At 44.8% G+C, this 71,667-nt stretch overlaps 1 protein-coding gene across 3 annotated transcripts; it reads right to left on the reverse strand.

Moving 5' to 3' along the window:
• Positions 1 to 48,445: 48,445 nt before the first annotated feature.
• LOC116862791 (kelch-like protein 38) lies at positions 48,446 to 56,631 on the reverse strand. Of its 3 annotated transcripts, XM_032850196.1 has the most exons (4): positions 56,359 to 56,627; positions 54,342 to 55,802; positions 50,249 to 50,354; positions 48,446 to 49,128 (listed from the first exon to the last, which is right to left on the reverse strand). In XM_032850196.1, exons 2-4 carry the CDS (start codon positions 55,692 to 55,694, stop codon positions 48,839 to 48,841), a joined length of 1,749 nt encoding a protein of 582 aa, XP_032706087.1. In that variant the 5' UTR covers positions 55,695 to 55,802; positions 56,359 to 56,627; the 3' UTR covers positions 48,446 to 48,838. The 3 variants fall into 3 exon arrangements, with proteins under 3 accessions (XP_032706087.1, XP_032706088.1, XP_032706089.1); XM_032850197.1 differs by lacking the exon at positions 56,359 to 56,627 and having other exon boundaries at positions 54,342 to 55,883; XM_032850198.1 differs by lacking the exon at positions 50,249 to 50,354 and having other exon boundaries at positions 48,946 to 49,128; positions 56,359 to 56,631.
• Between the last annotated feature and the right edge of the window lie 15,036 nt (positions 56,632 to 71,667).

Below are 71,667 nucleotides of genomic sequence, written 5' to 3' on the forward strand. Positions count from 1 at the left end.
TCTCCCTGGATAAGATTTTTTGACTCTAATCCCAAGGGCCTGAAAAGGCCAAACATTCCCAAGACTGATTTTCTGGCTGGCTTTGGACGTCTCATGCCAGTGGAGGAGAGAAAATCAGATGGATCAGCGCCCAGTCTGCAGAGAGTTGCTGGCTGGCTCCGGAATGGGTTGGCATTATCCAGATCTCCTCTGACTAACATGGAGTTGTTGACAATGAAGGAGGTTAGAAATTCCTAAAAGAGAGAGAGCCATAAGAGGCATTGAGCTCTCAGGATGAGAGTCGGCTGTGGAATGACCATCCCGGGTAGTGGGCTTCCCTGCCACTCTGTGAGTTCTGAGAGGGCAGGGCTCTGTCCCTGTTCCTGATTGTCCAAATGACAACTTCCTGAGGCCAGGGGATATAACAGCAGATACAACACAACCTCTGCCGTCATGGGGTATGGTCTAATGGGGGGAGACAGAAACAGAATCAAGTCATCATAGGACAGTACGTTTGGTGAGTGCTCTGAGAGGCATCAGCTGCTGAGGAGACACATGGATGGGGGAGAAGGCTCCCTGGAGGAGGTGATATTTAAGTTGGGACAAAATGAATAGGATTTATCCAGGTGAATGAGGGGCATGGTGGGGAGAGGAGTGTGGAATAGGATTTCGGGCTAAGGAAATAATATTTACAAAAGTCTACAGGTCAAAAGAGCGTGATGTCACCCAGAGATTACAGGTTGTTCAGAAGTCTGGCGTGCTGACCAGCAGGTGCTCATGCGGTAGTACTCTGCATGCCGTGCTAGTCTCTCATTGTTTCATGGAAGACAACCTATAAAGGGAACCATCCCAAATACCATGGGCTTTGATTTCTATGAAAACAGAACATCAGGGAGTCACAGCATCTCAGTGACCCTCTCCAGGCTGTGACTGCCTCCTCTGTAAGCTGCTCCAACAAGGAATGTGAAATCAATTTTCAAATGGAAGGGAGTATCACTGCTTCTCTTGGGTTCCTCCGAAGTCCTGTGCTTGAGGTTATACCATCAACACTCTTGGCATGATTGAGCTGTTCAAGGACGGTTCTCATGTTCTGCACTGGTGTGTGCATGGCCTGCCCAATCAGTACTCCTGGTGGTGATGATAGCATGGCCTTCTCTCTTCTCCACAACCTGCCAAAGACTACTTCTGACAGTTCTGGAAACCCAGGTACGCAGAGCTTCACTTCTCTGGGTGTGGGGGATATTCCATTCTGCCATTGGTGACCATACATCAGTAGGGTTGGTTGGCGGGATGGGTGTCTCCTCTCTCCCAATGCTCTGTGCATGCCACCTCTTGAGCTGCAGGACAGACGGAGAGAGGGCCAAACCGGAAGAAGACAACTTCCTCTGCTCTGGGAGGCACAGTGTTCATCAAGGCTGAGGGAGTAATTGTGTTTCCTGCTAGAATCTCATCATCTTCTTGAGCCTCAGTTTCCTTATCTGTAGAACAGAGAGTTGACTTATTTGCCCATCTCCTGCTCAAGGGTCCAGGACAAACTGAGCAGAGGCAGCCCAGGAGGAGAAGGGAGGCACATGGGTAGGGTGAGCTGACAGAAGTGCTGTGTGCAGGCCGGGATGGCCCTCAAGTCACGGGGATCGGAGTCATTCAGGGAAGTGGAGTGAGCCGCAGCTGCTCCTTGGAGATGGAGCACGAGCTCTCCAGTTCTCCACAGTCTCCTCCACAGCCCCCCATGCTTCCTGTGTTCCATCTGGCCTCCATGGTTGAGGCTCTACAGTTGACCCTCTGGCTTCCATTTCCTCCCTGATGTCCTTGCCATTCCATCTCCCAGCTTCCTCATGGCCTGACTCCGGGAACATTTCCAAGCCCTCTGAATCATAATGGCTACCTACACTTGTTGAGTAACTTACATTTTTTTGGTCTAGCATTGCACTAAGATTTTCCATACTTCGTTTCACTGGGTCCTTATGAAATACCCTCTCCTGGTTTTTACAGGGCTGGTTTGCTTCCATCACTCACTATCAGCTCATTTATTTCTTCTTCTGATGTCTTACCACCCCTTTCCCTCATCACTTATCCTTACACCATGCTGTTTTATTTTCTTTATAGCATTTATTATGGAATTTATCCTGTACATTTCTTTATTGCTTGTCACTCGTCCCTAGGATGTAAACTCCCTAAAGCAGTGACCATCAATATTTTGCTCACCACTGCCCCACCCCACCCCCAGCATCTAGAAGTGTACCTGCCACATACTAGGAAGTCATCCACATTTGTTGAATGACTCAATGCTGTCATCATTATCTCAAATATGAGCAAATTGAAGTAGAGAGAGGCTGAGTAACGTGCAGTTCATACAATGGCAGAGCTGGGGGTCAAACCCAAGTTGCCGGTCTCCAAAGCAGATACCCTTAATCCTGATGCATTACTGGCCTCATGGTGGTGAGACCTTTCCTGCCTGATTTCTTCTTGGAGTAAAGTGAGCCAGATTACTTTTCTGCTCAGCATGCCATCTACTTGATGCTGGGCCTTATTTTTCCTGCTGGGGAACATGATCTCCCAGAGCTGTGTCTCCCATCAATAGTCCCCGAGGAGACTGAGCATTTTTTGCCATGGGCCTGGAAATACAGGAAACCAATGCGACATCTATTCCTCCAAAAACCAAAAGGGCTTCAAAGTTACCATCACTTTGGGTCTCCCCTTCTTAGATACTGTGGTGCCAAGGATGAGTATAAAGGGATTGAGATCTGAGTCCTTTAAAAGTGTTCTGGAGAGAAGGAAAGGTAAAAACCTAGAGCCCATTTCTCTCGGTCATTTTTAGAGGAAAATGTAAAAATAGAAAATCTTGTTCTGCTGAAGAACTATTTAAGGACAAAAGTACAACAAAGAATCACATATAGAATTGAGGAAAGAAGTCAACCACAGAACACGAAAGCCCATCCCAGTTCTGGGAAGAGCCAGAGGAAAGGGACGTGTCTAGTTCTGTCCTTTCTCACGTTTGGTATTTCTCACATATAAATAAAGGACTGGGAGAGGAGAGATGGGAATGAGGAAAGAATGAAGACTCTCAGAAGATACTGAAATCCCATTTCTGAATTCCTGACTGCAACCTCGGAAGTGTTTGTGTCTCAGAAAATCCTAGACCTGTCCCAGCACGGCGAGATCCCATGCTGGGACCTCAGAACCCACAAGGGAAGGAAGCTCCACGTTTCTTGGGTGCCTCCCACCAAGTCTCCTATCTTCTACATCCGTGAGTCCTCTGTCCCCAGCACGTTCAGGCTTGATACCTGCTTTCCATGAGCCATGCTTGAAACAGACTGTGTATTTAAAAATCCCATCCCCAGTGAAATGTGAAGTCCCTTCAAAGTGAGCACATAAAATCCCAAGGAAGTCTCATTTAGAAATAGAGCCTCCCATGCCTTTTTTTTTTTTTTCGCTATTTTTCTTCTCCGGGGGGAGATTTTTTTTAAAAAAAAAAAAAAAAAAGAAAGAAAAAGAGCTCAAGAGGCTAGATGGCTTGAAACCAAAATGAGCTACTGAGCTGTCTTCACTAGAATTCTGCTGGGGACAGCGGCGGCCTAGCATCTCAGTCCTTGGCTCAGCAGGATTCCTGGGTGCGGAGGTGAGGGGGACCACCTGGGGCCCAGGCTGTGAGCTACTCATGCTCGTGGCTCCATTTCCCAAGTAACTTCTTTGAACATTTCTCCAGCTCAGGGAAAAACTCTCCTGGGATGAGACGAAGGAAGAGCAGGAAGAAGTTGTTCTTTGTATCTTGGAATGTGCCTGGGAGCCCATGAAGAAGCCACAGGGTAAATGGGTCCGTCCTCCCCTAAGTTTACTGTTTCGGATTTGGGAAATTTATTTGCTTTTTGTTTAAAAAAAAGTGAGAACATATAATACAGAGCAGCAGGCAAAATCACGTGGACTTTTAAGGTGAAAGAAGACTTCAAAACCCTGGCTTGCTTGTGGTGGGCGTTTGGGCTCTACCTCTCCCAGGGGTCCCCTCCTTCCCTGGGTTTAGTCTCCTCTGCAGTTTGGGGCTGTTGGCCTGTTTGAAAAGCATTAACACAACTGACAGCATTGGTGTCTCGGGGAAAAAAGTGTCCATGAGAAGGGGAACTGTTACTGGGCATGTGCCCCAGGAAAAGTACACCCAGGTGCAGGATCTTCCTGGAGTGAGGGAGGGGTCTCTGCCTTTTCCAGGCTACAGCCACCAAATATTAAAAAAAAAAAATACACACACACACACACACACACACACACTCTTATATATTTATATAGTAATAAACTATATATACTTATAAACTATATATATTTATATATATATATTTATAGAGGGTTTTTTTCCCTCCAAAAGACTGCCTTTGTTCTAACTGCCTGCTCTCCCAGCAGCCTTCTGTTGTAATCTGGTTGTGTGTCATTTTCCTGCAGGGACAGCAGTGACAGCATCTGGCTTTTTTGACAGTTAACATTTCTCACTGTAAATCAGTGGTTCTCAACCGGGGACTTTTCTGGCAACATTTGGCAATGACATTGGTTGTCACAATGTGGGAGGGATGTGATCCTGGTATTTGGTGAGTAGAGGCCCAGGACGCTGAGAAGTGTCTTGCAGTGTCCCCACCACACACAACAAAGAATTAGCTGGCCCGAACGTCAGTAGTAGGTTGATGGTGCGGAGGTTGGAAACCCCACTGTGAATGATAGATGCACATCTCTCCCTCAGTCTCTCGGAAGCTTAGTTAGCTTGATGTGCTGCTCAGACACTAAACAATTCTTGGTGTGACGTCATCCTGTCTTTTGGTCCATCAGGCTGGAGACCAATGTCTGGACTCTGCCAAATTCACCAATTAGAGCTCTGTGCCTCTCCCTTGCCTCCCTTGACTTAAAAATTCTTTCAACTGCCTATTTTAAGATACTTTTATTTTCCTTCACTTTAAAAGAATTCAGGAAGTGAACCATGAATACATGTTATAAACTTTTGGACAACAGAGAGGCAACCACTGTCTCATAACTTTGCCTTCCCACAGTGAGGACAGATTTTTAAAAACATTCGTAAGATCCCACTCTGTACGATTATGACACTTGCATCCTTCCTTTATCCTTGTATCCATGACAAGACAGAGAGACTCACTTCATTCTAACTGTTGCACATGGTGGCATTCTCTAGTACGGATATGTTCAGTTTCTTTATTGATGGGCATTTTGGTGGTTTACAATTTTCTGCTATTGTAAACATACGTGTGAGCATTTTGTCGCTATGTCCTTGTGCAAGGATGGGCCCATGCACATATCCCTGTGGGTTGCAGGTTGAAGGATTTGTATCTGAATTCCTTCGAACTTCCCTCCAGAAGTTTAAGCCGGTTCATATGCCAACCAGTGGCGAAGGAGTGTGTCTTTTTCTTGACACGCTCAACAATACTGGATTTTCTCAGTCTTTGGAAATGTTGCCAGTCTGACGAGTGAAAAATGGAAGCACGAGGTTGTTATTTCGCTGGTAACCAGGGAGCTTTCCTACTCAAAGGGCTGTTTACATGCTGCTTGTATTCACAGACCCTCAGTTCCGAAGAAAGAACTGGAATCCCTGGTCAGGTTGGACTGCCAGGGATCTAGTGCTGGGAAGGCTAAAAATGTCCATTAGTTCGCTGACTCCTAAAACAACCCGACTCTAGTGAAGCCGGGGCAGGGAAAGGACTTTTCTCTGTGTCTGGACTCTGGGCTCTGCCTCGGGCCTGGATCTGGCTGGAGCAGGATGACAGATGGGAAGAATTCAGGAGGGTCCCAAACCTCCGGACGGGTGGAAACAACGTCAAATTCTCTGCCTTCTGGGACATCCCCCCCCATTGAGGGAGAGCTCACACCTGAGATTTGGATCTTCCTTCTGCACATTCTCGGGTGATTCCCCTTTACTTCAGTCTCCCCACTTAACTGCGTTTGTGCTGCGATGTAGTTGGTCAACTGCATTTTGGTTCCTCATCTTAATCAGGAAGCCTGGGAGTTATTCACCTCTGCGTCTCGAGGCCTCCCACCGTGTCTCCTGGGGCTTCTAGCTGGTCCACAACTGCTGGTGGCAGGGGTGTCTTTCTCTCTCCATCTACAATAGAAGGGCCTTAGACTGGAGGTTCTCAGAGTCCCTGGTTTTGTTTTGTTTTTTGAAAGCATACAGATCTGGACTAAAATGATAGCATTAACTGTCTGTCAATAGATACCTATAGGGGTTTTACAAACACCCCCCAAAAAGTATAGCATGGTTGTGGGTATATGTAGGCTCACATGCTTGTATCCATACACATGTGTATGACATTTAGACACAGGGATAGACAGACATCTATATGTATAGATACATCGTCATAATTTTTGTCCCTTTTATTTTTCTCTTGTAGTAATCATACATATTCCTGATTTAAGATTTCAAATAGTGCAGCAGGATATATGGAAAAATTAGGCTTTCTGCTTTCCCCCAAACCCACCACTCCAGTTCCTAGACGAGCACACTATCCCGCCTCCTGATACTAATTTTTACAAATTAATGTTATGGCTACAACTGTAAACCCAAGAGTCATTATACCTTTATTTTTTGATCTGTCAAAATCATCTTATCAATTGGACAATATCTCTTGGCATCTTAGCCATCGTAGCTGACAGTTAGCATGGTCATACTACCTACTACTTCTGTTTTCTTCTCCTTTCCCTGTCACGTTTTTCTTTCAGAGTCACTTCTTGACAGGTGCCCTCCTCACCGCAGGGCCCGGGAGGGCCCGGGGAAGACGGCCCTCTGAAAGCAGGCAAATTCCTGGTAGGCCAAATCATTAGGCTGAGATTTCAGTGGGTTCCCATTCCCCATCCCTCCTGGAGAAGTGACAAAAAGGTTGCTTTTTGTTTGATTTGTTTTACTTCCTGTGGAAGACAGTCTAACCCAAATTGCCTTCTTCATCAGACTGTTGACAACAAACCAAGTTCTGCCATCAGGACTGCATGCTCTTAGCTTCATTAAAATAATCTTCCTTTATTAATATAATATCCCCTCCTTGCCCACGTAACCTGTTCCTAGTAAGGATTATACTCTGCTTCCTCTGCATAGTCTTTTTAAAATATGAAAACATTTTAAGAAAGGGAGATTTGGCATTTCAAAAAGTTTAAAAAAAAAACCAGAACACTGAAAAAATAAAATAAAGTTAAAAAAAAAGTTTGTTGTAGGAAAAAAACAACAACAAACAAACCCTAAAAATAATGATCAAGAATCACATGGGCAAGTGATACAGATATTCAAGTTGAATAAATAGGAGCATCAGGTCGTTGGAGACGTGAAAGGATAAAGTTTTAGAGCAATTAATTTTGGGTCACAAAACAGAATTTCAAGATGCTGACAGAGGCTCAAGAGTGGTTATGTTTTGGGGCTTGTTAAGAACCATTTCTCCTTTGGGGACACAACTGGGACTATGAGCTAGAACAATGTGTATAGCAAATGGTATATGCAGGTGCTCTGAGGAAGACTGCCAGGGTTTGACCAATATTAGCTGTATGATTTGGGATGGGTTATTCAGCCTCTCTGTGCCTCAGTTTCTGTTGTGGGTCTTTGTGAACATGAAGGAAATAATGAATTTAACAACGGTGCTTGGCACAACATAAGCCATTACGTTTATAAATGTTATTGTTCTCATTCCTTTTGAGGCAATTAACACCAACAGTCTATTTTATGTATGATTCAGAACAGGCTGGAGCAGATCTGGGGATTAGCTGAAATTGGCTGTATAATAGCTTAGTGACAAGAGTATTTAAATTACTTATGGGAGTTTGGTTCTAGAATTTGTTATTAGGATGTTGCAGGAAGCAGATTAATAAAAAGGCTGCACTATTCACTGCGTGAACAGCAGCCCTATGCTTGGTTAGAAAATGTATTAATTCCATGATAGGATGCACATACCTGTTACTCAGTGTTAGTTCTGCTCAGGTGCTGGACCCATGAACAAATACACCTGTAGCGACTACTCGAAATTCAGAGAGTCTAAATGGAAATTAATGAGTCTTGGTAAATCTTGGATTGTCATCCCAAACTTCTTAAGTGGTGGAGGACCCAAACACATTCCACATATCCTAGTCATTGAAAATGAATTATTTCATCACATCCTTTCAGAGACATACCCACGTGAGAGAGTAGGTCTGAGTAGTATCACCCACGGGTGTGATGGATTGGGGCTAGGAGTCTATGGGGAGGTGGTGGGACAGTTGGAGTGAGAGAAAGGGACTGGAACTGGGTGGAGGGTGGGGGAGAAGAAGAGGACTGCATGCTTGGGATCAGGAGGCAGGTGGAAGGTAGAGTAACTGGGGCAGAAAGTAGGGCTCCTTTAGTCTCAGAAGCACCGCAAAGTCAAAAGCAAGCTACAGCAGTTCCTGTATGAGTTGGCATCAGTTAATTTGAATTTTTGCTCTTGCATTTTACTGTTATATTTACTTTTTATTGACCAACAAATTAATGTTGACCCATTATGGAAAATTATAGAGAAGTTACTCTAGGGGAGGAGTTAAGATGGCAGGGGGGTAGGAGACCCTAAGTTTGTCTGGTTCCTGGAATTCAGCCAGATAGTTATCAAATCATCCTGAACACCTGCAGAATCAATCAGAGATCTGAGAAAAGAAATACTGCAATTCTATAAAAGAGAAGTTACTAAAAAGAAAAAAAAAATCATAATCCCACAATGTAGACAACCCTTGTCACTTCTGTGATAGTTTCTTTCCAGCCTTTTTTATAATATAGATACTTTTATCTGTTTGTGATCAGGTTCTATAAGTGTGGTTTTGCATGTATCTAATCCTTTATGGATAATATTATGTCATCGCATTTCCCTATCCCTTGATCACCTCTTTGTGAACGTTATTTTTAATGGCCTCCTAATATTCCATCATATCAACGAGACATCTTTTACTCAGTTATCCTTAATGTTGAACATTAAGTTGTTTCCAGTTTTTTTTTCTGGGTTATAAATAACATAAACAGGGATATTTTTATACATAAACTGTTGTCCGTATTTCTAACTGCTTGTTTAAAAGATGCTCAAAAGTGGAATCACTGGGTCAAAGGGAATACCAGAGTAATTTCCAGAAAACTTCTACCAATTTATGCTCTCAGCTGGTTTTTATAAAGCATGGGAATTTTACAGGCTCTATTTAAGGGCCTTCTCAGAGTCTCAGCTCCCAGTTGCATCTCTCCCTCCATAATCACTCAGACCCTTCTCCTCTCTCCCTTGCTTTCCTTGCTCTGGCTGGGAGCCATATTGGAGTCACTGTCATTCTGCAACATGACGCTTGGCTACTGCTGATTTCTCAAACCGTGTGATGATGGTGTATTTTCTCACATTGCCTAAGGACTCCCGGAGGCAGCCAGTGAGGAACAAGGGAGGGTTCTCATGCTAAATCAACAACAACAACAACAGCAGCAGCAGCAGCAACAACAACAACAAAACTCACAACAACAACAACAACAAACTCACAAAGCCCTGAAGCTCATATAAAGTTGTCCTAATTTCACAACCTTCTTCTTCCTACTTTCAAGTTCATCTGAGAAGTAGTCAAAGGTCAAAAGAGAAGGAGAATGGCTCTCTTTCCTCCCTTCCTTACTTCTTTCCCTCCTTTCTTCTTTTCCTTCTTTCTTTCATTCACATGCTCATTACCTATTAGATGCTGGGCATTCTGCTAGATGCTGAGGTTAAGAGACAGATGAGAACAGGTATATCACTCAGAGTTCCTAGTTACAGCCCAGAAGCTGACTCTGGCTAAACTTATTGATGAAAAGGCTGTGTCGGAAGGATACTTGTCCCTTCTCAGAGTTGATGGGAAACTGGAGAATGGGGCTTGGGCAGGGACCAAGAAAACCAGGCTGCTAAGAAAACAGCTAAGGGCCGACCCCAGGGGCAGTCTGCTGGTTAGGACCCACTGCAGGCACCACTCTGCTGGGCGACAGACACCAATGTCTAGATCATGAATAGCTCTGGGTGAACCTGCCTCTTTGCATTCCTCCCTCCAGGTGGAGGCCTCTGATTGGCCAGGTCATGTGGTTATAACTTCAAGGGAGGGTATATCTGGCTGGAGGGGGAGTCAAGGCCCTGCCTCTAACCACCTCTCACTCCATGGAGGATTTTCCCCAAAGAAGAAGGGAGTATTATTCAGAGTCGGGAAATTACCTCCCTCATCTCCCTTCACGCACATGGAGGTAAATGTGAATATCTCAGGTCTTTGCCATCACATGACTAGTTGTTTGGTTAGAGAAACAGAAAAATAAATAGATGACTGTAATACAACAGGAATGGCAGGTGCCGCATTCCTCAGTCCAGGTGTGGAAAGAGAAAACTGAGCAGGTAAGAAATAAGAAGGAGACAGGACTTGGGAGAGTCACTGAAAGTGGGAAGCAATGGGGAGCAAAGGAGGATAGACATGACACCCAGATTTCGTGTGGACTGAATCAGCAAGATGGAGAACGCAGGTTTTGAAGGGAAGATTGAGTATTTGGTTTCATAGTTACGGAGTCCAAGAGAGCCCAAGTGGAAATGTCTAAAGGCTGCTGGAAGCAGGTTTATTCATTGATTCAACAGATATTTATTAAACACTGGTTATGTTCCAGGCCCTGTTCCAGGTGCTGGTGATGCAGCAGAGAACGAGAGGCGACCATCCTTGCTCCCGTGGAGCTTACATTCTAGGGGAGCTCAGGTTGAGAGCTCAGGAGAACAAAAGGAGGATGTCTAGATTTGGGGTTCATCCACACAGGAGTAGTAATGGAAGCCTTGGGCATGGATGAGACAACCTGGAAAGATGTAGAATGGAAGAGAAGAGGACCCTGTGTGGGACACACAGGACTTGAGGAGGGAGAAGAGACTGCAAAGGAGTATGAGAAGGAGCTGCCATCTTTCATCTGTGGCTTCTCTAGTTCTTAAAGTTGTGGCTGAGATCTGCTTGAAGTATGTTAAAGGAGAGGTGTGCAAGGGACCTGAGGCTTCCAGATGACGGCTGGTGTGGGACATTTTTTTTTGAAGTTGCTGTGGTCCTCAGAAAGATTTCAATACCAGCCTGCTCCCACTTTCTCTCCCTCCTCCCTTCCCCCAAACTGTGTCTTGCAGAGACAGGCCCCTCATCTCCTCTGCAGCAGATGCTCTGATCTGTAGCAACACCTCATCAATCACCAGTAAAAAACCTGCTTCCTGCCTCAGGAATAACAGTTTTACAATGTGACGAGTAACTGGGGAGGTCCCAACAGAAGATGGCAAAACTTGTGGAATGTGAAACTGTCCTTATAACCACCCATTTTGGATTTTCTCTTGGCTGCATTCATATCAACTTATCTCTCTCCATACCCCAGAGTACTTGGTGTACCAGTCCTGGAACTATTGGTATTTATCACTTTTCTGAGGAGTCCCATTGCATAAGTTCTCCTGAAAGACGACATTGTCTTGATCTCTTTGACATGTCTGCTTGGGGAGCTGCAGACTGAGAAAGGGACCTAACCTTACCCCCTGCTACCATTCAGATTTCTGGCATCTTAAAACTGGAAAGGTGTTTGGGGGTTGTATTAGTCAAGGCTCTCTAGAGAAAGAGAACCAATAGGATGTACACACACACACACACACACACACACACACACACACACACACTTTTATTTTTTTAAGGAATTGGCTCTTGCAATTGTGGAAGCCTGGTGAGTCCAGAATGAATCTACAGGGTAGGCTAGCAGGCTGGAGACTCGGGGATGAGATGTAGTTCAGGTCCAAAGGTTATCTGCTGGCAGAATTCCCTCTTGCCCGAGGGAAGTCAATCTTTGGCTATTCAGGCCTTCAACTGATTGGATGAGCCCACCTGCATGATGGAGGGCAATATGCTTTATTCAAAGTCCACAGATTAAATGTCCAAAATCTCCTCACAGACACATCCAGAATAATGTTTCTCCACACACTTGGGAACTATGGCTTGTCCAGCCAAGTTGACACAAAATTAACCATCACAGGAGTCACTGAGTCTAACCTCCTCACTTGGTGGATGGGGAAGTGGTGTTCAGGGAAGCACAATGATGTGTCTGGAGTCATGCAGCAATTCAGTAGAGGGGGGCAGATGGAGACGCAGGCTTTCTGGCTGCAGTCCAGACCTCTTGCCCTGAACCACTCACCAGGGTATCTCCGCACTGGGGCTGGGGGGAAACCCAGCACACAGATTGCTCATTCATTTGGCAGTGAATAAAGTCAATCGCACCACAGCATCGTTGAAATGTGTTGCACTGGCTTGTTTCTAGAGTTGCAGCATACATTTTACAGGAGAGCTTTTTTGGAAACTCAGTGTGTGTTTTTCGGGAGCCTCAGCTTGGTACCTCAGTCCAAGTTCCAGGAAACGAAGCAGCTGAAACCTGAGAGTGTTTTTCTGGAATGAATGCCTTTAGTCAAACCATAAATCCCCTCCGTAGTGTATATCCCACTGTCTAACTTCTTTTCTTTTCTTTTTTTAAAGATTTTTTTAAAAATTTTACTTATTTGAGAGAGAGTGACAGAGCAAGGAGGAGAGGCAGAGGGAGAAGCAGACTCCCCACTGAACAGGGAGCCCAATGAGGGGCTTGATCCCAGAACTCTGGGATCATGACCTGAGCCAAAGGCGGAAGGCTTACCTGACTGAGCCACCCAGGTGCCCCTACCTTATTTTCAAGGGGGAATTTTACCATACAGTTTTGAGCCACATACCTGGTTACATACTTGTTGGGTGATGAATAATGTAACATTAGTCTTGACTTTCAACCCAGATTGGGATACAAGGGTGTCATGATTCTATACCTTGGTCCTGACTCATTTTCTGAATGGTAAATCTAAGTTCTGCCTCTTTTTCCCATTTAACCTAACCAGGCACCTGCTTCCCTACCAGAACCTGCTATCTCCCCCGCCCCCGCCCTGGGAGCACACCAAGTCAGAAGGAATCATAGTCTGTAAGTCACAGAGGGTGAAGGGACTGAGAAGTACAGGGTCTGTCTATCCCATCACGGAAGAGCTGAACATAGAAGCAACAGCAACTTTGTTATATAATGATAGTAAGAGTCACCTTTCATTGAGAAGCCACTAGGTATGCACAGCTTAACCACTGTGATAAGCATTTTCTATAGATTTGTTCATAGGTTTATGTCTCTCATTTGTCTTCATGGGGAGTTGTGAAGCCTGGTTCTCAGAGTCGGGAGAAGCTTTTTCACGGAAGCAGAGCAGATTGCCCAGGACACAACCAAGAATGGTGTTGATATAACATAGGAGAAATAGGAGGCATGGGGTTGGCCAGGGAGGCTGTAAATATGGTATTGTATTGGAGGAATCTCTGAGAAGCATTCTCTGAGCCATGCAGGACGAAAGGCTCTTCATTTGCTGATTTTGTTGGCATCCTTTGTAGAAGAGGACCTATGCAAAATAATAGAGGGACTCAACTTCACTGTGTAAGGCCTGGTCCAAAGTAGTAGCACTCCTAAGGCCCTTTTAGTACTCAGAGATATGGTTCCCTGTTTCAAGTCTTGGAAGGAACAATTATGGGAGCTTGGAGTAAATGCAATAATAAATAATATCATGGAATCAATTAGGGATGTTTTGGGCTACTCATGCATTTATTATCTCCCTTAAGAACTCTGGAGGAAGGCATTCCGAAGTTGGTTTTCGGCTCTAGGGTCTCATCAAGGATCTAGGGTCATTTGACATTTTGCTTCTCTATCTTTAGCTTTTGAACATTACCTTCATGCTCACTACTTCATGGTCACAACACGGCTACTATAGATCCAGGCATGACATCTGAATTCAAAGGAGAAAGATGAGAGAAAGAATATGTGTGTGCCTGTGTGGGGTAGGAGCACTTATGTGTATTATCTCCTGGCTGTCCCCATTATAGGAAAGCAAAAATTCTTCCAGAAGCCTCCCAGATGACTTTTCTTAATTTTGCATTGGCCAGAATTTGTCCATTGGTCAAATGAATATTCCCAGGCCCAGGAGAGTCTGGGAAAGTGAGTATCTGGCAGAGAGGATTAGGATCATCATGACTAGATCAGGTCACTTTTAATTCATGGTCTGGGGCAGGCACAGGGCTTTCTTGAATAAAACTGTTTTTTCTAAAAATTTTTAATTTTTAAAAGATTTTATTTATTTATTTATTTATTTATTTATTCATTTAGTTATTTAATAAAGAGCTAGAGAGAGAGCATAAGTAGGCAGAGCAGCAGTCAGAGGGAGAGGGAGGGCCAGGCTCTCCAGTGAGCAGAGAGCCCAATGCGGGGCTCAATCCCAGGACCCTGGGATCATGACTTGAGCTGAAGGCAGATGCTTAACTGACTGAGCCACCCAGGCGCCCCAAAACTGGGGTTCCGATAAGGAAGAGTGGCATCTGTGTGGGGGTATCTTCCATAATAATAGCTAGCATCATCTCATGAAATCCTCACAATGCATCAGCAATTATACCTATCCCTATTTCACAGAAGGGAGCTAAGAGTTAGAAAGGTGGTGATTTTCGTCTGAGGTCATGTAGGATATTGGGGTGTCCTTATGGGTTGTCTTCATGCCCTTAAGGGCCAGCCCTTAAACTTCCTCTGTGCTCCTTTTAGTGCCTGTGAAGCAAACTGAAAGTTTGCTGGTTAAATAATGGAATGATGGCATATCCATTTCAGGTAAGAGGGTCATGAATTGGGATCTTGTACTGGGAATATGGGATCAGCAGATTTGTTTCACTGGAGAGAGAAGTTGCTTCCCTGGAGGAAGGTTCCTGGACTTCATAGAAATAACTAGATAAGGATTAGCCCCAGGAGGGGATTTCTGGCCATAAGCAGAGGCTCTGAGAGCTCACTGGATCATGGGGTCTATCTGTATCCGCTGCTGTTGATTTCCCCAATGGTCCCTGTGGTGTGAGGGGACATTCTCCAGGTGTGATCTACAACTCCGGAGAATTTCTGTTTAATTTGAAGGAAATTGTCATGTAGGAGAGGAATTGACTTCCTCCGGTTCCTTCCTGAGAAGACAATTAGAATAAATTAGAATTAGAACCAACTTTACAGGACAAGTATTTTATTGGGCAAGAAGTATAGGTTTTGTCAGCAGAAAGATCTGGTTTTGGATTTTGTTGTTGGGAAGATGAAGTGAAATAACACACGTGAGGAGCTTAGGACAGTGTGAGAAACATAAATGCTCCGTCTTGAATCAAATTAAGGTTGTCCAAGTATAGAATTGAACACCAATGAAATTGAGATCTCCTTATTTCCCCAGTACTCAAACATTTAACCCATTATTCAGCATTAAATAAGAGCAACATTGCCACCACCGACAACCAAATCATCCAACATTTATTGAGTACTTACTCTAAGCAACTCTGTCTTTTACTGAGTATTTATTTTGTACCAGGCACCATGCTATGCATTTTACAAGAAATTTCTCACTGGATTCTTTATGGCAATTCCAAGAAGTAGATACTATTGTTATCCCTATTATACAGATGAGAAGATTGAGGTTAAAAGGGGCTGAAAAACTTGGCCAAAGTCAGCCAGTGATGGAGGTGGGTTTTTGAGGCCAGATCTGTCTCTTACGGTGGCTGTGTTATTAACCAGCAGCACACGTGGTTCTCTGAAACTGACCCTTACTTGGATAAGGATTGCAAGAGATAGTGGTTCCCAAGCGTTCCTATGTCTTATCAGTTAATCCTGTCAAACATCAGGCGCCTATCATGACAGATCCGTAAAGCCCAGTTTCCCCAAGGACTTCCATATCTTCATAGACATTAAAAAATACATTTAAAAGCAGATAAGATACTATGCCTTGTTGGAGTAAACTCTATTGCTATCACTTTAAAACACGAATGAAAGAATTGCATCAGCAGTTGAAGGTGGTATTAAGAGTGAATGTGAAGTTTGCTCCTGTCTGTGCTCCCTCCTTGCCCAGAAGCCACCCCCTTGCCTCTTCTCCCCATGTTATATCCAGTTGACAAAGCCCCAACTCTCCTCCGATTCTTTACCCGCATCCAGCAGCTGAACAAGGCTAGAGAAAAGCCCTCAGTATGCTGACCAACCTCTTCTTAAATTGAGGACCATAATTTTTAAGAGGGCCCTCTGTCACACACAGCCATTCTACCCTATTTCTCTGGTCAATTTCCATCCCATTCACTCAGAGGGCTACTTTGCCACTTTCACCTCTAATCTCGAACTCTCCCTTTCTCACTCTCACTCTGGTTGAGAAAATAGAAACAATTGCCAAAGAACTTCCTCTTCTCTCCACTACCAAACCTATGACATCCTGGCCATTGCACCCATGTGCTCTGCCTTTGCTCCCTGTGGTCCTTGCTTCTTGGCCAAAGTGCCCCCTTGCACTCACGCATTGACATCTGCTCCCATCACCTTCTCCAGAACTTAGCCTTTCCAACCATTCCCTCTTCCTTCTGGATCACAGTGTTGCTCCCTTCCTTTTTATGATCTCTTTCATCATAGAAATACACCATAATACATACCATCTTAAAAAAGAAAAAAAAAAGTATCTCCCTTGACTCCTTGTCTACCTCCTGCTACATTTCTGTTCTTCCCTGAAAAGAATTATGGGAATTTTTGTATACCTTCACTGCCTCCATTTCTTCAGTTCTCATTCTCCTTTCTCCCCCATGGGGAAGATAGGTTGTTGCCAAATAAAAGGTGAACGATCATGACAGTTTTATATAGTGGGAAGAGCTATGCAGACATGCACTCTATGAAGTTGGGCTAGCTTAACCTGAGTGGTCCCAGAGGCCCCACAAGGCAGTGACTTCCGGCAGTGACCATTCAGTGATGGCAGAGGATGTGTCCAATCATAATCATGCTTGAGAAAGGTTTTTGTTAATGGCTCTTTCTCTTTTCTTTTTTAAATGATAAGACATAGTGTGCACAAGTCCTTAAAGTCCCTATACCACACACACACCTACACACACACACACACACACACACACGCACACAAAATTTAAATAAATTAATATAAATAATCTTATAAAGCAAACCTTTATGTAACTAAAGGCCAGGTCAAAAAATATGACATTGCCGGCATCCCTGAGTCACCCCATACACCTGCAATGTACTCCTCCCTTTCTAGGGCTAATTGCTCTCTCCGTGTTTTTCATAATAACTTCCTTGGTTTTCTTTCTGAGTCTTATCACTTAGGCATGAACCTTTTAAACAATATAGTTCAGTTTTTCCTGCTTTTAAATTTTATACAAGTCGTGTTGCATTCTTTTGGGTCTTATTTAATCATTCAGCATTATGTTTGTGGTGTTTTCCATGTTGTCTCATAGTTTGTCCATTTTCATTTCATCCAATCAATACACTGCAGTTTCTTGTCTATTCTACTATTTTTTTAAAAGATTTTATTTATTTATTTGACACACAGAGAGAGATCAGAAGTAGGCAGGGAGGCAGGCAGAGAGAGAAAAGGAGAAGCAGGCTCCCTGCTGAGCAGAGAGCCTAACACAGGGCTCGATCCCAGGACCCCGAGATCATGACCTGAGCTAAAGGTAGAGGCTTAACCCACTGAATCACCCAGGCGCAGTTCTATTCTATTATTGATGAACATTGGCTTGTTTTCAGTTTGGGGCCATTATTACCATTCTTGTATATGTTTTATGGTACGTGTTTGCTGGATTTCCTCTACGGCAGATCTTAGAAATGGAATTGCTGCTAGATGATGTATTATCATGTGAATCCACAACTTTGCTAGAAATGCAAGCTTTCCTCCCCTCTTTCTGTCTTAAAACTGTTCTTTTAAGAATATTTTTGATTTTAAAACACTCTCTTCAGGGTCACCAGGCACCTCCACTTTGCCAAATCTACTGGTTGATTCTGAGTCTTCATCTTGACCTAGTAACAGCTTTTGATACAAACACACCCTTCACCTGGACTCTGGCTGATTCTTTTGCCTATTTGCTGGACTGACCTCTTGTTCCCAACCTGTGAAGCCCCATTTGGGAATGCCAGACTAGTGTTGTCCATTCCTCTGCTTATTCAAGGAAGCTAGAGACCTTATGCTTATGTGAAATGTCTCAATTTTTAATGATGGAAATGAATTTACAAAATTTTATAAATACTACTCAGGCCAAACAAAGTGTATCTCTTGGCCAAGAGCCTCTTTGAAAGAATTGGAAGAAGGAGACAGAGAAGATGTGGCTGGACAGGTAAGAGGAGAACCAGGAGATTTTAGTGTCATGAAAATCAAGGGAATGGGGAGTTTCTAGGAGGAGGCAGTGAGTACTAGTCAAATATGGGAGAGAGGTTGAGTCAGTTAAGGCCCGAAGAATGACCAGTGGATTTCATTGTCAGGAAGACACTGGAGATTGAAGAAAAAATGGGTTCAGGGGCATTTGGGACATGTAGAATCCAGACTGCAGCGTGTTTAGGGGTAAATGGGTATCAATGTAAGGAAGGCATCAAAATGTCTATGTGAGGATGTTTTTGGCTATAAACAATAAAAAAACTTATTTAAGATGCCTTTAAATATTAAGGGTACCTGTTAACTCTTATAACAAAAGTCCTAAGAAGGGATCATTTATGGATTGTTAGTTCGATGGCTCCATTTTGTTATCACGGACCCAGATTTTGTCTGTCTTTTGGCTTTGCTTCCATTAGTGCGTGTCAGTCAGTCCAGCGGACATTCACATCATGGACACCAATTTCAGAAAACACATCCATATTCACCAATAGTCACAAGAAGAAATGCAGTATCCCTTCCTTGTGTGTCTTTTTAAGAGCTAACAGATTTTTTTTTTCCATAAGTCACCCCCTCCCCAGCTGACTTCCCCCTATATCTGATTGGTCAGGGTTATGGCATGTGCCCATGGCTAAACTGAAATGGGCCATAAGACACCGTTGGACAAATCCTGACTCCTGGCTTGGGCTTGCCTCCCCTGCCATCTGGGTACTATGAGCAGGGGCAAGGGAATATGGCTGCTGGGTAGAAGGGTCCTCTCAAGAGCCTCAGAGGACCCTCAGGAGTCAGTGCCCTGGTCCAAGGGAATGATTTTCATAGCCAATGCTGAGCTTGGGCGGAGCTCTCTTGAGGTAGAGCTGGGAATACCCTTTTGTCTACCTCAGCTCACACCACTCATTGTGGTAGGGTGGCCTCCTTTGCCTTCTCATTAGGCTAATTCCTGGAGACCTAGCATAAGCAAATGGACCATTTTATTTCATTTAGAAACTGGCTTTTATAATCCATACTCATATGTGTTTTATCTCCTTGAATTGTCTGGATGGTGGCGGTCTGATTAAAATGTTCTTCCTCCTGATTCATTCTTGGTTAGTGGGTGGGTGAAGGGATGGTATGTCTACCACAAAGAAGGTCAAATCCAGCCAAGTAAGATGTGTTTGTTCCTTTCCAAACTTACAAAGGGAAATGAAAAGCTAAGGACAGTTATTTTGGGAGAACCAGTCTCTGAATCCTAGTTCACAAGGAAGAAAAAGGCTTAGGAAAAAAAAAAAAAAGAATGAATGAATCAGTCCCAGGTGTTTTCCACATTTTTGAAATTCACTAAATAATTTCTCTGCTACTGACAGGGCCACCCTGACATTTTAGTTTCGAAGCGTCCTTACCTTCCTTAGATTTGGAACTAATCTCCAGTAGCAGTGCTTTTTTCTTTGCTCTCTGACTGGGAACATTTGTTTTAAAATTCACATCTATGAATCCTAGATCACCTGCACCCTGAGTCCAAGGTCATCTGGACTGTAAAGCCCAGATCACCTGCAACCTGAGCCTCAGATCACCTGTGTCCTGAATCCCAGGTGAAAATGATCACCACAATAAAGGTAGTTAACGTGCATCACCTTACATAGTGACACAGTCTTTTTGTTGTTGTTGTTGTTGTTGTGATGAGAACTTGTATGGTCTACAATGCTAGCAACTTTCAAATAGGCAGTACTGTATTAACTGTAGTCTCCATGCTTTAAGTTACATCTCCATGATTTATTTATTTATTTATTTTTAAATTTGGAGAGGCTACCACCCTTTTTTGTCCCAGGAAGGATCACAAGGGTTGTTTTCTTATTTATGTGATTGCAAAGCTGGTGGACACCCTTGGTCCAAAGAGCAGACTGTAGCAAGACAACTTTAGCGAAAGTCATCTTTCGAACACAAAGGTCTGGGAGAAGAGGTGAGAGACTTGTTTGAGGAAAGAGTGGGGCCCTTTGGAAAGGAAGTAGCTGACATCCCAGCTTCTGAAGTCTTGAGACGGGAAGTTAGGGAGCTCTTTCAGGGTAGACTGGGATGGCTTTGATCAAAGCTTATGACAGGCAAAGGAAGGGACAATGTGGCTCTTGAAATAAGATTATCTCAAGCAAGGGGGCACCTGGGCTGGGTCTCCAGCTACACACAGGATCTGAGGTTTGGTGGGGGTGGACTAGACCTGCACTGTCTTTGACTGGTGCTGGACGTTTCTCTAGACCAAGCAAGCTGGGTTGGCCTGTGCTTAGGCTTTGGACAACAGTGGTTTAGCAGAAGTATGGAAACCACAGAGAGGCACCTGCTCGGAGGGCAGCCCTGTGGAGTGGGCTGCATCTGAGTGCAGTCCTGTGACAGCACATAAACGCCATCTGTTCAGCTGTGTGGGCCCCGTGGTCCACAGCAATACCGGAAGGAGTGGGAAGTGGAGGGACTAGCTTCAGTTCTCTGCTTGATATGGAAAAAGGAGGGATCCTGCCAGCCAGAGTCTGCCTTCCCCCCACCCCCCAACTCCTTTGGACGACGTCACCAGAGTCATGTCCTGAAGAATGGGATAACAAAGTTTCTGCCAATATTGGCATGTAGGGGACTGAGTTACTAATTGAAAAAATAAAAGCAAATGAGGGCATTTGATCCCAAGTTGATGAAGCAAGTTGTACTGAATAGAGATGTACGTATTTGTAATTACCTGCTTTTGTGTCTTTTTTCTCCACTGGGCTAAGAGTAGGGGAAGGAGGAAATCATGTCATTTACATCTCTGAATTCCTGCACTCAGTGTAGTGCTTGTCCCTCAATAGGCACTAAATAAATGTTTGTAGGCCTAAGATTGATTAATAAATGGCTACCTTGATTTTTGCAGATTTAAATTGATATTTTAAGGCTGGGAGTGATAATATAGGAAGGTCCCACCTGTGTGCCAGGTACTGGTGGGTCCTACAGAAAATATAGAGGTGAACCAGCTCTAGTTCTTGTCAACACAGACTTTCCCTATTGAAGTAGGGTAAGACTTATTGTAACAAATCAAATTAAGCATCATGGAATACAGCAGGGACTTATGGAAGCTTCCTGGGTTATTTAGATCAGGGCATGATAGGATGAACTTAATTTCAACATGTAGCGGTGACAGGCATTTCAGACAAGGAAATGGCCAAGCAAAGGCATAAAGATATTATTTTTCAGAAGTATTTAAAGTGAAGGAGGAGGGGCTCCTAGGTGGCTCAGTGGGTTAAGCATCTGCCTTCGCCTCAGGTCATGATCCCAGAGTCCTTGGATAGAGGCCTACATGGGGCTCCCTGCTCAGTGAGAAGTCTGCTTCTCCCTCTCCTTCTGCCTCTGCCTCTCCTCCCAGCTTGTGCTCTCTCTCACTCACTCTCTCTCCAAAATAAATAAAATCTAAAAAAAAAAAAAAACCCACCGAAATGAAGGCTGAAAGGCAGGTAGCAGAATGCTATCACTGGCTCACTGATAGAGCAGTTGGGAGAAAGACTAGACTATATGTCAGAGAAAGAGGGTGTGTGAATCAAGATAGGCTAAGTTATGCTGTAGTAACGAATGACACCAAATCTTAGTGACTTTTATAATAACAAAGGTTTTTTTTTTTTTTAAGATTATTTATTTATTTATTTGACAGACAGAGATCACAAGTAGGCAGAGAGGCAGGCAGAGAGAGAGGAGGAAGCAGGCTCCCTGCTGAGCAGAGAGCCCGCTTCGGGGTTTGAACCCAGGACCCTGGGATCAGGGCCTGAGCCGAAGGCAGAGGCTTTAACCCACTGAGCCACCCAGCCACCCCCAAAGGGTTCTTTTTTTGTTTAAATTTTATTTATTTGAGAGAGAGAGAGAACATGTGAGAGACAGCACAAGCAGGGAAGAGGAGCCTAGAGAGTGGGAGAAGCAGACTCTCTGCTGAGCAGGGAGCCCGGTGCTGGCTTGATCCCAGGACCCCGGAATCATGACTTGAGCTAAAGGCAGACATTTAACTGACTGAGCCACCCAGGTGCCCCACCTTTATTTCTCACCCATATTACATATCTACTGTGGATCACCTGGAAGCTTGGGATCTCCTGGATCTCAGGATGACAGAGAAGTCACCACTTTGAGCATAGGAATTCAATGAGGCAGAAGGAAAGTGAACTCTGGAGAGTCTCTTCTGGTAACGTCTGCGGGAACACATCACTTCTGGTTACAACTGATTGTCTGGAATTGGTCACATGACTCTACTGCCCACAAGGGGGCCAGGAAGTACATTCCTGCCATGAACGCAGAAGGTGGAGAGCCAGAAATACCTGGTGAGCGGCACTAAAGTTTACCCCAGATGGCGAGAGGGACCCCACCTGGGAGGGTAGGATCCTGGGCCTGCAGTTCATGCTCCGTTGGTGGGGTGGTAATGGTGGCAGTTTTGTGTGTATTGAGGGGCTATAGTGTATGAGTGAATATATGTGGGGGGAAGGGAGGCTTGTCTCTTTTCTTAATATTTAATTTTTAAAGTTTTCACAGTTTCTTATTATATCTTTGTACCAATAGCTAACCCATACACCTGACTTGGTTTTCCTCATTATGGCCTTTCCTCATTTTGAATTTACACAGTATTTTCAGCGTCCCCTCCCTCCCTTCATCCTCGCCACCCTCCCTTTCTGTCTTCCTTCCATTGTTTATTCAAACAAACCTTTTATTTTGTAATAATTTTAGATTTGCAGGAAAGTTGCAAAGATAGAATTCCCATATTCCCTTCACCCAGTTTCAGTTTCCCCTGATGTCATCTTTCAATTCTGTGAGACTTCTTTACGCTTTAAGGGTTTTTTTTTAATCCTTTTTTAAAATTTATTTATTTTCAGCATAACAGTATTCATTGTTTTTGTACCACACTTTAAGATTTAAACCCCTTGAGGACTACATCCTGCCTGACCTAGTATTTCTCTGGTGTTTCTCAAAGAACTGTGGCTAGTGGTGGTCCCCGCTTGAAGACTTAAGCGTGTTTTCTGTTGATTGCGGACATGTCTGGGCTTGCCTAGAGGCCAGGAAGGCCAGTCTTCCATAGGTCTGTGAGTAAGAGGGATTGAGGGGCCCTTTGGGAATGAGAGAGAGGGAGGTGGAGGTGGCCAAGCAGTTGGTTTAAAGGCGATGGGTTGGTTTTGGAAGGAAGGAGGCTTCTGAGCTCATCAGGAAGTGTGTGGTTCAAGAGCTGTCTCTCTCTGGTCTTTGGCCAGGGGGAGGCGGGGTGGTTATGTGACAGTCACAGTCAGAGCCTGTGAAGAACAGTGAGTACAAAGGCTGTAGTCCTCCGTGAAGCAGAACTCAGTGGGGTGTGGAAGCGGTGTGGGTGAGAGGACATTTTGCATTTGAGATGCAAAAGGCGGGTGGGGGCGGGGTGGCCTGAGCAGAAGGCCAGACCAACCTGCATCTGGATGGAGCAGGACTTCCAGGGCCATTGCTTTGGCAAGAGACAGACCCTATATGAGAGCTCGGAAGACAACGTTCTCTAGCTCACGTGAGCATGTTCTTGAGGACAGTCTGGGAAAGAGCTGGGCAGAGGCGGTAGGTTTAAGGAGTCACAAAATTCCTCGCCATATTTTGTGTGGTTGTTGTCACTGAGACCCTGTTGTACTCTCAAGGCAGTTGGCTGGACAAGTATCTGGATGGTGTTTTGGTTGGTTGGGCTCTGGATACTTGTTAAATATTGTTGACTCATTGCCCATCACGCTCTCAAGAAAGGGAAAGTCCCCAGAGGTCACGGCCCAAAGAGATGAGTGTTTTCTTAGCCTGGGCTCCTTAAAGATACAAGTCACCCCTTGTGACAGTTGGGCACCTGAAGGCCTATAGTATACACCAGTGGTCTGACCCCAAGACTCTCTGGCTGGAAAGAGAGGCTTTCATGTGTGAAGGGAACCCCAGACCACCCAAAGGAGGAGCTCAGGAGGTGGGGAGGTTTGATGAACACCACCCTCAGGAGGGGAAACAGAGGTCCAGAGATTCCAGGGACTTTCGGGGACTATCCCAGAGACGAGTCAGGCTAGGAGCTCAAGAACTGGGTGGAATTCTGTATATTCTAGAAATTATCTGTATTGTTGTCTGTTGCTTAGTGAAGCTATGGATTTGTCTTTGGGAGCAGCAAGGGGTTGGGATACAAACCCATTCTCAGGGGAAGGAGAGCCTGTAGGGTTCGCTGTGGAGCAGCAGTGTGAAAGAAAGAAGTCCTTGGGCCTGGGTGGGAAATGCTGGGTCCAGCCAAGAACTGACCTTGAGGCTCTTCCTTCTTTGCTGGCGAATGGCTGTGTTGATCTGCAGCAACTCAGTGAGAGTCAGAGCCCCAATCTCTGCTCCCAGGCTGTTCGTTCTGATTAGTTATGCCATCTTGGTCAAGGGCATTGCCATCTCCTGGTATCACAGACCGGAAAACTGAGTTGCTTTTGGGATGTGCCCTTCAGTACTAATAAATTTGTGCTGAGGGCCAAATCTTCCGTGCATTGTTCTGGGTGCCTTATGTTTTTTTTTGTTGCTGTTGTTGTTCCTCTATACTAATCTGGTGAGATGGGTGTTATTACTCTTATTTTACAAATGATGAAACTAATGCTAACAGTTTAGGTAGCTGATTCAATCTTAAAACTACCATGTCTGACATCAGAACTCTCGTTGTCTCCACAATCCCTCTGTTGCTTTTTAGTGTTCGCTGTCTTTTCCATTCTATGAGATCAATATTTCTCCAGAATGGGCTCTAGCTACATGCCCCAGAATCACTTAGGCTACCGTTAGGAAGGATCGCCAATGGCATCCAGACCCATGGAATCAGGCTGTGGAAGCAGAGCCCACCCCTTGCCTATGCAGCAAGTTGTGTGAGTGGCTCTGATGTCATTCATGCTTACGTTCCCCTCCTCTGGCCAGTGTCCATCTCTGAGACTGGTTCGACTTCTAGGACCGATTTCAAAGTTTTTGCCACATGCTCTGTATGCTGCTGTAAGGGAAGAATCAAACAGATGAGTCATGGGTCGGCACTCTGGGGTTGGCCCTATGTGAGGACACACAGAACAGGATCGGCAGGGTCCCCCAGACAAGCCACAGGTCCACGGGATGATGGCTTCTGTACCATCTGGAGACCATCTTTGCTAACCATCGTCATCATTTAGCGAAGATGTGGCATGGGCTCCAGCTGGGCTTTGGGGATTCTTACAGAGCAAACTTTGGCCCACAGATTGGCTATTGAAGTCAACTGCGGCCATTTAATATTTACTCTCTGTCAGCCATGAGGCAGGTATAAAGTGGTCACGCGTATTACCTCAAAAGGCTATGAGGTATATATTAATATTTTCTCATTGGGTCGATACAGAAACTGAGGTTTGGAGAAAAAATTAAGTCACTTGTTTAAGTTCAAGTGGCTCGTAGGTATTAGAGTCCGAATTCAAATCCAGCCCATGGAACATAATGTTTAGTGGCTGTTTGTGCTTCAGGATACTGGGTCTTGGGATCAGTGAGGTCAACTGCCTCCCGATAGTTCTGGCTCAGCTCTTTGGCGCTTATGTTTTGTTAAGCCTGAGGCTCTGCTCTCTGCTGTGGGGCCCCCACAGGGTGAGACGAGTCCCAGAGACTCACAGTGTAATTAAGAAAACAACTCATTTGCAAGAAGCTGTAATAACTCAAATGGGCTGGCTGGGAGTTTTGCTCTGTGAGTGTGTGTGGGTGAGGGTATGTGTGTGCATATATGTGCATGTGTGTAATGGGAGAGAAGGTATGAGAAGAAGACAGAGCTGTGGGGGAGGAGAAGTGATGTGGTTCCAGGACCTGGTTCAGAGGGCACAGGGAACTCTGGGTCCTCCCTGGCTGGTGAGATAAGAGGATTCTGTGTGTGGAGGTGATGTTTGGAGTCAAGTGGCCGCACATTAGAATATCTGGGGAGCTTTTAAAAATACCAGTGCCTGGGCCTTGCCTAAAGACATTGATTTAATTTGGCCAAGCAGGGGACTGGAGATGGACATGTAGTTTTTAGAAGTCTCCTTTGTGATTCTAATGACTATCTGGACCGAGATGTGGGCAAATGCATGCTCTTCCAGCATCTCCTGGGCTGTCCCCCGTTTTGAATCCAAGCCACAGCTCTTTCAACAGACTTCTTGGTGTTGGGCCTCCTTGTTCTCCCTTTCGTGTGACTGAGCAGTCAGATGATCACGTATATGCCTACAAGGAGAAGCCACCACCTGTTGCTGTAAATCAAGCACAATTTCATCATCCCTTTGCCCCATGTATTTCCAGTACATCTGGATGGGTAATCTGTTGTTTTCTGCTTTGTAGCAAACTTGCGCAGTCACAAGGGGATGGGTGCTGTGGGACTGCTGGGGCTTTTGCCCTGTAAATATAGGCTGGGTGAGTTTATTTATAGGAAATTATGATGATCACTTTTGATTGTTATTGACCAGAGCAGGTTTTCACATGCCTCATCTGTCCTTAATTTGTTGTTGGGGAAAGACTTACAGATAAATCACTTTTGTAAAGGCCCTAACTGCTTTAGAAAAATTCTAACTGCTTTAGAGAAATTCCCCTATGTGGGGGCTTCCATGAGGTGGGAGGGAATGGTCAGAAATCGCCCTGGAGCAATTAGAAAGTTGGAAGATCTAGGAGAGAAGAGCTATGTTGCTGTATTTGACAATGCATGAAGGTGGTGGTCTTCAATCTTGGCTGTACACTAGAATCTTCCAGGGAGCTTAAAAGTAAAAAACAAAGTCAACAAAAATCCCACATCTCGGGCTGTACCCTGGAACCATTGACTAAGAGTCTTTGGAACATGGGACCTGACATCAATATTTTTTTAAGCTTCAGAAGATTTCGATGTGCAGCCAAGGTTAAGAACCACTGTGTGAGGGGATAAGAGAGGCTTAATAAATAAGAGGGTGACCCAGCAAGCTGTAAGGAAGAGAGAAGAGTAAGAAGTCAAGGTTAGAGACAAGTTACATACAGCAGCTTTGGAATGTAATAGCTAAGTCCAGCCAACTCCAAGAACTCAGCTTAGCCTTAAGAAACCGATGGCCAGTCTCCAAATATCCTTGCAATCCCCAGTTCACAAGCCATTTGCATCACGAGGCTCAGGGTCCATGTGAGGGTTGATGATGAGAGCAACACCACACTTCTTCTCTACCTCTTGGCCCAGGGAGGAGGGGTGAGGGGATTTCAAGATCACTCTGATTCCCTACGCAGCCAATCATCCCAATGGATAATGGCCAGAGAGTGTTAGGAAAGTGCAGGGGGTGGGGAGGGTGGGATTGCTCTTTGTGGGTATGGCTGAGAGAGCCCTGGCAGAGGGATCAAGGGACACAGACAAAACACAAATCCATCATCCAAGGTCCTAGTGAACAGGTGTGGTCTGTTTGGTCTGTTTGTAAGCAATCACCAGGGACACTTTGAAAAGATGCTTTATTTTGAGATAATTTAGAATGTACAAAAGAGTTGCAAGATTCCTGTACAAAGAACTCCCACACCATTAGCTGGGACTCACTAATTGTTAACTTGTAACCATGTATACTTTATCACTCCCCCTCTCTGTCTAGATGTATACATATTTTTCTGAACCTTTGCCCCTAAACACTTCATTCAGCACCTATTTCTTATGAACAAGGATATTTTCTCACATAACCCCAGAACTGTGGAACTAAACGACGACCCACCAAATGAGAAAAGCAAAGACTATTCCAAACTGGCCACAGCGAGAGAATCGACCACCATCACTTGAATCTTGGCACAGAGACTCAAAGGCAGGCAGAGACATGGGCAAGCTCTACAGTGGAGGGAAGGGAAGGCTTCTGGTGTGTCCTGACTGGAGGCTGTTGGCACGAGGAAGCTGGAGGTGAGCTAACTAGACGTGGGGGGTCCGTGCGCTTGGTCAAGAGTGCGTGTTTGACTTTCCCTGGTTGGTCCTAAGTTGGAAGCAGGGACAAAAATCAGGGAAGCTGTCAGTTATGAATCAGGTCCTAGCCATTTGGGGCTGACTGTTACAGAAATTACTGTTAGGTTTCCTGGATCGTCCCTGCAGATACCAGTCTGGCTTCTGCAGGTCTGACCTAATAGGGCTGTTTATTGTAGGTAAGGGGTTGGTTTCCTCGGCAGGTTGCTGCCAGCTGTTGGTCAGAGTTCTGTTTTTATCCATAGTCTGGCCACTGTCTATTGGGATAGTCAGCCTCACCATATAACGGACAACTTCAGATTTAACTTCGGGGTAAAACGCTGTTATCTAGAAAATGCTCCATATTCAAATTTTGTCAGTTGCCCTCATCCTGTCCCTTATGGCAGTTTCCCCTCCAGATCCAAAATGCAGCCGAAGATGACGCCCCACATTTCGTGGTCATGCCTCTTTAATCCTTTTTAACCTGGAAGAGCTCCTCAGCTCTTTTTTATCTTTCCTGACACAGATTCTTGGGAAGTACCCAGGCCAGTTGTTCGTGGTGGGGAGAGCCCCGAAGACACACGCATATCCCAGCTGGCTGTGAAAACTGTCCACAGCCAGCGACCCTCTGGCTGTGGCTCCTTGGTCCTGTCCTAGAGCTCCAGGGATTGTCTGGGTGGACGCAACTCAGGTAACCGGATCTTCAGCCCTTTAGCGAGGACGTGGACAGTCACGTCTCCAGGCAGGGCAGAAGAGAAGCTTGTAAACAGACAGTGGTACCCACGGTCATGTCCTTTAGCATCTAATCTTTTGCAAGGCCAAGAGCATTTGTGAAACATGTTTTGGTTCCGTTTGTGGGAATATGTTCTTTCATCAGATCAGCCGCCCACTGCATTTTGCATACATAGACACTGGGTTTCCCTCCTTCTCACCTCTCTCCTCTGTCTCCTCCCTGCTGCAGGTTCCCATCTCTGCAAAGATGCCAGAAACATTTTCCAGGCCCCAAAGGGAGAAGGTCAGGGCTGCTGTTCCTGCAGGATGGGGGGACAGTGGCAGCCGTTTGTCCCAGGCCTGTGTTTTTTAAGAACATCAGGGACACAGAGAAGGTTTTGTTTGGGGCCTGAATAGCTTTGGGGGCAGGTCTGCCACTCTGAAAACATTCACCCCTCAGTCACTCCAAGCTGCTGTCAAAGAGTGATTTCTGGATCTGTCAACAGCCTGGGTCGTAGTTAAAATTCCCTCTATCTTCATCCCTGTGAATACATTGAGCAATAACAAGTTTTTATTTATGGGGAATTGGACTAAAATAAGTGTGCTCTGTGTGGCAGTAAGACCGTGGTCTTTGGTGTTTGGATGTTTGACTTAACCCTTTCTTTGCCACCTAGCCGTGTGTCCTTGGGCGAAGTGCTTTGCTTCAGGTTCTTTAGCAGTGAAAGTGGGCGGAAGAAGTTGTTTCAGTGTCCCAGTGAGGATTAAATGTCATGAAAAATGACAGCATTTAGCACAGTGGTTGGCAAATAATAGGCACTCATCAGGTTGTTAATCATCACCGTGACTTTGTTTGTCAGTAAGCAGAAAGTTAAAACCTGCTTGCTGGAACTCATTTTCCATGGCCATTGTGGAGAGAAAGTATCGCTGTCACTCAGGTATGAATTTAGATCCCGGCTGTGCCCGTCTCCGGCTGGGTGATGTGGAGCAAGGGAAACTTCTTTGAGGCTCAATGTCTCCCCTATGGAATGGGAACAGTGTCTTCTTTGCAAACTGATCACATCTAACAAGAGAACCCAGTACAGTGCCTAGTGCAGAGTGGATGCCAGCAGAGGAAAAAAATGGGAAATGGGGAAATTTAGTTTTTTTGTGCCTTGCCTGTGATTCCTCTGGAATGGGAGTCCAGAGTCTTATGCTTTTCCCTGGTCCAGCAGGGGCTTCCCACCACATTCCTCTCCTTCCTTGAGAAACCCCCATCTTCTAGATCATTCTCTCCTTATCACCCTACTTAAATTACTGGTCTTTTGTGGCATCCTCTAGGACCTGTGAGAAAATGGACAGGCTAAGCCAGGGGGCTCATTTGCGCTAAGGGGTAAGTGGCTAATTGTGGATTAATGGGTCAGTATTTTCCCAGGGAATTTACTTGTATTTTAAACAGAGGCTTTTACTCTTGGAATCCTATCCATTTTAGGATAAGATCATTTTCTGGGATTGTACTCCTCATTTTCCTGTGAAGGTGAAGACCCCACGGTTAACAGCAGAGCCAGGGGGCAGAAGCCAGGTCTTCAGATTTCTAGTTTAGATTTCTTCTTGGGGAAACAGGGTCACCATGAGAATCTTGGGCTTCCAGGTAGCTGAGCTGGTAGAGGAGTTCGGTCAGCTGGACTGACACAGGGCCTCCTTCTTCATGATGAGCCAGGGCCAAAGGCTGTGATGTGCCTTGAATGTAAACCACCCACCAAAATGTGCCACAGAATCAGCCAGTAATAACTTGGGGGGGGGTGAGTTTCAGATTTTCCCTTTTTAATTTAATTATTGAGGTGGTTTTATTTTCTGGATTAAAAAAAAAAACTTTTGTTCATTTGCACAGGGAAAAATAAATAGATTCTAAGTTACAGGAAAGGTCATTTTTATTCCAAAATCCAAACATATTCAATTACACCCTCATTAAAAAAAGAAATCTCCACTCCCCGGTAACTGAGTTTTTCTCAGGGGCCCCAACGGAGTTCCTGTAACTCCTCTGGGCCTCTAAGCATGCCTGGCAGACGGAAGGGGCCATGCATTGTTTTAAACCATCTCAACTCATGGCCAGAGAGCCTGAAGCTTCAACCACTGGGTCCCCTGAGGGATTGCTTCTTTGAGGGTCCTGTGAATACAAACCTGAAACCCAAAGGCTGGTAATAAAATCATCTAAAATCATCTATTGGACTATTATTAGTATGGTGGTGAGGTGTGGGAAGGGTCCAGAGGGAATGGAGGTTGGGAAGGGTATGTTTTGATGGAAGGGTTGGGTTCGTTACAAGAAGATTGAGGAAAGAGGAGCGAGCGCTTCTAGAGTTTATTTCCTGAATGAGCCACTTCTGGGTGGGGAACCTTAGTTTAGGGAACAACCAAGGCACGAAGGGCAATATGGAGAGCAGAGGCAAAGGAAGGAGAGAGGTATTACTAAGAACAGAGTTGAGAGAAGTTGCTGAGGTGAATTTCACCTCCTTTCTGAGTGGGCTGGCATGGCCTCCCTACTTGAAGGCTCCAGGCTTGTCACTCTGAGAACTTTCAGATGCCTCCTCACACAGTATTTGCCTTTTTGGGCTGGCTGTGGAAGAGGTGAAGAGTCCACCAACTCAACTTGTAGAGATATTTCCCCCTCTCTTTTTCTTGTTCCCAAATAAACCTCCAAGCAAGAAAGAACACACAGACCTTGACCTGATTCATGTCTAACCAAAGCAGGACTGTGGGAGTCCAGTGCCTATAAATCAGCTTTCCTCTCTGAACGCCTCTAAGAAAATCTTCCCCAAGGCAGTCGCCTCAGCCGGAGTTCACACACACTGACCAGCCCTTTGAAATTCTGTCTGCAGATAATGGCAGTCACAGTCGGCCGGTCTTAGTGAGAGAATCCCGTTGGCTGTGATATAAGCCAGAAGAATCCCCAAGGTGGCTGATGAGATTTGCCTTCTGGAGGAAGAAATATAATAAGGAATAGACCACATTTAACACTGTAGTTTAAAGAGGGCTTTAATCCTGCAACCCTAGATATTTCGGGATTTTACTACTAGGAGGAGGATTGTCTTCAAGTTCAGTTTAGAAGTGAACTGGTGGTTAATGGGGACTCAAGCATCATTTCTTCTACTGACTTTTAACTGACATGGACTTTTCTTAACCTTGAGGTCCAGTCAGATTTCAGGCAACAAATAGCTAACCCTGGTTTGTCCAGAGCTCAAGTCAAGGCCAGTTTGGGGACACAGGGTGAGGGGAACTCTAAGTGTATGTGTGTTTTCATTCTCTAAGTTGTGTATTCAAGTCATCGTGTTAGTCCATGATATCAGAATCACCTGGGACACTTGCTTAAAATATTTGCTTCAAATATTCATAGGTTCTGCCCAGTCTGACTGTTTCAGAAATTTGGGGGAAAGGTGGCAGCTTAGAAATTTACATTTTACACATTTTATACAATTTCTTCATTTGAATCTAAAGTACATCGAAGGTTGCCTTTAGTGAGATTCAGCTCCTAAAATTTCCATTGCCTATTTATCTTCAACCTAAATTTCAAATTCTTGGGAGTGAAAGACCAATTGTCTTTATGTTTCAGTGATATGTTTCTGAATAACAAATTACCCCAAAACTTATGGCTTAAACAACAATTCTATCTCATGATGTGTGAGTTAGAATTTAAGCAGGGCTCAGCTGGTGGGGTGATATGGTGCTGAAGGATCCACTTCCAGACAGAGCATTCCCATGACTAGTTCGATGTTCCTAGTTGTCAGCTAGGAGTTTAGCCAGATCATCCATGGAGAGACCTCAGTCTCTTTCCTATGGGCTTCTCTATGGGGGCTTTTTGGCTTCCCCACAATACAGTAGCTGGGTTCCAAGAGCAAACGCTTTGAGGGACAAAGATGGAAGTTGCGAGCTTCTTCTGATATAGCCTTAGATGTCAGAGAGCATCACTCTACCATATACTGTTGGTCAAAAAATTCATAACTACCAACGCAGATTCAAGCATAGACAAAACACACTTCCCCACCTCGATGTGTGGAGTAGTATGTACGTACAGAGAGGAAAGGAAACAAGGATGGCTATCTTTGAAGACTTTCTGCTGTGTCTTGCTTGGGTCAGTTATCAACTTCTGTACCAATCAGTCATGGACACATGGATGAGGGACATAATACAAATTTAGTCACTGGGGGCTCAACTTGGCATACTGAGGAGGGCACCCATTGAAGGGGAAATTGTTAAAAATCTTGCAGGCACTCGAAGGGATGTCTGATGATTATGGAATCTTACAGATCATCTAGCTTGGGCATTCACTCAAATTAGGAACTGCCTTTGGGCATTGGCTATCCAGGAGAGCTAAAGCTCTTCTGACCTTTCCATGAGACACCCTGTTCCATTTTCAGACAGTTATAGCTATGTAAACTGGATTCTGGTTCTCTGTAATAACCATCAATTATCCATTAGAATAACACTCAACTATGGATTGATTTTCTAGACCGCAAGTTTCCCCACCAGGCTTAAACTCTTTAAGGCCTGAGTGTGTATATTTTGTGTATCCAGTCTTAGTCCCTGGCATACAGTAGGTGCTAAGTAAATGCATGTTGAATGTTCTTAAGTGAATAAATACATTTACTCTTCCTCATCTGCACAGACAGCTAAGTTGGTTTTGATGTGGATCTTGAGTTCCTATCTAATAGTTCATCATTGCTCTCATATTTTCTCCAAGCAAAAGCCAACTGAAATAAGTTATGGTTAAAATGCAGGTGAGAAATCAAGTGAATGCTGTCCTAAACATTAACAATAGAAGCTAAGTTCTTTAAAATCGTAGGAGAAATTTTACCATTTTGGAGCCAGGATTGAAACAACCATGAACAAAGGCATTATGTGCTTTGTTGTTGTTTAGTTTAAAGAAAAAGTCAGTAAACTTTGCCCCTCAGTGTCCTGGCTGAATCCTGCCTGCCGCCTGTTTTGGTAAGTAAAGAATTATTGAAATACAGCCAAGTCTGTTTGTTTTTTTTTATTGTCTGTGACTGCTTTCGTGCTCCAACGGCAGAATCAAGTAGTTGTGACAGATTACGTATCCTCTCAAAGTCTAAAATATTTACTATCTGGCCTTTCACGGAAAAAGTTTGCCAACCTACGGTGAAGGGCTTGTCTTGTTCCATTTGGTGTCATGAGAAAATACCATAAACTGGGTGACTAAAAAGCAACAAACATTTATTTCTCATAGTTCTGGAGTCTGATATTTAGGTGCCAGTGTGGTTGGGTTTGGGCTATCTTCCAGGTTAGAGATTCCCATTGTATCTACAGAAGATACAAGAAGACGGAAATTGGATGAGGGAGTGATGTGCGGTCTCTTTTATAAGACAGTCCCATTCATGAAGGTTCCACCCTAGGATCTTATCACCTCCCAAAGGCCTTGCTTTCCAGTATTATCACATTGGACCTTAGAATTTCAACATGTGAATTCTGGAGGTGGGGGCAGGGACATTCAGACCATTGGAACCTTCAGAACATCGTAGGTCTCTTCTTGATCCCCTTGATCTTGGATCTTGGTTATTTTACTTGGAAATGTTGAAGGAATCTTATCGCCACATTTCTATATTTCTAGATGTTTTTTTCCCATCCGAAAAGAACTCTTCCCCAGCTTGTCCATGGTGGGGTCTCCAGTGTTGCTGAACTTTTAGATAAAAACAAAGTAGAAGTTCTTTACTTGAGCAATTAATAAGAATAGATCTTAAACCAGCGTAAAGAACAGAAGACTTTTAATCTAAGAGAATGGGTTTGGGACCCATCAAAGTAAGCCCTGTAGTAGACATTTATTATTATTATTATTTTAAAGATTTTATTTATTTATTTGACAGAGATCACAAGTAGGCAGAGAGGGAAGCAGAGAAAGGGGGAGGGAAGCAGGCTCCCTGCTGAGCAGAGAGCCCGATGTGGGGATCAATCCCAGGACCTGAGATCATGACCTGAGCTGAAGGCAGAGCTTAACCCACTGAGCCACCCAGGGGCCCCTGTAGTAGACATTTATTGTTCTTTGGTTGTCTAGGTTGCATTCCTCCTTTCTTTGAGTAATAGCAATTTACTGACTTCTGGGTAATTACTTCTCCCTACTAAGTGCTGTCTTGATTGACTCAAGGTAACTTGCCCTGCCCTACCCAAGCTTAGACATATGACTCAAACTAGGGTTCTTTGACCCAAAGAGTGAACTGTCCAAAGATGGACAGAATGTCAAAATCGACTCATCCTAGTAATGGTAGCCTGCATGACTATCCTTCTCTTCTGTTGCTGAAAAGTCCCGGGGATGCTCTCGTCCCTGCCAGTTTACCAAACTTTCCTTTAATTCTCTGAGCTACCTGTATTTTTTCAATACTTCCCTCTCTAATCAAAATTAGTCAAATTCTCTTTCTTACAACCAAAGACCCTAAGTAATACAAATAAATAATAATAAGCATATGAAAAAAAGAAATGTTCCAAGAAATACAAATCAAAGTAAATATTTATAGCCTGTAAAATTAAAAAGAGACTCAAACAATGAGGATATCCAGTTGTATCAAGGATATAGTAAGACAGGAACACACAAATTTCTCTGAGATTGTAATTGATGTTAACTTTCTGGCAATTATTTTTTTATGATATGAGTCAAGAGAATTAAAGAAGTTTATACCTTTTGACCTAGAAATTCTGCCTCTTGGCATTTGTGCCAACAAAAGTACAAGAAATGGAGATAGAGATTTATGTAGAAAGCGTTCAGTGTTATTTTTAATAACAAGAGATGGGAATTTACTTAAATATTCAATATATTAGAATGGTCAAGTAAATGAAGGAGGTGGTATTATGTTGTAGTTGAAAGTATGGGCTCTGAAATTGGTCAACCTGGCTTTAAGTCTGGCTTTAAGTCTGACCAGTTGTGCAGCCTTGGACAAATTACTTAGACTTTCATCTGTAAAGTGTAAACAAAATGATATATCTAACTGTGGTAGCCAGCCTTCTAAGATGGTCCCCTTGATAGCTGCTTCCTGGTATTTGTGTCCTTGTGTGGTTTCCTCTCGCATTGGAGAGGTTGGCCGGTATAAGCAGTAGGATATTGTGAAAATGATAGAATGTGCTATCTGAGTCCAGGCCATAAAAGCTATGTGGCTTCCATCTTGCTCTTTTGGATCACCTGCTATGGGGAAATTTAGTCACCATGTTGGGAGGGCATTGAAGCAACCCTATAGAAAGGTCCATGTGACAAGGATCTGAGGCCTCCTGCCGACGGTCATGTGAGTGAGCTGTCTTGGAAGTGGATCCTTCAGCCTTGTCAAACCTTCAGAAAAAATATGCTGGATAACTGGCTGACATCTTAATTGCAATTTCATGAGAGACCTGTAGCCAGGACCACTCGACTGAGTTACTCTCAAATCCCTGGCCCACAGAAACTGCATGAAATAGCAAAAGTTTATTGTGTTAAGCCACTAAATTTTGGCATAAATTGTTATCCAGCAATAAATAACAGTTAACTTCACTGATCCTCAGTTTATTCATTTGCTAAATGGGGACAATACTGCCTGCCCTAGATTTTTGTGCAGAATAAATATGATTAGTGAAAAATTACAGGTCTACCATCCTTACCTGAAGTCTTAGGAGCAAGATACGTTTGGGTATTAAGAATTTTTCAGCTTCTATTAAAGTAATAAGATGCATAATATACTGTATATTTTGAAACACCCCATTGGGGTCTAATTCAGTACCTCATAATCAAACAGTAATATTCTCATATGAAAAGGTATGAATATGTACCTGAAATGGATAAATAAAAGCTAAAAATAGTCTCATGTCAGTTTTTCCTGTCAGGATTTGCCGCCAAATAAATTTGCTGCCAATATACAAAAGGAGCAAAGAGGCAAAATTGGCTTTCAGAGCTTTTTGGATTTCAGAATTATGGTCAGAGATTGTGGATTTATATGGATTTTATCATCCCAGGTTGAATTCTTTCCGAACACCAGCTCCTTATCTTATCTAGTTAGTCTCTGGTTATCTTTCTCCATTTATTTAGATTAATGAGGAAGAGACGAATGTGGCCTCCATTACTCTTTGGAAACCCAAAGAGTGGTGGCTGACACACTGAAAAAAATCAGCGTTCCAACCAAAGGATATTTCCCCTTATGAATTTAGTTCTCATTTCTGGGTGAACACCTGATAGTCATGACCCCAGAGGATACCAGTGAATCATCCAGTCATGGGGTTTAGAGATGATTCAGCAAGATTGAAGTGGTATCAGGAGTGCTTTTTGGCTGAAGATCTGGAAGGTACTGATTACACATCCAATTATGCAACTAGTCCTGAGGCTCGCATTGTGGTACAACCTGATTCTCACCCAAACTAAGCATGAAACAGGGCCCTCACCTCGTAGGGCATGAGCTGCTGCCCTGGGAGATTTCAGGCCCTGGGAGTCTAGGGAAATTGTTCCTGCCAAGATGGGTCACCTTCCTGTCTGCAGCAAATGGAAGACGGACTGAGAGCCAGCTCTGTGCATTTTTTATCTTCTCAATAACATTCTCTTTCTCTGAAGCAAAGGTCAGGGGTGCTTTGGGAGAACCAGAAACAATTCACTTCTCTTATCTTCTTCAAGTGTTGTCTACTTCCATACTAAAAGGGGGTACTTCTCTGTGCTGAATCAATTCCTAATGTTCAACATTCAGTAATTAGGGGCTCGTTCAAATGCAGTAAAACTTATCCCCTGCCCAGTTCTTGTAGGCAGAATAATGTACTTGAATTAGAGGTCATGAGCTTGGGTTCAAACTGCATTTCTGTTACTGACCGTGAGCCTGGCCAAGTCATTTTACCTTTCTGAGCTTTATTTTTTTTTTATAAAATCTTTTTTTTTAAATTTTATTTATTTATTTGACAGAGATCACAGGTAGGCAGAGAGACAGGCAGAGAGAGAGAGGAAGGGAAGCAGGCTCCCTGCTGAGCAGAGAGCCCAATGTGGGGCTTGATCCCAGAACCCTGGGATCATGACCTGAGCTGAAGGCAGAGGCTTTAACCTACTGAGCCACTCAGGCACCCCTGAGCTTTATTTTTATCAATCAAACGGGGAATGAAAAGGAAGGGACTCCATTAGCTTTAATATTCTATAGTTATCTTTGAGAAGCTTATTCCTTCCATTAACTCTTCATTCATCCAATAAATATTTGCTGAATATTTACTGTATGTACTATTCTAGGCATTGAAGATGCACTGCCTTTGTTGTTAGTTTACGTGCTAATATGATAAGGCAGAAAACATATAATTCTTAAAAGAGGGAGTAGAGGTAGTGATAAGTGTTATGAGTAAAATAAAACTAGATAACGGACTAGAGAGTGAATGTGGGGTGATATGGGAGAGTATCCATGACCATACTAGACAGTGGTCGGGGAAGGATTCTTGAGGGAGGTTGCATTTGAGAAGAAACCTGATAATCACTTGATAATATTTGTTGAATGAATGAATGAACAAGAAGGAGATAGTCATGGGAATATTTGGAGGAGAAACATTCTAGGCAGAGGAAACAGCCAATGTAAAGATCTTGAGTTGGGAATGACCTTAGCACATTTGCAGGCTAGAAAGGAGGTGGTGCTGATGTATAGTGAGGAGAGTGAGTGGGCAGCAAGAAAGCCAAGGTAACTAGGGTCTTGTAGGTCAGGTTTAAAAGTAGAGTTTTATTCTGAGCGCAAAGGGAACCATTGGCAGAGTAACATAACCTGATTTACACTTTAAAAATATCATTCTGCAATGTGATACCACTTTCCACGCACCAGAATGGCAAACAAAAAAGACAGACAATATTGAGTGTTGTTGAGGATATGCAGCAGCTGGAATTCTCATTCTCTGCTGGTGGAAGCAGAGATTGGTATGAATAGTTTGGGAACAGATTGGCCATATCTATAATGCTGAACATAGGCACACTCTGTGACTCAGCAATTTCATTCCCAGTTACATACTCCACAGATAGGTGTACCTATATTCACCAACGGATACGCACAAGGTAAGTTCATTACAGCTTCAAATGGGAGACTATACAAATGCTCATCAAGAGTAGAACAGAAATGTGAATTGTGGTATCATAGAGTCGAATACGATAAGCATCAAGCATGGGCCAACTGTAACTACCCATAACCACATGGATGAATTTCACAAAGTTAATGTTGAGCAGAAGAAGCTGTATTGAAGAGTTCGAGCTATCCAATCCCATTTATCTGAACTTCATAAACAAGCACAACTAACCTGAGGTGTTGGAAGTCCAAGCAGTGGTTCTGTTGGAGAGTCTAAGGATGAGTAGAAGTGTGAAGGGGCCTTTGGGGTGCTGTAATGTCCTGACCTGGATGTTGGTTATATGAGTATATTTGGTGTCTTTCTCCAGTCATCCCTTTACCCTTGCTTCCCTGGCTAAATGGATCTTGAGCCCAGAGGGGTAGAATGAAGAATGTAGGAGGGTATTTATCAATGGCCACCATCTTTTCCATCTACAGTTGCAATTTTCTCAGGAGTGTTGGGCAAATGAGATTCATGCATTTTATAGGCAAGGCATTGCTGCTTAGTGACCTGCCCAGGAGTCCTCTCTATAGGGAGAGCTGAACCTCAAATCCAGGTCCTCAGATGTTTTTCATAAGGCCTGCTGCTGTTTCTCGTTCTCCATGTTGCCTCTCCGGATTGGACCAACTGGTCTCTCAGGCTCCTTCCAACTCCGTGACTCAGAAATGTTACATTTGCATTTGAGAATTTGAATCTAATCTAAGAAAGTACAGTGCTTCAACCATTCTCTTTATTTTTAGAGCCTTTTATCTAATTTTTTTAAAGCAATGTTGTTGATAAAGGGGATAAAAATATTATAAGTGAAAAAAAAAAGGTGAAGATATCTGTTAAACTCTGAGGGAAGAAAAGATAGTTTTCATTGTTAGATTTTTCTCAGTCCCACTGCATGGACATATGGAATTTTATGTGATACATTTTTGCTTTAACCACAAAATTTCATGAATTTTCAGTCATTGAATAATGAAATGAATCATCATTCTAGACGAAAAGGAGGCAATTTTGAGGGCAAAGTATTTCCCTGAAGACATTTTGAGAAACTAAGGCCTTGACCACATTCACCGCAACTGAGCTTTTCTGCGCTCATTGTCCTATGACTTTGGTATGGAAGAGCATGTCATGGTGTCCCCATAGGATGAGGAGCTAGTGGCCATGTACCTCAGATCTACGTAGTCTTGTTTTCTATTTACCTACAGCTATAGGTAAAAGCTAAACATTGCTAATAGGCAAGTGAGAGAGTTTTCTTTCTGGCCAGTGGGGCAGCAAAGAGAATAGCATTTACTGAGTGCCTACTGGGTGGGCCCTCCTCTACCATTTTGTTATCTAGTCAAGTGGAGGCTGTTTATTCTTCCACATGTAAGGACCTCATAAATATGGAAGTGAAGCTTAAATTTTTTGGTTGTGGGAAACCATTGAAAGGGTTTAAGCAAGAAAGAGATCTGGACAGGATTATCTTTTGGAAACATAAATCAATCTATTGCTTCCCCAACCCCTCTAGGATTACCTATAGCAGGGGACAGTGAGTTAGACAAAGAGACTTTAGAGCCAGGAAGAGTGGTTAGGGGTCCTCTTCTATAGTCTGGTGAGAGATCATTGCATCCCCAGGCAATACACCTGTGAAGCTTCATCACCTCCTCCCTCTCATCCTTTCTTCTGTCATTGTCATTTACAATGCCATTGTAAATTTAAAGTGTCATTGACATTTAAAATGTCATTGTACATTTTGCTTCTACATCTGTTATTATCCCCACCATTCATGGTTGCTACTTTTGCTTTAGACATTTATATGGTTGTCTTGGGTGCTTCCCCCTCACTAAGCCCTGAGAAGAGGAAAATATCATAATGCCTAAAATATAATTTGGCAACCATGTCTTAGTGGGGTTGAGTGACTTGCCTAGGATCTTCTTTCACGTGGGAAGATCTGGAGGGTGATTGCTCAGAATTCTGTGTCTCATCATCATGTCCACTGAGGAGATGGGTTAAGGGCAAGTGCCTCTCCGCCCCCACCCCCCGCTCCATCCTCTGGGTTGGACACAGAGATGTGAAGACCTGGAAACTGGGGACATTGTCTGTCATGAGTCCCTAGAGTGAGGGACAGAGGGGAGATGAGGGGTTAACCTGGTCCCAACCTGCCTTGTGAAAGAGTTGGATGGTGGAGGAACCGGCACGGGTAGCAAGACCTTGAACACCTTTATTTCTTCTAACATTCTCAATTTATGTGCGGGGCCATGAAGGACCAGAGACAGGAAGTAGAAGATAATAGTAATTGTTTATAAATTATTGAGTGCTGGCTACTTTATGAACATGACCTCTTTCAGTCCTTGTGGCAATCCTATGAGGGAGTATGTTAATTTCCTGGGGCTGCTGTAATAAATCAACACCAACTTGGGGGCCTAAAACACCAGAAATTCATTCCCTCTTAGTTCTGGAGGCCACAGCCACAGTGTTGGCAGGGCTGCCCACCCTCGAGGCTCTAGGGGAAAATCCTTCCCTGCCTCTTCCAGCTTCTGGCAACTTCCCATATTCCTTGGCTTGGGGGCGGCAGAATGTCATCCACTGCCCTGGGCTTCACATAACCTTCTCCTCAACATCTCAAATCTCCTTCAGCCTTTCTCCTATACAGACACTTGTCCTTGGATTTAAGGTCTGCCCAGATAATCAAGGATTATCTCATCTTGAGATCCCCTGAGTAGCTACGTTTGCAAGGACCCCCTTTTCCTGATAAGGCTATATCTTTAGGGGGTGAGGCATGATTCAACCCACTACAGAGTAACAGAATCACCATCTCTAGTTTACCAATAAGGACTCAGAGAGGTTGGTTAATAAGGAATAGAAAGGTTGGTTTATTTTCTCTGGGCCACACAGCCAGTGATTACAGAGCCAGGCTGAAACCCAGACATGTTGGCTCAGACTCTATTCTTATCCACACACATCTGCCTCACAGACTCCTCCAGTGACATGAAAGGTCATGTAACAGACATTGTTAGACGTGTTTTCAGTGGTGGCCTGGGAGTTTTAAAAGTGGTTCTGAAATATGGGTCCCTAAGATCAGACTATAAGCAAGATCGTAGATTCCTGGTGCTTGTACAAACCCCCAGGGTAAGGAACACTCATCTGTGACTCTGGAGGGTGGGAACCCTGGGACAGTCTTCCCCTTCCTTTGGTTTTGTAATTTCTGCTGATGGCACAGGTGCCCTGTGGGTCAGCCAGACTAACAACCATTCTCTCTCTCTTCCTTGCTCCCCTCCTCACCTTTTTCCATGTCCAATTAGTGCCTGTGGATTCCACCTCCTTGTTTCCTGTGTCCTCCCTTCCCTTTACACTTCACTGTTATGTTTGTGGTCATACATCATCATCCCTCCTGGGGATGGGAATAGCTTCCCATCTGAACTCTCCAGACTACCCCAGCTTCTTCTGGTTGCCGGTAGAGTGATTTTCCTACAGCACTCACCTGGATAAGAGCCACTGTGCCCTCCCATGCCAGTCAACCCCTTCCCTATAATTCTCCCCTTCCCCCATGCCATTCCAGAAACTTACCTTCTCTCTCATTTGTGCTCATCCTAAATGCCTGGATAGCCATTCATTCATTCATCCATTCATTCATCCATCCATTCATTCAACAAGTCTTTGTTGATTGTCTTTTCTGTGTCAGGTGCCAGGGAAACAGATGTGAACGGGGCAGCCGTGTTCTCTATTCTTGGGCAACTTCCATTTGTGTGGGAGTGTCAGCTAAATGAACTCAGGAAAGCAAATAAAACAATAAATAATTATGATAAAAGGTATGAAGGGAAGAAACAAAGAGCGAGAGAGAGCAATGCAGTGGGTGGGGTGGGGGGCCCATTAGGGTGGTCAGGAAGGGTGCTCAGGAGAAGCCAGAGGTTCTTGTGTTAACTGAGCTAGGTAATGCCACTTCAGTGCTTAGTAAACTGGCAAGTCCATTAGCACTCTCAGTTTTGCTCCTCAGATAAGTTAGTTAAATAAATCTATACTCCAAGTAGGGATGAATTCCCTTTTATCCTCAAATACTTGATTAAAGATAAATGTCTCAGAGACTCTGCTAATGAATTCTGTTGTTTTTCTTCTTGATCTTATCTTGAGTGTAGGTATCTCCACATTGCTTCCCTTCCAACCCTCTTGGGAAGGTTCTGATATTTACAGTTGTCCTGAGATAGCCCTCTTGTCTCTGAATGTGTGCAGGGCTGATGGGACCATTGGTGACACTGCAAAGACAGCCCCTGAGTAGGAATAAGGCAGACCTTCCTGTCTGCATCTTTCTAACTTAGAAATGCCTCAGACTCCTGAATCCCTGGCTGTGTCCTCCAAGCACCACTTTTTCTGGACTGCTGGCTTCTTAATGGGAGTGTTGCTGGGGAATTCTGGATTGCAGGCCCTGGAATTCTAATTGAATCAAATCAGTGAAATTGGGAGGAAGAGAGATTTGTGGCTATCTTTAGGGAAAACAAAAACCAAATTCCCCACATGAGGAGAATAACGTGGCATTTGAACAGGAACCTAGAATTCCTGTAAGACTGCATGAAAACTGACATTTCAGAAACCAGACTCCCTCCCCCCTCAGCATCCTCAGCATTGGATTCACTCTCATGACGTCACCCAAAAGGCTTATGTTGGCAAGATCAAGTAGAGGACATTAGCGGTGACACTGTGTTAACAGATGAGTTCTTACATAATTTTTTATGCCTAACCCGAATTCCTTCTTTTTTAAAAAATATTTTATTTATTTATTTGACAGAGAGAGATCACAAGTAGATGGGAGAGGCAGGCAGAGAGAGAGAGAGAGAGAGGGAAGCAGGCTCCCCGCTGAGCAGAGAGCCCGATGTGGGACTCGATCCCAGGACCCTGAGATCATGACCTGAGCCGAAGGCAGCGGCTTAACCCACTGAGCCACCCAGGTGCCCCCGAATTCCTTCTTGATGGGCATTTGGCCAGTATCGTTCATCCTGGCCTTTTGGGAAGCTGCCTGGAAGTTGTGTCTTCTATACACTGGCCTTGGGGTCCTTTCAGTGTTTGCTAACCCTTGTGAAATGGTTGAGTCAACTTTAGTGCACATTTACTGAGTATCTTTGCAGTGCCCGGCCCTGTGGGGCTGGGGCTGGAGTGGGAATACAGAGATGAAAGACACAGTCCCCGCCCAGGAGATGCCCTAGAGAAATGGGGAGAGGAGGAGGAGTCCGTGCCATGTGGCTCTGCTTGGGGCATGGGTGGAGTGGGGGAGATGTTTTCTTGTGATGGCATCTGCAATGGGCTGAATAATGCCTCCCCACAAATGCCTGACACCTGGAACCCAGACTGTGACCTTATTTGTAAATAGGGTCTTTCAAGATGTAATTAAGGTGAGGATCAAGGTGAGATGCTCTAGTTTAGGGTAGGCCCTAAATTCAGTAAGAGACAGAAGAGGACACACTCGGAAGAAGGCCTTTTGATCCCAGAGGCAGATTCTGGGGTGATGGAGTTCCAAGGTAAAGCATGACAGTTTATCTGATAATGAAGCCTTTGCATCCAGAATAGCCCGTATCCTCTGGTGACGTTTAGGGCCCATTCAATTGTGCACCTGCTCATTCATTCTGCAAATGCGTCAGTACCGTTTGTGTGCCAAGCACTGACTGAACTTGGCCTAGAGGTTCATAGGGACCAAGACTCTGTGGGCCTCCATGAAGAGCTCCCATTCTAGGTCTGGTAACAAGTCTCTACGGTGCTACAGTGTGGAAGGAGCTAAATAAAGAGGTGGGGGGGGGGAGTGTAGAAAAGTTGGAGAAGTTTCCATGGAGGAGGTGAAGGTTGAGTAAGAGATCAGGAGGCAGAGCAGGGAAAGGCATCTTGGTCGAGGGAATAGCATGTGCGGAGGCACAGAGGACAGCATGGCATGTTGGGGTGAGGCAGGGTTGTGTCGATATCCTGAGAAGGATGAAGTATCTGAGTAAGACTTGTTGTAGTCCTCATCCTCTGGGACCCTACAGATTTTTGTTATAGGTGGCAAAGGTGAATTTAGCCACTTTCTTCCTCTGGATGCTGGTTTCTCTGCTGGCTCCTCTTCTGCTCCCTGGTTTATGTTGGGACAGGGTTTTTGATATTTTTGTCAGTGTTTTCTAGCTTAGCTCTTATTCCACTTCATTTTTGTCCTTTCCCTTGTTGCCTGTTGAGATGATTAGTCAGACTATCCGACATTTTTTTGCTTAATATGTTTCAGTTTAACTGCTGCTGGCTAAATATACTTTGACCTCAGCTCTGGGCCGTGACTCTCTCCTCAGCCAGTGAGACGAAGGAAGCCTCATGCCAAAATTTTCTGTCGCTTTCTTTTTGGACTGGGATAGTCCTCAGCAGATTGGAAAGCATCCATTCTGGCCTGGGGGTGCGTTTCATAACCCAGTTCAGATGTAGGGCTTGGCCAGAGGTTGCCCAGGTGTATGAACACACCTGCCACGGAGCGTCTTACCTGATGCACGAAGCTGGCCTGCCATGTGGGTCCAAATGTGTTCGGCCCTGGTGCCATCTTTCTATAAATTCCAGGAGACAATTGACTTTGCTTTTCTGCACCCCAGGGAGACTTGGATAGGCTCCGAGCAGCCACAGACTCGGACAGCTTAGTATATTTTGGATTAAGAGAAGGGGAAGGAAAGTGGATGCATTAGCAAGTCTCCGACAGAAGGAATTCTGGAGGCTGCCGAAGGAGTTCATAGATGGCAACACTCCCACTTCCAACTCCAGGCAAAAAGGGCTGTCTAGGATAAGCTCTCAGCCTCCAGGCCTGACCTAGGTGGGCCATGCTAATTCTCTCCCAGGGTGGGAAAGGGGAAGGGGAAGAGGGAAGGACACAGTGACCCCTTAGCAGAGGATCTGAGGTGCTTACCCCAGGAACTATCCACAGGAACGTCTGAGTTTGAAATGGACCTTCTAGAGACAGTGTGGATTCAGCAAATTTATTCTTTAATCCACTTGTGCTATACTTACCGGGGATCTATAATACATACAGCGGATGGTGAGCCCAGCCCTGGGAATGTGGATGAGGATAGGGCAGATAGGAACCTGGAGGGGAAGACAGCAATGAGGGTCTCAGAGGGGATGTATAGGAACAATGAGGACACTTAATGGGAGAGAGAGCCCACCCAGGCTAGGGTAGGGGGGCACGGAAGGCCTCTGATGCGGTGAATTTTAATCTGGCAGGTAAGGTATGAATTGAAATTAAGTCAAACACAGAGGCGAGAGAGGTGTGTGTCAGACAAGAGAGAGGCGGGAGTGAGAAGGGGAAGTGATGAAGGCTGACTGGAGTTGGGGGCGGTGAGCAGTGGGGAGCAGGAAAAGGCAGGGCCAGAGACAGGTGGGTGCTGGTGGCAAAGGCCCTGGAGGGGAGAGAAAAGACTGGGGCTCTATGCAAAGGTCTCTGGGAAGCTGTCAAGTCATTTTAAGCAGGTGAGGGATATGAACAGGGTTGTGTTTTAAAAAGATTAGCCTGGCTATTGTTCGAGGAAGGGTTCGAGGAAGGATCCGAGTTGGACAGGCGTGGAAGCAGCAAGGCCACTTAGGCTGGTCGACAGTGAAGGCAGAGGGACTGAGGTGATGGCTGTACCTGAGAGGACGCGTGCACAGATCGGATCATGGCACCGAGGAGAGGCATCTCTGAGCGGACACCTGAGGAAAGGGAGGGAGGGAACCCTGTGGGTGTGGCATCCAGGCCAAGTATGTTCTGGTGCAGGGCACGGTGCGTGTGAACACAGATGTGTGAGCCCAGAGGCCAGTGTGGCCGACACCGAGTGGGGGGACACGGTGAGAGCAGAAGGGGAAAGTTGTGAGGTGGGGGGACAATCTTGTGGGTCTCTGGAAGGCATCAGAGAAAGCTGGGAAGGCTTTGGAGAGGTTTTCTTTTCCTTTTTTTTTTTTTTAATTAAAAATTTTTTTTACTTTCGTTCCAGTATAAGCTTTGGAGAATTTTCAACAGGGGAATGACCTCTTCTGACTCACATGTTTGTGAAAGATGCCCCCAGCTGCTGGGTGGAGAGAGATTTGGGGGTGAAGGCGGAAGCAGAGACACCAGTGATGGGTGTAGATGAGAGAAGATGGCGGCTTGGACCAGAGTAAGAGCGGTGGCTGGTGGGGCTGCTGGGTCCAGCACTCCTGAACCAAATGGAGTGCAGTGTGAGGGAGAAGAGCCAAGAGCAGCGTCCAGATCTTTGGGCCTGAGAAGCTGGGAGACAGTTGTTTCCTTCTCTTAGGCTGGGGAGGCCTACCATGGGAGGAGTTGGTTTGGTGAGGAAAAAGTGAATGTGAACACATTGGCTTTGAGGTATTTAACATCCAAGTGGAAACATGGAGCAAGCCCTGGAGTCTGGAAATGGAGAACAGTGGGAAGTCAGTAGCGCTCGGGGGGGAACGAAAAGCCATGCACGAGGGGGTTCGCTCCCCTGGGCCTGAGGGTAGAGGCGAGGAATGTGTAAGGGCTGAGCACTGGGGCGCACACCATTTACTAGTGGGGAAAGAAAGAGACAAGAATTAAGTGCATAGAGTAGGGAGAGAGGGTGAGTGGTGTCCCAGAGGCAGAGTGAGGAAGGCATTTCAAGATGGAGGGAGGGTCATCTGTGTGGTCGCTGCTGATGGGTCAGTCAGATGACAAATCAAAACGCACTGCCTGTTAGGTGCTGGAGGTGTCACTGATCACCTTTTCCAGGGAGATATGGGATCGAGAGCCTCAACAGAGGGGTTCAGAGAATGGGTTGTAGTAAGAGGTTGTAGTAACTGCTAAGGTGACAGCATCCAGGATGAGGAACAGGGGCTGACAACCTGGGCAGGGTGTCTAGACCACGGCCACATGGTCTGGGGAGCAGGGCAAAGTTTCAGATCCCAGCATGAGGAGCTGAAGTGCAGGAAGAAAGGAAAAATCCAGAACATGAACTTGGAGAGCAGGGTGGGGAGGAAGGTTCCGGCTTGAAGGCTCTCTGGTGCCCGGCTCAGGGAAGTGAGACCCATTCCAGATGCTTCCATAGCTGGGGAGAAGACTGCCAGGTGATTATAATGGGCTGCCATCTTCAGTTGATTCTGGAGCTTAAGACGGAGCCAGCTTGGGAGGCACTTTGAGACCAAGAGCGCGGTTGGGGGACATTCAGCCCTGGCATGGACAGGGCAGTAATTGCTGGGATCTCTGAAGGAATTTGTTGACTTTCCTCAGAAGAGCGATTCTCATAACATTTACCAAAATGAAAATCCTGATGAATTCTGCAGGTTTATAGCTCCCCAGAGGCTGGAGAAAAACACAATTTGGCACTAGAAGCAAACTTTATTCTGGCCGCATGGATAATTTTGCAAACACTAGATACTACGTTGCACACATGTTCCTCGAATTCCAATTTATTACATCCACAGAATGCAAAGAAACACGGTCATGGCCCATTTCTCACACTGCCACCTGGACCCTGTGCCAGGGACCCCTTTTGCTCTAGATTTCCACGATGCTCTGGGCAGATGTGGTTTTGGTCAGCGCAGCAGTTCTTTCTTTGGGAAACTGCTTCTGTCTTGTGCTGTGCAGTTTGGATGAGCTGTCAGCGAGAACAGTCAACGTGACTTCTGCCTGTAGGGGTGTGCTCTGGGATCACAGTTACAGAAGCACAAGCCCCGGAAACAGCGATTGACTCAAGAAGAAGGCATGGAATTAAGAAATAGCCAATTTGGATTATTTTCAAGGTTAATATATAGATAATGGTGAAGTTCTTTCTTGGAGATGCAACTTTAGAAAACACTGAGTTTATCAGTCGCCACTGTCTTCATACTTTGTAGGTAGAGAAGCTTGTTTGTAGCATGACGTCTAACAGAGATGAGATAGAGAAGGAGGGAAAGTAGGGGGAGAAGGGGAGAGAGGGAGATAGGGTGGGGGTGTGGAGAGCCAGAGAGGGCCAGAGAGTTCTACCAACAGTATGCCTGGTTCCGGGCCTCCAGGCTCTGGAACTTTTGGTCCTGTGGGCACTCTCTGCATCCTTTTGGGGTTACACTCCTTTGAGTTGGGTTTCTGTCTCTTACAATAGAAAGCATCTTGACAAAGACCCACAGTTACTTGCCAACTTCACGGGAAGGTGGGGGTGTGGGGTATGCACTGGAGAGTGAGGCAAGCGTGGTCAAAGAGTTTGTGAGGAAGCTGTCCCTGGGACGTCCAGGTGTCCGTCTCAGGGTCGTAGCAGTCAAAGGAGGCCAAGTCCTCGATGCTGCAGTCTGTGGTCAGCCGCCGCCCGCCCGTCACATAGAGCTTGTTCCCCATCACTGTGGCCCCGTGGTGCATCCTCCGGTCTTTCATGTCCGCACACTTGACAAATTTGTTGGATTGAGGGTCATAAGCAAGAATCCTCCTTGTGTAACCTGAAAACCAATGGCATGTTGGCAAGCTCAACATTGTTCATTTGGGACAGGAAGTCTGCAGTCTGGAAACATGTCTGTACTTTGCCATTGCCTGGTACCAAGGCTGGCCTCTGAACTGAGGTATAGAATGTTTTGATAAACTGCCCAAGGTCCAGTGTGTGGCCGAGCAGGGGTTTAGACTAAGATCTGTCTGATTCTGGCCCCTGTATCCTTAACCTCAAGTTAAAGCAGCGTTAGATTGGGAGCAGCCTCCTGATTCCACACCTTTTTCTATCTTTTTTTTTTTTTTTAAGATTTTTTATTTATTAATTTAACAGACAGAGATCACACGTAGGCAGAGAGGCAGGCAGAAAGAGAGAGGGAGAAGCAACCTTCCTGCTGAGCAGAGAGCCTGAGGTGGGGCTCGATCCCAGGATCCCGGGACCACGACCTGAGCCGAAGGCACAGGCTTTAACCCACTGAGCCACCCAGGCACCCCGAGCTTTCTCTATCTTATTGGCTTTTTCATCTCTCTCACATGTTCCCTTCTCCCCCAAGAGCCTTAATAATCCAGGGAAGGAGCCTTGGGAATTCAGGAACAGTTCCCACCACGGCCCTATCTGGTCCCCACCACTCCCTACTTTTAGGACCCCCATTTTACAGATGTGCAAACAGAGGCACAGAAAAAGATTAACAATGTGCCAAAGAGTATACAGCCAGTGACAGAGCCAGGATTTGAACCCAGGTCTGACGCTAGAACTATTCCTCTTAACCAAGACACTCTACTGTAGTTGCAGAGAAATGATCCATTAGCGGCTAATATTATTAACGGTAGCAAACATTTTTTGAGTATTTGCCATGTATCTGGGATAGTGCTAAGTGCTTTAGATATGCGAGCACATTTTATTATCACAACAATTCCGTGAAGTGGGTATTATTTCATTCCTTGTTTACAGATGAAGACAGGGAGAAACTTCTGGATGAGAAAAGAACTTTGTCAAGTCATCCACACTCCCCTAGTTGGATGGATGTGCTTTTAAAAACACTGTTTTGTAGAACAACATCTGTCTATTTAGTGACCCTTTTTCCGTGGGAGATGCCAAGTTTGTGTCCAGCCTAGCTATCCTCTGTTCCAACTCACCTCCTACGATAACAATCTTCTCCCGAAGCACCACAGCAGGGGCACACACATTCTTGATCATCCTTGTCTCCATTTTGAACCATGTGTTTCTGGAAATGTGATAAACCTGAGGGAGAAATAGAATCATGGTGCTGCACTGTAAAGTGATATATATTTTTTAAGAGATAGAAGTAGTATTTAAGAGAGTGAAATAAGATTGTTTTTCTTTTCACTTTTTAAAATGTAGGTAGATGTATTATTATCAACAAAATGTAATTAAATAACAGAAAGTATCTATTACTAGAAACTGGTCTTTATGTGAGACCATGAGATCCTCAGCTATGTCTCCACAGAATGGACCGAGAGTTACGCATTGTAGTATGTGTTTGCTTACCTTACTTGCAACATTTTTTTCTTTTTAATGGGAAATGGAGCAACTTGGGTATTCATAAAACCAGTGATTTTTCAATCATTTCTATTTCCGGCTCATGTTTAAATTTCTGAATGTTCCCGTGTATCAGAGAGGGCCTGAGAGCCAAGAATGCATGTGGAGCTAAGTGAGGAAGGCTTTTGAACAGTTCATGCCTAAAAGTCATTAGAATCGTAGAGGAAGCATGAGAAAAAAGTAAAAGAGCAAGGAGGTGGGGCAGGGCTCCTTGGCCACGGTCTGAAATAGCATCGCAAAGCATTATTCCCAGAACATGTCCCCTTCAGTTTAAATAAAGTTCAAATATCAAATATAAAGTAGTTCACTACTAGCAAAATTTAGCACAAGAGATTTAGGATGGATTTCATATAAGAAAAGAAGGGGCAAAACATTTATTTGCCAAAGAAAATGGCATTTTTTTCTATATAAAATTTAATTGCGACCATATGAAAGACTCTATTTTTTATCATATTACCAAATTTGATCTTTACAACCATCCTATGAAGTAGGTACCATTACTTGCCCCCATTTTTCACATTAGATCATTGAGGTTCAGAGAGACTAAGTGACATGCCGGAAGTCACATGGCTAAGGAATGGAAGAGCTAGTCTGGTTGAGCCCAGAATCCAACTACTTCTTCTTCTTCTCCTTCTCCTTCTCCTTCTCCTTCTCCTTCTCCTTCTCCTTCTCCTTCTCCTTCTCCTTCTCCTCCTCCTCCTCCTCCTCCTCCTCCTCCTCCTCCTCCTCCTCCTTCTCCTTCTTCTTCTTCTTCTTCTTTTTTTTTTTAAGATTTTTATTTATGTATTTATTTGACAGACAGAGACCACAAGTAGGCAGAGAGGCAGGCAGAGAGAGAGGAGGAAGCAGGCTCCCTGCTGAGTAGAAAGCCCAACGTGGGGCTCCATCCCAGGACCCTAAGATCATGACCTGAGCTGAAGGCAGAGGCTTTAACCCACTGAGCCACCCAGGTGCCCCCAGGGTCCAACTTCTTAACCACCGCAATCATGACTCTGCCTGGGGCCATATAGGTGTCGCCTTTCTTGATGGCGCATTTTGAGACTGAAGACCTCTCGAGGTCTTTCCATTCTTGAAGCTGATGAAGCCTAGATGAGGCCATGTGATAGAGACAGCCTGTTAAGCCTCATAGTTTCATCTGAAAATACATAGATGACACTGGAAAGTGGGATCCTTGGAGTTAAAGTAAACACTGAGTGAGTAATTGCCTCCTGGCTCTCTGTTCTTTGTCAGCAAGTTTGGGGTATGGTTTCAAAGATAGATTAAACATCTGCTCACAATCCTCATCGTACCCCCAGAGAGCTGGGGGCAAGGATAACAAAGATGGTGTTTGACCAGTGGAGGAAGTGATATTTTGTTATGGTGAAGGATTTGCTCAGTGCCATCCAGAAACAGAGGGAGAAAGGCGGCCAGGGAGAAAGGTATACATACACACACAAATTACACAGTGATACCACTGTTCAATAGTTCCTAAAAGAATGCTTGTGTGCAGAAGAACCATCCTGTAAAGAAAACTGAAACTGTGCCAGAAAATCCAACCTACTCCATCAAGCAACCCCCACACATTGATCTCATGCTATAGTTGAATGAGTAAAATCACCATTTCAAAGCCAAGGCTAAGTAGATGAGAAAAGCTTCTATGAATGCTTTTCCCCTTTACCCCGTTCTCACCATTCTCACCGCTGCAGTGTAAAAGGATTACTCACATGGTAGTGGGTTTTTTCCCCACCTGCCTTTGCAAGCATCTTGTTCGATGGTACCATTCATTTTTTGATACGCCAGCTTGAAAGCTTTTCTGAGATTTGTATGTGTTCTTAGGAAATCAATAACAACTTTGCAATGTGAAGTCATTAGCATTTTTTGTTTACTTCATTTTGAAAAGTACTTTTGTAAAAGAGGGAGGGGTTCTAGCTTTACATAGAAGCCCTCTGTTACGTCCACATTGTGTGGCCAGAGCTTGGTGGGGGGCCGCCATGTCTCTCTTGGCTCAAATATATGAGTAGGACTTGGAACAGGCTCAAAATCTGCCTAGATGGTCAGAGAAGAGCTGAGAATACGGGCTGGGGAAACGAAGGCAAGACAAAACAGGAATTAAATTGAAGCTTGTTACTTTTCTCCGTCTCCACTGGCACCAGCTTAGCCCAAGCCACTGTCATCCTGGCTGGATCTCTGGAACAGTCCCCTGCTCTCCTCCCTTTGTCCACGCAGGCCCCTCGAATCCCTTTTGCACAGGGCATCCAGAGGGAGCTTCTAAAAATGCAAATTTGATGACTTCAGCCACCCTGTTACTCTTAGGCTACAACCCCAATTCCTTGACAAGGCCTAGAAAGCCTGCTGGGTCAGCCTCATGTCCACAAACACCTATCCCCTGGGAATGTTCCAGAATTTCTATAGTAGGGGCTCAGGGGCAGCAGTCTGGGTGAAGGGGGGCACTCAGGGCAGCTTGGGAAGGGGGCTGATGGAGAACATGTGAGAACTAACTCCTCTCCTCCCCACCCCAAGCTCCACTTAGATATACCGCCTTTTCGCTTCCCGCTGTGTTCCAGCTACATGGTCAGTCTGTCAGTCCCTCCAGGTGTTGGGCTGTGCCCTTCTCTGCTCCAGAGCCTTTGGTTCAGCTGTTTCCTTACCTGGGACCACCCCTCCCTCAACCATCCCCAATTCCCTCTAGACTGGCTTAGGGCACGTCTCATGCTCTTAAAGCACCCCTCCAGTCAGCACGTGAATTGTAATTTTCCTGAAGCTACTGGAGGGTTAAGTGCATGTCCTGCTCATGCCCATGTCCCCAGGGCTCTTACAGGGGGCTTGGGCTCGAGATAGCTCTCATCAGTGGACATAGCAACTACCAGGGAGCTCCTTCATCATTGTTAAAGACAGGCTCATTATTCATGTTTTTCATAACACAATGTGAACTGCAGAGATTAGAACTTGCATAAAAGACTTAATATTCTGAGATTTTGCTTTCTGTTGGTAACACTTCTCAGAGAGCTTGCTAGTGATGTTAGTTAGTGTCTACCTGTCATTTAAGGCCAGGGTTCTCCAACCTGGCTGCTCCTTAGGATCTCCTGGAGACGTCTGTAACAGGTATATGTCCGGACCCCCACAAAGAGATTTTGATTCAGCTGATCTGTGGTTGGGCTCCCAGGATTTGGTCACAGACTGTAGACCAATGCTTGGGACTCTTCTTCTAAGGCCTTGCTGATTTGGGTGAGAGGATCTGCAGATTTCCTACAGAACTTCACTTTCTGATATTCCATGTGTTCTAGCTTGAACTTTTTTCTTTTTTTTTTTTTTGAACTTTTAGAGATACTAATTTTATCTCTAATAAAGTTAGAGATAAACTCTTCATGGACAGGGATTGTATCTAACATTCCTTTGTGTGTATTCATCGTACATAACCAGAATTCATAAATGGATAAAGTCTTACTGAATTTAAACTTTCTTCTTTCCTCCCTCCCTTCCAACTTTCCTTTCCTCCCTCTTTTATGTTTTCTCTGCAAAGGATAGTGAGTACGTGGATTATAGGTATGTGTGCATGCACTCATGCAAGCAGGTATCCATGAATGTGTATGTGCATGTATGCACGTGTGTTTATATGTGTACACACACATATGGGTATGTGTGCATGTGTGCACTCATGCACTCTCATGATGGGAAGGACCAGCCATTTACCTGGATAAGGCGTACAGGATTCTGCATGATGTCCTCTCCCCCAAAAAGGTAGAGTCTTTGGTCTTTCACAGCAACCGCAGGGTGGAGAACCCCCACGGGCATGCTGGCCATGCTCTCCCAGATGTTGAAGATGCTGTTGTATCTCTCCATGGAGCCCATGACCTCCTGCCCTTCTCCAATGCCCCCAATGGAGAAGATGAAGTTCTCATGGGCAGTGCTTCTATGAGAGTAGCGGGCCACCAGCATGGGCTGCCCCAGCCTCCATTGGTTGAGCTTCAGGGAGTAGATGTAGACGTTGTGGCTTGGCACGTTCTTCCCTGGCCCGACAGCCATGCCTCCTAGCACGTAGATGGTGCGGTGCAAGGTGACGGCTGAGGCCTTATATAGGCGAGTTGGGAGTTTAGCCAGGTTCTGCCACTGGTTGGTGTGTCTGTTGTATAGTAGAACGTCCCTGGTGGTCTGCTGGTTGTCCTTCCTCCCACCCAAAATGATGAGAAAATCCTGGTAAGAGGTTCTTGGGGGGACGTGCCATGGAGGCCGGAGGTCTGGGGCACTGGTGGTGCTGTACGTGGCAAACATCTGCCTCTTGGCCATCTCCAGGATGGTCTGGCATGAGGGCGAGGACTGCAGGAGGGCATCGTTGGCGATGAAGTGGTGGAAGAAGGCCGGGTGGGTGTACGGAAGCCTGACCTGCTTGAACAGCTCCTCCACGTGTCGCTTCCGGGCCTGGAGGTCATGCTTGATCCAAACCATGAGGGCCTCGAACACCTTTTCCTCCTCCCCGCAGAGCCCGTCATCCCCCAGGTAGTCTCTCAATTCCAAAGCACAGAGATCCTTCAGGTCGGCCGAGGCAGCCACCTCAGGGAAACATGTCAGGGCCACCTCCCTGGCTTTCTTCTTGAGGGTCTCACAACTCAAGGTTTCGGAGAGTCGGATCATGCCCAGGCAGTTGCTGGGGGCCAGCTGGCTCTGGAGGTAGGAGGAGCAGGCCTCCAGCAGCTTGGGGTACTGAAGCATGGAGGCCGCCTCCATCAAAGGCAGGACGTTCTCAGCCGTGATGGGCACCTCCCCTGTGTACACGTACGAGATGATCTGGTCCAGAGTCGCGGGGTCGATGCCTTTCAGCTGGACTTTGGCCTCGCTTCTCTCCCGGAAGTTGCTGCAGAACATGGCCCGGAAGTAGGGGCTGCTGGAGGCCAGCACACTTCGGTGGCAGGGGACCTCCCAGGTCCCTGCACAGATGCTCACATCAGTCAGCAGCCTGTTTTGCCTCAAGCTATTGAGCTGCCTCAATAAGTCAGAGGAGAAGTCGTGGTCTTTGAAGAGCAGCCCATCCGGCGACTCCTCATCCATCCTAGAAGGAGGGGGAGAGGTCCCAAGGGGAGGCGTGTGCTGAAGGGTTTAGCTGTGGTGACTCCAAGACTTGGAGACTCCAAGACTCAGTGTCCATTCACTAAGGTGCTGTGGATATTGCCAAGAAGGTTGCTTAGTGAAGATTGGAAAGAGAGGCCACCTACACCCCACACCTCACAGCCAACACTCTCTTTTATGGTTACTCCCAAAGGTGAAAGGCAAAGAGCATCTTCAGATAATCTTAGAAAAACAGAACAAAACAAAACAAAAAAACAACTACCGACACGGTTGGAAGTTACCTGATGGTCAGGGGCTGAAGCAAGGTGACAGTCCCTGCATTTGACCAGCCCAAACCTGTGAGCCCTGCTCTAGCTTCTCAGCACATCTGTTATTCAGTAAACTCATGTAAGCATCTTTCTGGGTGTCAGTCATTCCCCGAGGAGTCACTCTGTGGGCGTGGCCCTCTGGCATCGAGAGAGTACTGAAGGACGAAAATGGGCCTTTGCGATTTATTTTTTAAAAACATGACTTCACAGAATCTTTGGGGGTTTTGTTTTAGAATGTGATAAAGAGAAAGCAGAGACCAAACAACACTCTGGGCAGGGTTTCCAGGATGACACCTGGCAGTCTACCTGCGGAAGAACTAGGCATTAGAGATCTTTACCTTGGTTTGCAGCAGTGACGTCCCCCAATGCCCAGTCTGCCTGGTCCCTCCGGAGACCTTCCACCTCTGGCTCCAAGTGAAACCATAAACCCAGGCCTTCCTTCAGTTGGCAAATGATTTGTCCTGGGAGAGTTCTGGATTTGTTTATGCAAACGGTGCTTTCACAGTTTTCTAGAACTTCGGGAAAGAAGCACCGGGCAGGGAGACAGTGTATACATTCCAGGGCTAAGAATAGTTGCATATGTACTTTCCACTGTTATGACATGTGACTCTCCAGTTGCCTTTTGCAGCAACCCGAGGGCCTGCCGGGCCAGCGCATGCCCACATGCCTTGTTTCCTTGGTAAGTGTTTACATCGGCATAAATAGATCTGGAGGAACAGCTTCTCTTAGAGAAGACTTTGCTGCCCACTTGGACACATCTCGGGTCCCTTGTCCTAAAAGTGCCTGTGAATTCTAGATGTTTGTAAACAGGTTGCTGTGACTTGGGACAGTCACTGAAGATAGTTCTGGGCAAGTCGAAGGTGACGGATGGTCTTAGGGAGGCCGGAACATGCCCGAGGATACTGTTCCGTGGGTCTTGATTTCTTGCTGTCTGCTGGCAGGATCGTCGGAGAGGGCTGTGCTTTCTGCCGGCAGCCTCCGAGGGGATGGAATGTATGACAGAAGTTGTTTTTAATATTTGTGGAGCACCCCACAGTGCCCAGATGCAAGAAAGATCAAACCTTTGTTGGTTCCGCTAATGCCAGGGGCTTCTGTTGTCAAGTGGCAAGGGTCATACTCTTCCAGGTCATTCCTGCCTCTTACAGGCATATGCTGATCGCTCTTCAGGTTCTTTTGTTTAAAAAAGATTGTATTTATTTATTTGAGAGAGAGAAAGAAAAAATGAGTGGGAGGAGGGGCAGAGCAAGCGGGAGGAGCAGGCTCCCTGCTGAGCTGGGGCCCTGGGGCTGAATCTCAGGACCCTGGGATCATGACCTGAGCTGAAGGCAGCCACTTAGCAGACTGAGCCACCCAGGAACCCCTCTCCCGTTTTTTTTTTTTTTTTTTTATGGTTCAGGCTGGCCTTTCTCTTTTACTTTTCCATTTTCTCCCATCAGGGAGGCTTGAGCTGGAGGCAGGAGGTAATGCTGTCTCTCCAGGGTGTGCCAGAGAGAGGGAGAGGGGGAGGGAGAGGGAGAAAGAAGGAGAGGGGGAGGGGGAGAGAGATAGGGGAACAAGCTGGGGGAGGAGGAAGGAAGCAGAGCAGGGGAGAGAGGGAAGAAGGGAGAAGGAGAAGGAAAGAGAGGAGGAGGCAGCCCCCGTGTAAGAATCAGAGCCACGATGGAGAGCTGTGGAAACACAAGGCTGATTAAAAGGGACCCGGGCTCTGTCCTTTTCCTCCTAGCCCCCAGGAGATACTGATTGAGTGCCTCAGCAGTGAGTGGCAGGGAGACCTGATTTTCTCCTCTTCTCAAGTCTTGCTTGGACATTGCAATGGCCTTCTGTGTCGATTTTTTCCCTTTGCTCCTAGTCTCTCTCCCTCCAATACAAGCACCCTGAGTAACCAGCAGAGTAACCCTAAGGAAGGCAAAGCAGACTCTACCAGCCCCAGCACCACGTCTTCCGGTGGCTCCCCAAGTCTGCAGGATTAAGCCCAGACATCAGCAGGAATCAGATTGGTCTGCAGCCAACCTTGAGAACTGTCTCCTGCCACGTCTCTCTCCCACTTACATTTTTCATTCTACCTCTAGGAGACAAGGTGCAGGTCCTTATATGGGTCTGGTCTCTGGCTGGGCCGGCCTCGCTTTTAGGGTACCACAGAGCATGGTGGAACCAGGAGGGTCTCTCGTGCATAGCTGCAGATCACAGGGTGACTCATGACCCCAAGAGTCTAGGAGATCAAAGTCATGTAAGTAGAACCAAAACATGTCACATGTCCCATGAGCAGAACATGTCAAAGTAGAACCAAAACATGTCACATGTCACATGAGCAGAAGACCAGAGACAAGGGGATCAGAGACCCATGGGAAGTACTGGCGAGGAGCTAGAGAAAGGGACTGTGTAAGAGCTGCCAGACCTGCAGATTATCCCTGCACTTTGGACATCTGCTGATATGACAGGTGAGGAGCCAAATTCCATAAAAGGCCTGAGGCCCCTGTGTGTCTTGCTTCTGTGCCTTTGCCTGCTCTTTCTTCCCTTTGCCATCTCTCCCATTTTCACATCTGAACTGCCGCTCATCCTCTGAAGCTAATTTATTATATCAGCTTCTCTGAAGGTCTTCCTTGACCCTCTCAGATAATTAGTATCTCAGTCCTCTGTACTATTTTCATTTCTTCTGCATACTTCTTCCTTTTTTTTTTTTTAAGATTTATTTACTAACTTGAAAGAGAGAGAAAGAGAGAGTGCTGGGGGAGGGAGAGAGGAACAGAGAGAATTTCAAGCAGACTCCCCACGGAGCACGGAGCCCGAAGCGGGGCTCGATCTCACAACCCTGAGATCATGACCTGAGCCAAAATCGAGAGTTGGATGCTTCACTGACTGAGCCGCCCAGGTGGCCCCCCCTTCTGCATACATCTAATACATTGGCCTCATGTCCTCATTGTAGTTATATTTACCTGTCGGCATCCCCCTTATTAGAATGGAAGTGTCTGGACAGCAAGAACTTTGTCTCAGTTGTCTCTCTCTAGCCCTGGTGCCTGGCCAAATGGCTGACACATAGCAAGTAAATTATGTATGGTTCTTGAACTGAGCATAACAGAACTGAGATTAGGAAAGGAGAAGGAGCACTGTGAGGTGGACTTCATACTCCCCCCCCCCACACACACACTGCATAGATTTAGCAACATGGCCATGTACCCCTTGGTTCATGTCCATTGGACTACACTGCAAATGGTGCTCCAGAGTAACCTGGACGTCTGTCCTTTCAATCAAATCCAACAACATGATAAAGAGAAAAGTAAAATACCACAGAGCAAAAGTTATTAAGTTCAAGGTTGGGAACAGATCTGAGGTCTTCCCAACCTCTAATGCTAGTGCTTTAGTCCTTGGCCTCCGAGTCAACACAAGGGAAGAATCACTTCCTTATTGCTCTGAAATGCCTGTCTTATTGCTCCTCCAGCTAGTGAGCAAACTAAGGGTTTGTTGGGAGGTCATAGGTAGGGATTTCTCAGAGTGAACTAATATGGTGCCGTCCACTAGTGGGCATCTTGGAGCTTCCCCTACGTTCTCTAACTAATTAGACCTTCTGGAATCCAGCCCTGTCAAGTGTTCAAAGGAGGCCTGGTGTGGCGCCCTGGTGTGCAGTATCAATGTCTGACCAACTTTAATAAATCCTCTGGCTTCTAAGTTTTAGAAAAAAAACAGACCCATTCCTTTGGCCTGGTCTGCTAGGAGAAATTTGGCCCTACATTAAATGTCAGGAAAAGACAAATCGAGTCTTGGTGTTTACTTCAAAGAAAACATACACAAATAACCCAACCCTAGTCCAAAACCCGTTATCTACCACCCACATGTAACCCCCACCAACCTACTTTCAATTCATGAATCTATTTGTCTTCGAGAATTTCACATTTTTTGTCTTAACTTTGTGTCCTGACTTTCTCTGGGAGATGTCTTAGTTTAGAGTCTGAACATATGGGAACCCAGAATAAATGAGGAATTCAGACCCTTGACCCTTTCTTTGATGAAAGTCAGTAGCATAATGAGTCAAGACTTGGACTTTGAGGGCAGAGAGACTCGGGAGAATCGACATTTCTTCTCAGCATCCAGATGGTCTTGGGCAACTAATTTATATTCTTCCAGCCTTACTTTGTCCATCTATTAAATGGGGACAACCAACCTTGTCAAAAGAAATAATATATGTGAAGCATCCAGGAAAGTGTTTGGCACAGTGCAGGTTCACAGTAAGTTATGGTTAGTATTATATTGTTACTCTGAAAATAATCTCATGAGATTCCTGTGGGTCTTGGTGCTTAGTTTTTAGCATCTGATTTGGTCTCCTACTCACTCTAGCTGTTTCCTAGGCCTTGAACAGTTTGCTATGTTCCTCATTATCTACTCAGCCTCCAGAAGTCCTGGATTTGTTCTAGTCCAGATTCTGCAAGGACTGTCTGTGTGTCTTTGGACAAGTCACTTAACCTCTCTGTACTTACTTTCTCTCCTGGCTGTGATGGTGTAGGCCAGGTGACCTCTGAGCTCTGCCTCTTCTAGATCACCCTGTGGTTTGTGTCCTGAAGTGGCCAGAGAAGTGACTGTTAAGAGGTTGATCCTCAGCAAAGGGACCTCCTCTGAGCTTGTATACATCTCTGGCCTGAAGCCAGAAGGTCTGGCCTCCACGCCAGTCAAGCTGCCAGCTGGTGTTCTTTACATCTTGCTGTTTCAAGTAAATTCACAAAGCTGTAAGTTTCCTCATAGAGTTTTGCCATGCACATGACAGGGCACTTGGGCTCAGGAGGACTCTTTCCTGTCTGGGTGCCCTTGGCCCGGATGCCCATGGAGAGGCAGGCTGATTTGGGTCAGTAGAAGCTCTGACAGCTACAGGCTAAGAAACCACAAAATGTGCCCCATTCTGCCTAGTCCTCCTAACACCCTTTGGGGCAGATGTTGCTTTCAGCAACAAACCAGGGCTATGATGGTTGGTGCCTAGGAGCTGGGTTTCAAGAATGCAGAAATGTGCACTTAAAGGCTTTGGGACACCTTCTTGGTGACTGGTAGGCTGCCTCTGCTGGCATCAGAGTATCTCCTGTTCCCACAGGTGAAGAGAAAAATTAGATTTTGGTGAACTGGATCATTAAAAGCTGTGGGAAGGAACTTGACTCCCGCTCTATGATTAGAAACTTTTCTGTGTTTGTGAGTGCCTGTCTATCGGTGTCTGTATCTATCTGGCTGGAGGTGTTTTTTTAAACCAGCTTGTAGAAAGCTGAACAGGGACTTTGTACTCCGGACAATGGCTGAAAGAGGGTCTGCTCCTTGATCCCAGGGTTGCCATGACGACTGTCCTCTGGGAGCTAAAAGTCCAGGGCTACTCTTACTAGGCCAGTAGTGCAAATGACTGCAACCACAACTCTTCCTCCACTCTGCCCTCCCCACCAGAAAATATCTTTTTCCCCCATGGGAGGGCAAGGGAGAGAAAGAGCTGACAGAGACAATGTTAGGACTGTTGGTGGATTATTGGTGTATAACCCAGCTGTCTGCCCTGCCTTCTCCCCACAAGCTAAAGTCTGACCTCACACTTCATTTATGCCACTGATCAGCTTTCTGGGCTCTAAGTCAAATTGGGAAGAAAGCAATAATGTGATCAAGGATGCATTCATACTCTCCCGTTTTAGCACTGTGAGTCACAAAGAATAATACATGGCTTTGGCCCCTCTGCTCCCCAGGGCAGTCACTCCCTGATGGTGAGAAAGGCATTTAAGCAGGAACAACACTCCCTCCAATTTGCTGCTGTGATATAGAAAGTGGATAACCTACAGAGGAAGAGTGAACTTTATTTCCTTAGAGGTAGGATTAATTAGGATCCCTAGGGGAAATGCAAGTTGAGCAAGGTAGGGGTCTAATTAAGTAAAGGTCCCTTCATCTATCTGTCTGTCCATATATCTATCCATCCATCCATCCATCCATCCATCCATCATCCATCTATCCATCCATCCTTCCATCCATCCATCTATCCATCCATCCATCCATCCATCCATCCATCCATCCATCCATCCAATAGTCTATCCAGTAAGACACTAGGGACACAGAAAATGTCCCTACCTTTGTGGTGCTTAGAGTCTGTAGGAAAGACAGACAAATAAATCATTTAAGTGTTCTAAATGTTCTGAAGGAAAGCCTTCCCCAGCCTTCCTCCTTCCCACTTCACACCACACCCACCATGAATTCCAGGACCCCATAAATGGAGAAATTAAACATATATCTTTGAAAAGCTCTCACATCAAGCAAAATATGTTTCCATCTCTTTCCTGTCCTATAGCTCCTTGGGAGCGGGTGAGTCTTACTCCCCATCCACTTATTAGGAAAAGTAGAGAAGAATAATGGAATTGGTTGACAGAGACTGACACTGGAGACTGTTTACTTCTGCCTTTTGCAGACTGTTTATATTTTTACTAGTGGTTTTTTAAAGTTTTTCCAAAAAAAATTTAACCTATGTTTTTCTAATGATCATAAGTAAAAATAAAATAATACTTTTTGACTCCCTGCTAGGTAAGAAAAAGAATCTGAAACATGTTTACTTCTTTCTTCCTGGCTTTTGTAAAGATGACCTGGAATTTAAGGTCCTGATTATTATCATAAATTACTTTATATTCTATATATTTTATGAATGGCTTTGTTATTTGCTTTTGAATCCTATTAATAGACTAAGCTCTGTGCTTTGCTGATTTACATTTTTACTGCTAATTCTTTTTTTAAAAATCATAAATGTTGGAACTTTTAAGAATTAAATTTAATTTTTTTCAGTATTCCAAAATTCATTGTTTATGCACCACACCCAATGCTGAACGCAATACGTGCCTACCAACAACCTTACCCCCTCCCCGCTCTCCCCTCCAAAACCCTCAGTTTGTTTCTGAGTCCACAGTCTCATGATTTGTCTCCCCCTTCGATTTCCACCAACTCACTTCTCTTCTCCATCTCCCAATGTCTTCTGTATTATTCCTTATGCTCCACAAGTAAGTGATGTCATAGTTTCTTCATTTTTAAGTGCTTTTAATTCTGACTAATCTTTTGGCAAACTGGAGTTCATTGACTTGCAGTATTTTTTAGGAACAATATGGGAGAGGTGTATTTTTCCAAATCCTTCCTTATCAAAGATTCTCTTTTCTTTTCTTATCATCTGCACATGACAACTTGGCTAGGTATATCACAGTTTAGGATCAAACATTTTTTTCTTCAAAATTTTCTGAAAACCACTCATTTTATTCTGGTAAGACTGTAGTGGTACAGAGAAGAAACTGCATAATTGACTAATTTATATCCTTTTTTTTTCAAACTTCTTTTTTCTTTATCCTTTTAATTAAAAAACTGCCAAGATGTATCTAGGGGTATGTTCTTTTTAAAACATATAAAACATAGGTGTTGACTTGCCTATGAAACATGGCCATTGGCTTATATACTTGGGCCTTCACTCAGCCCAGGAAAATTTTCTTCAGTTACATCTTTGATTATCACTTCAATTGCAATTTTGTTTCTTCATGTACAACACCTATATGTATATATGTATATTTTAACTTGACCTCCTCATCTAAATTTGTATCTCTTTTTAAAATATTTACTTGCTTGTTCTTTTCCCCTACATTCTAGAACACCACTTTTGTACTATCGGCATAGGGTTTACCTTTTGTACTATCGGCATAGGGTTACTTTTTCTCTGTATTCTGAAATATGTTATTGTATTTTTATTGTTCTGAAATAATCCTATAGCTCATCTAACTTTCCCTGTGGCTCAGTTTGATCTCTATAGATTTCTGCCTATTTTACAGAAAGAATCTCATTTTTTTTCCTATTGATCCTGAAGTTTTTGAAATAATTTCTTCTGGACATATGCTTGAGTCTTCAAAATGATGTTTATTCCTTGTTCTTCAACATTTTTGCATAGTTTGTCTCTTTTCTTTATTCATCTTTATTTGCTTAAAAATACATAATCTTTTTATTTTATATTGCAATAAAAGTCATACACAATAGCCAAAATATGGAAAGAGCCCAGATATCCATTGAAAGATGAATGGATAAAGAAGATGTGATATATTTATATATACATATATATATGTATATATATATATAATTTCAACATATACATGTTATATAATTATTATATTTTTATATAATATTTCAATATAAGTATTGAAATATTATTAAGCCATGAAAAAGAATGAAATCTTGCCATTTGCAATGATGTGGATAGAACTAGAGGGTATTATGCTAAGTGAAATAAATCAGAGAAAGACAAATACCATATAATTTCACACATATCTTTCATTTAAGGTACAAAATAGATGAACATAAAGGAAGGGAAGGAAAAATAAAATAAGATGAAAACAGAAAGGGAGACAAGCCATAGGAGGCTCTTAAGTATAGGAAACAAACTGAGGGTTGCTGGAGGGGAGGTGGGTGGGGGATGGGGTAACTGGGTGATGGGCATTAAGGAGGGCACTTGATGTAATGAGCACTGGGTGTTGTATGCAACTAATGAATCACTTAACTCTACCTCTAAAACTAATAATACAGTATATGTTAATTTAAAAAAAGAATAAGGATGCTGAGTAACAAAGATCAGGTCTTTTCTGCAATAAAAGAAATTAACATGACAGACACCGAAGACTGGAAAGGGAAATTGAAGAATTCCCCTGGAAGAAAAGTTGACAATTTCCTGGGCTGAGAAAAGGCCAAAGTATACAAACCAATGGCTGTGTTTTATAGGCAAATGAACATCTTATCTAATCAGCGGTTTTATCAAGGCACATGATCCGTGTTGTAAAGTAATGGAAAGGATGGCTATTGTGACTTATTTTACTTAACCATATATTAAGCAGACCCAGAAACGAATGGAACTATTACTCTTAAACCCTATTTACATTGTATATCCCCAAAGATTAAGTTTTACTTCAAAAAATAAGTGTTAAATGTTACTTTCATGTACTATGGAAAAGTACCAATAGGTTGAAATTCCTGGACACTTACTTGTGGAGCATAAGGAATAATACAGAAGACATTGGGAGATGGAGAAGAGAAGTGAGTTGGTGGAAATCGAAGGGGGAGACAAATCATTACCTACTTATTCATCTTTGAATGAGGAGACTTATCCAGAACTCAGTGATGGCTAACCAACAGACTATGTAGCTTGCCCTTAGAACCACTATCCCTTTGTATGCTACTTGATTATCCATCTTTTAAAAAATATGTATATTTTATTTACTTATTTGAGAGACAAAGAGAGCATGAGAGAGCATAAGCAGGGAGAGTAGAGGGAAAGGGAGAAGCTCTATGGGGCTCTTTTCTAGGGTCCTGGGATCATGACCTGAATGGAAGGCAGACGCTTAACCAACTGAGCCACCCAGGTGCCCCTCCCTCCCCTTTTTAAAAGGTCTATTTCCTTATTTTGGAGAGAGAGAGAGAGAGAGAGAGAGATCTATCAAGGGATAGGGGCAGAGGGAGAGGGAGAGAGAGACTCTTAAGCAGACTCCCCCACTAAGCACAGAGCCTGAGGTGGAGCTTGATGCCATGACCCTGGATCATGACCTGAGCTGAAATCAAGAGTCAGATTCTCAACCGATTAAGCCACCCAAATGCCCCTCGAATATCCTTCTATGCCAACAGTTGAGGGGATGGCTGATTGTTCTTCTTATTCCCTTGTTTCATTCCCGGAGGTCTAGGAACATCCATGCAGTTTGGCGCTGCTGGATTGAGGTGTGATTCTATCCCTAATGCATGAGAAACTAAACTAAACTAAACTAAACTACCCAACAAGTGTCTCCAGTAGGCTCATCCTGTTATCCCCACAGCTTTCAAAACTATTTATGCTGACTCCATTCCACCTTCAGGATCCACAGGGGTTCCTGGCAGGGACACTCCCCACCACTCTCCATCTCTTACCCTGTTGCTTGCTTGAGAGTTGCCATCTCTGTTAGGATATGGAAGGATTTTGTGGTGTGTGCGTATGTCTGTGTCTGTGCATGTCAGTGTGCATGTGAGTGTGTGTGTGTGTGTACACACATACATGCACATGTGTATATAAAACTGTACTGTGTCTGCTGCAAAAAAGTATCACCCAAACAGTTTTAAGATTAACCCATTCTCTGCATCTCTGAGCCAAGGAGCAAGAGTGTGGAAGGAATGAACTGTGTTCTTACTGACTTTCAGAGAATTGGATCTCTTCTTGTCCACAAGGTAAAGCATGAATAGGACAATCGCTATTTCTCTCAAGCCAACTGCATCTGCTTCTGATATCAGATTGATTCTGATATTGAGTTGTAAGACAAGTAAATTGTTCACCATTCCTTGTAAATAATTTTTGGTGAGCGAGAAAGGCTCTAAGAGAGAAACTGTTTTGTATTAGCTTCATACACTGTTCTTGGGGTTCAGTCCTCAGAATCTGCCAGAAATTCAGGAGCCCCTGAGGTAGAGGGCTCCCTGTCACCTCTTTACCTTCTTCTACACCTGAATAGTTAAAAGGTAGAAAAAGAGTGAGCAAAGACAAACATGGTTGATTTGGTAACCCCCATTCCCAGGAAAGCTTGCCCATGTCCCCAAGACTCTGAGTAAGGAAGTAGAGAGTATCTTGTGTTTTCCCTTCCAACGAGCAGGCCAGCACAGGCCATGGAGTCTCAGACGTGAGTTGGAGGTCAGAGAACCTGCTATTTAAACTCATCCTAACACCTAGTGCATTGTCAGTTGCCCAAAAGCATTGCGCAATGTTGGTAGTAAGAATAGCAATCAGAAACCTGCCGTTCCACCTGCATTTATTCCTGTTGTCGTCTCCAGAATTCCCTTCCACACATGTGCCTAAAGGGGAACTTTCTCTCCTTGTGGCTCCCAAAGCAGATCATTATACCATGGCTGTTGGGGGTGGTAACGGATGGCATGACTGAGGTTCACAGTTGCTACACATGTTCCCCCAGACATGCTTGCACAAGAACAGTACTGAGGATGACCTTTTCTGAAATCAGGAGAGCCACCAGCACAGGTTAATTGATTCTTTCATCACGACACAAAATTATTGAACACCTACTACATACCTGCTGTATTCCCTGCTCCTGGAATGCATTTGGAGAGACACACAAAGATCTCATTTTTACCAGGGCATACACTAGCCCTCTCTTCTAGTTGGAAAGCACTCCCTCTCCCACTTAGGGCAGATAACTAATTAGACAACAATAAGAAGTAAAATGCAGGAGAGAAGGGGAAAGGTCATTCTGGAAGGTGTTATCAAAATATGTCTTCTCCCTAGAAAGAATATTCCAGTCCTGTGATTAGTTTGTCAGATATGGTTGGCTTCTGAGAGGGGGCACCTTGGACAGGAAAACAGAGCTATAATGATCCTGGAATGGGGTGAGGTAAGGCATTGCCTCTCTTGGAACAGTGTTTCTGCAGTTTTGGGGGTTTGCTTGACAGAAAGCTGGTCAGACTTGGTGTTAACCACTGAAAGGGCAGAGGGAACTCTTGCTTCCCAGCTGTGCCTGAGGTTGTCTGAGAACCTTTAGAACAAATTTCCCTCCTGTCAGGGCATCAGGCAAGATGCTCATATGTTCTCACTTAGGAGGAACAGAATTATCCCACTTGACATTTTCTCGCAGGCTTCCTTCATGTGGTCTCCCCAGACCCTATCTCCCTCCCACTCCTCCCTGACCCCCACCATCTCCCCATCTAATGTTCCGCTCTTGCTTAGCAGAGTTATTTTTGTTTGCAAAACCGCTATCCTGTTATTTCTTCTATTATCATGTCTCATGAGGAACTTTTCTGGACTTCACTGGTTTAGCCACTGGATTCCAGCCTGCTTTCTTTCTTTGCTTGGGCAAGGAGAGAGCAGAGAGCCTCGCATGCTGAGAGCAGGGCATGGTTTCTCTAGGTAAGTTTTCTTAGGAAACTGTGAGTCAGTAATCCACAATGGCCATTTTTCTAATCTGTGTAAAGATGTGGAGTTATTTATTCTCAACTGTTAGATAAAGGGAGAAAAACAGTCTTTGATCAGACCCAGAGCTACAACTTCAACCAAGGGCTGCCAGCTTGCTAGTTAGGTACCTATGAGCACTTTCCATTCGGTGTGTTGTTCATCCTCAGAATAGTCCTGGGAGGCAGGTTTCATTAAGCCAAGGTTGTAGTATAAGTATGTCCCAAATAGTCATAAGATATATTTATGCTAAAATGTCTTCTTGTTATCTGAAATTCAAATTCAAGTATACATCTTATATTATTTGCTTATTTTTTTATTGCTTTTTTGGAGGAGGTTTAATGTATCCTGTATTTTTTATTTGGGAAAGCTGGCAACCCTCCATGATATACTACAGATAAGGTCATGTGGCCTGCTCAAGGTGTTTGATAAGTGTTAACTTCATTCTCCTGTCCTTCCCCATCTCCACCATTTCAAAGAAAGAGAGTAAGGGAGGGAGGGAGGGAGGGAGAGAGAGATGGAGGAAGGAAGGAAGGAAGGAAAGAAACAAAGAAAGAAAGAACCAAGATGCCCTTCAACAGATGAATGGATAAAGAAGATACATATATACAAAGGAATATTATGCCTCCATCAGAAAGGATGAATACCCAACTTTTGTATCAACATGGACGGGACTGGAGGAGATTATGCTGAGTGAAATAAGTCAAACAGAGAGAGTCAATTATCATATGGTTTCACTTACTTGTGGAGCATAAGGAATAACATGGAGGACATCAGGAGAAGGAAAGGAAAAGTGAATTGGGGGAAATGAAAGGGTGAGATGAGCCATGAGAGACTGCGGACTCTAAGAAACAAACTGAGGGTTTTGGAGGGGAGGGGGGTGGATGGTTGGGTGAGCCTGGTGGTGGATATTAAGGAGAGCACGTACTGCATGGAGCACTGGGTGTGGTGCATAAACAATGAATCTTGGAACACTGAAAAAATAAAATAAATTAAATAAATATGAGGAAAAAAAGACACAGAAAAAAGGAAGAAAGAAAGAAAGAAAGGAAGAAAGAAAGAAAGAAGAAAAGAAAAGAAAGAAAAAAGAGCGAGAGAGAAAGAGAGAAAGAAAGAAAAAAATACATTATTTGAAGTGAGTGTGCTCCGGTCAGGGGCTCATTGGCCATTTCATTAGACATTTTCCCTTTTGTCAGGAGGTCCCTGGCAGCACTAAATTCAGTAGAGGGCACAGCGGTCATCTGATGCTTTGGCTGAATCCTGACCAGAATTTTGACCTTTTTGAAAGGGACATGGCAAAGCAGAGAGCCCAGAGGCCTTGGCATCCAAGGCTATGAATATCTGCCCTAGCTCTGGCACCAACTCAGTCTACGAACCAGGCCACCTCTGTTAATTCTTTTCTGAGTTTTAGTTTCTTTACTGAAAAATCGAGAATGGGACTACTGATCTTCATGCTTTGTGACATGTTATGCAGCTCATGGTACAGCATCTAATACCAACAGGCCTGGGTTCAAAACCCAGCTCTGCTACTTCCAGCTGTGTGACCTGGGGCAAATGGCCTGATCTCGCTGTGCCTCGTCATCTGTATATTGGAGATAATACTAGTGTGAAATATAGTAAAGGCTGCATGGTTACTGACTAAGACTTTTATTCACATAAACTCTTAATTGACAACTTAGTTGGCTTCTCGGATATACAGCTCTGATCAGGGGCTGTGAATGAATGCCTAGCTCTGTTCTAGAAGCAACTAGGGATAGCTGCAGAAAACTGGATCGATGCCCCGAGGAACCAGCGATCCCACAGGAGGAGACCAGATGTACAGGTGAAACAACAAGACAGTAAAATCAAGGACGGATGATTCAGTGCCAGTTCAGGCCTGATGCTACGGAGGTATGAAGAGCAACAATCATGTCTTGTGCTTTTACACCCACTGCGGTTTACCAAGGGCATTCACAGACATTTGAGGTGAGGTAAAGAGTGACCAGAATGAGGAGGAGAAGGGCGTGGGAGTCTTCTTGGAGGAAGGGGTTCTTGAAGAAGTAATAGATTTGGGTGGGAAGATGGCACCTCTGATGGCACAAATCCAAAGTGAAGAGGCAGGGCAGGTGGTGGCACCTCGCAGGAGAGCAGAGGGGCTGAGGTGGAGCCACCACGAGACTGAGGCTGGGACCTTTACAGTTGCTGTTCCCTCTGCTGGAATGCCTTTCCCTCAGGCATTCATGTGCTGGCACCTTGATGTTCAGGACTCGGCTCAGATATTTTTTCATCGAACATACCTTCTCTGACCACTGAAAGTAACTTTCATTTCATTACCTGCCTTTCTAGGTCACATCACCTTGCTTAATTTTTTTTATTATGCTTTTTGTTGTATGAAGTTATTCTATGATGTGATGTGTCATTATTTATTCTCAGTCTCCCTTAACAGAACACAAACCTCATGAGAACAAGACCGTTGGGCCCAAGGATCTAGTGGAGGACGACATGAGCAGGTAGATAGAGACTCCAGAATGCTAGCTAGCCTCAGGAATTAGGATTTTATAGAAAATGCTGAGGTTCAGTAAAACCTATAGCAGCATTCTGTATGCCCCAGAAGGACTCTTTGGGACAAGAGTGGTCTTTTTCTTTCCTCTGGGCTTAAAACGAGTCCAGAAGGCAATGGGAGTTTCTGGGAGTGTCCATGGGTTTCAGAGCTTCCTCATCCTGTGTTAAGCCATGGAGCTCACCTGGCTTCACATTAAAGTCCCTGGGGAAATTTTTAAATGCCCGATTCCCAGGCTGCACCCTGGTCTAAGTCCAATAAAATCCAAATCTTCGGGGTGGAGTCCAGGCTTCGGTATTCTGTAAGCTTGCCAGCCTCCACTGTGCCGCCAAGGGTGGGAACCACTATGCTAGATGCTCTTCCATCTCCTCTGGACTTCAGACCCAATTCACTGGCCTATCTTCTTCCTTGGAAGAATGAAATAGAAATCAACAACTTTTCTCCATCACACACACCCTGTCCCAAGGTGAAGTGCAGCTAGTTCTTGGGTGCATTTCTGTCTTTGACAACCTGTTTGGAATTAGCCAGACCTTTCCCTCCACTGAGGTGGACCAGTCTTGGCCAGGTCTCCATGCCATCCAGACGAAACTTTATTTTGGGGCTGGTTGCTGGCAGCCCGGAGCTGGCCTCTGTTCTGTTGGCCCCACCAGCGGGCTCAGTCCCAGCCTCCACTTTCACTGGCCTTGTGGCTGTCACATTGCCCATGTCCTCAGCCATCCTGTGGACCTACAGTGACTTAACGTGGTTGGTATTATTTACATTTCACATTGAAGATGCCAAGCTGACATCACCAGCAGATCTTATGCTCCTGCTCCCCAGCTGGCTCAGGTCAAGGGCCTGTAGAAGGCAGATGACCTGAGGTCTTCCTCTTGGAAAGGGACTGCTGAAACTCCTTTACTCTTGGAACTTGCATTTACTACCTGTTTTGCTGAGTGTCATCCTTTCCCCCTCCTATCGTCTATGCCAGTATCTGTGATAATCTTTGTGGGCTGCATATGCAATACGACCTCTGATGAAATCAAACATCTGGGCAATTATCTCTGCACTGGTCTGTAATTGGACTAATTGGAATAGAATTACTAGAGAGACTTGCTGCTCCTGTCTGGGCTCTCAATGCCAAACAAAAGAAACAACCAAGTAGTAATTCAGGAGGTGGATGCCCCAGGCAGTTCGAGACCCATTTTTCTC

Source organism: Lontra canadensis, unplaced genomic scaffold (assembly GCF_010015895.1).
Source record: "Lontra canadensis isolate GAN:19392208 unplaced genomic scaffold, GSC_riverotter_1.0 scaffold330, whole genome shotgun sequence".
NCBI classification, from domain to species: Eukaryota; Metazoa; Chordata; class Mammalia; order Carnivora; family Mustelidae; genus Lontra; species Lontra canadensis.

Coding starts and splice junctions, on each gene's coding strand:
- LOC116862791 (XM_032850196.1), bottom strand. CDS start 55,694: ATGGATGAGGAGTCGCCGGATGGGCTGCTCTTCAAAGACCACGACTTC. Junction 50,355..54,341: donor ATCCTGTACGCCTTATCCAG/GTAAATGGCTGG, acceptor TTTCTCCCTCAG/GTTTATCACATTTCCAGAAA. Junction 49,129..50,248: donor GAAGATTGTTATCGTAGGAG/GTGAGTTGGAAC, acceptor ATTGGTTTTCAG/GTTACACAAGGAGGATTCTT.